Raw genomic sequence first — 69700 nt, forward strand, 5'->3', positions numbered from 1 at the left:
AGAAAAGTTTTTGTGAACAGTATCTTGCTGGTTTGCCACTATTGAAACTTCGGTAAGATTTGTCAAATGGCCCATTGTGGTGTTGACAGTCACTGGGTCCACAAGCAGTCCAATAAGCCGCATCATCAGCAGAGAAATCGAGCCACAACCCTGGTTCTTTTGCTTTATTCACTTCATCTTTTGCGGACTGAATCATTTCACCATGGTCCAGTAGATTTTCATTAGAAACAGTTATTTTTACTTCAGATTGTCTTGTAGAGCAACTGTCATCAACATTTGCAGTAGAGATATCAAGAGAATTTACAGGCAAAGTGAGTTCAGTAGTGATACTTGTGCCCGTTGAACCAACCTGTGACACATCAACGTCATCATGATGTTCTGAGCTTGAAGTAGACAAAGTTGTAGTGGTGCCCCCTTCTTTTGGTGCCCTTAGCACGTGCGTATTTTGGTTAATGGTTAATCCAGCCCTGTATATATGTATACACAATAGAACGTCGATATAACACGAGATACATTCCAAGAGAGGTCGCTATAAACCGAATTCGCACTAAATCGAAGTGTTGTTTTTATGAAATAATTTAGTTTGGTACTTGAGAGAAACACAAAATACTAAAAAGACTGACATTCTACCCAGATGCACCTCATCCCATCTAGAATAAATAAAACATTGTTTTTTGTAGTACAGTGGTCCCTCGTTTAACGAACGGTTCGATTAACGAAATTTCGGTTAACAAATTACCTCCCATAAGGATCTTCAATTCGGTTAACGAACAAAACTTTGATTAACGAAATCCTTATAACCAACACGTTTTGTTGTGAGCATCAGCTGTTGGGTTAGTCTGCCAATTCAGTAATAATAATAATAATAATTAACGGTTTATTGAAAGAGCTTGGCAGCCAGAAGGCTGAAAATATACAGTTACATATTTGGGGAATGGGTTTCGAATTACAAATAATATACAAGTAACATAAGTGATACAAATAAGATATATAATAACTAGATGGGGAAAAGCTCAAACTACAGTTCATTTCAACATAGTGACAGTGAAGGAGTAGTGTTTACTGGGAGTGAATACACTGGTTTATTACAAGTTATTGATAATTTTTACAATGGTTGGGACTGGGCTGTTCTTATAGCGATCAGTTCGTGCACGTATGGGCTGGATGCGGTTGTGGTGTATGTTGTATGTTTACATTCGTTTCCAGTGGAGTAAATATAAAAAAAGTTGTGCTCTTTAATATTTTTGCATTTTTTTATTAAAATTATAAGTCATTTTAAAATTTAGTTAACATATTGATAATGCAGTATATGCAGTACAGGGAACTAGTTTTTTGTGCGCCCATCAGCCGCTTCACTCAGCCACCAGGCATCAGTTGGGCTTTGTTGACAGTGGAGTGAACATCTATTTTGTTGGTGTCTTGAATATTTTGCATTTTTCATTGAAATTATTGGTCATTCTGAAATTTAGTTATCATATTGATAATATATAGTGCAGTGCAGTGTTGATTTAAATAAAATAATCTTGACACACCGAGTGAACTTAAAATTTTATTGGTGACTTGATGGCATCAAGCATGGGTTCCCTGGAAGGTGATTTCTCCTCCATCCCCACTTCCTTCTCTTCTCCCTTCTCCTCCACCCCTACTTGTAATTCCCATCATCATCATCAACCAGGAGCCTTCTTCATACACACCTCAAAGTAAGTGTACTTTACTACATTTATTTTTTTATTTTGTATGTACTTTTCTGTGAGCTGGAACCAATTACCAAATATCCCATTGAATCAATGGATTCGGTTAACGAACGACTCTGTGGAACGAATTGTGTTCGTTAACTGAGGGACCACTGTAAATTGATTGTATGAGTAACTCCAGAGACAACTATTTTGTGATTTAGAATATTTTTTATATGGATATGTATTTTTGTAAGTCCCAAGGAGGAAAAAAATAAATATTTTGTGGATTCGAAATGGAATTTGTTACCAGGGAATGCAGCCCAGCCCGGGGGAAGAGTTGCTATGGCTTGTGCCCATATTCCTAGTCATTACGATGATCACGATGCATCATGTGTCGGGAAGCAGCCACACTACGCTGAGCACTATATTCCTAGACGCTTACATGAGCCTGTCACTAGGAATACAGCGCGGGTAAGCACTATGGATCGTGTCGGATGGCCACACAAACTTTGGCCATGCGCGGGTGCCTTATGCATTATTTCACATAATTAGAAAGACGGTATAGAGAGATATTTAGTTGTTATTTTATGCATCCACAATAATATATTGTAAAATATTTTTTTCTGGTCAAATTGTACTTCAGTATCTGTTTGAAACAAATTACAAATACTTTTTTTATCTGTGTACTTGGCAACAATGTTTGCGCACATGTAATTAAACATGGAGGGGAGAGAGCGTTCTGCAGCACTGTCTGAAACCCAGCGCTTAGCACTTTTGTGCCTTATTGAGCAAAGGCCAGTCATTGAGGACCGATCTACTAGCAACACAATAAATGAGGAGAAAAGAAAGGCCTGGGATGAAATTACTGCCTCATTCAACGCCAGCAACCCAGACCAACTCCCTCGCACGGCCAAGCAGCTCAAGAGGAGCTACGAACACATAAAAGGGAAGCAAGTATACGGTATGCTTCTTTCTAAGTTTAGTATTTAAATGTACGGTGTATTGCCATTAGGTTACTAAATTGAGTAGGATTAGAGTATTTAAGTGACGGGTCATGTGAGGAACCTCACCTCCTACCCAAAATAAATGTTATTTATGTCTACTTTCATAAATTATATATGCCTATATGCTATTAGATGCAGGTGTCTGAGTAAGATTAACCTTATAGTTTAATATGTGAAAGTGTAGCAATTGATTTGTTTTTACTCCTAAGAGTGCTAGGTTAAAATTGTGTATGATATCTGAAAAAAATATGAATTCATAAGGAAGGTTCTGGTATGGAGGGTAGCACAGTGAAAAGGTGCCTCTGCCATACTGTGTTAGGTTCTCTTGTTTGAAATATTTAATGCCAATCTTTGCCCATACAATGACTATATACTGTACAAGCTATACAGCATATAACTTTATATGAAACAGGTATTATTCTGCAGATTTGGTGTACTTTACATTAGGTGCCTGGCAATACTTTACGACCATGACATGCACCAAGAAAAATGGGCAAGTATGGGGCTGGTGCCTCCACACACTAGGCAAGCCCAAATATTCTGGCAAGATAAGCTTCAAACAGGTCTAGGCTCAGTTTCTGAAGGGGCATCTCAAAAGATTTGTCAGAAGCATATGAGTCCTCATTACCAGCATATAATAATTTTTACTGCAGATATGACTGTAGCTTAGTAGATATGTGTAAGCCTATTTTAGGCCTACTTCAAAAACTTTTTTTTATTTGTTTCTGATATACTGGCAGTCCCCGACTTACGACGATGTTAGGGACCCAAATCCAGGTTGTAAGTCGAATATGCAAAAATAATACATAGAAAATCTAAAATGGGTGTCTCTTTTTCTTCTCAGCACCACAAAACTCTCAATTTTAAGCTTGCCAGCCATTTTAAAAGGAATTACAAGCGAAAATTATGTCAGTACACAGCACAATCACTAACGTTGGGACTCGAAAATACATAATTTGAAAAAATTTTGGTACGACTGAGGCGGTCGTAAGTCGAGGAGTACAGTCAGTTCTGCTATAACGCGATAGTTGTGTTCTTGTAAAATATCGTGTTATAGAAAATCGCGTAATAGAAATAACAGGGCTTATGGAGAAAATAGGGTTAGGTGCAGATTACTACTCGAAATCGAAAAAAAATTAGTAGTTAGCCTAACACAAAGGATAGTACAGTCTAAATAAATGTTACATTCATATCTAATAATGAAATCGTACAGTAAATGTAACACTTTACCTTGAAAAAATATGAAAATAACTTGATGGGGGAGAAGGGTGATTTTGAGGTTGATAACATCGAGCTTCTCTTCAAGTGTTATATCCTTTCTTTTATGATCATCACCGGGAATTCGATCACCAGAACGCTTCTTGGAGATATTCTTCTTTACCATATTCACAGTTAATACCACAAAATTGGAGAAATAGTAAGCAAAAATCGCGTTACAGCAAACAAGCATTCGCGTTATGCAAATATTGTTCCTCTATTCATAAATCGCGTTAGAGCAAATTCGCGTTCTCAAAACACGCGTTATAGCAGAACTCACTGTACGTACCTGTACTGGTGTAAGTGCACATCAGCATCATAAAGTATAACCATGTTTTCCGACTCAATTTTTAATGGCAAATTTACATTTTTTAAACTATAAACAGGCTCTGTAAACATTGCTGTATTGTAAAATCCTACAAAACCCTCACATATTTCTTTTGTGCTGCATATATGTACAGTAAATGATATTAGTCTCTTCTGCATCCCGTTTGCCCATTGACATTGGTGATGAAAGCATGATAAAAGCCTATGCTGTTGCTATTAATGTTTCTACTGTATACAGCATTTATTTTCTTCTGTTTCTTTCAGAACTAAAAACAGAGATATAGAAGACCGAAAGAAGCTAAAAACGACAGGTGTACCTGCAAGTGTACTTGCTGCTTCACTTCCTCACTCCCAGGAGCCACTTGTTTTGCCTGTTCCAACCCCTGGGCCATCAACTGTGCCTTATGCACAATCTACTTCTGTTTCTCGACCTCTAATTTCACCTTCTGTTCCTGCTTCACCAGTCATTGCTCCTGCCTCACCAGTCATTGTTCCTGCCTCACCAGTCAAGGCTCCTGCCTCACCAGTTAATGTTCCTGCCTCACCACTAGAGAACACTTGTTTAGTTAAGGAACTGCTGGAAAAGCCATTTTCGAGAAGAAACATTTCAGAGAAAATTGAAATCTTAGGAAAACGTAGACCATGTCCACGACTTACAGGACTTACAAAGAAGCATACAGAAAAAAATAAAGAATATGTTAGGCATTTTAATATCACGCAGTACGAAAGCACGCATTGGTTGACTGGCTCAAATAAGTTAAACAAACTCTTCTGCTGGCCGTGTTTACTCTTTTCAACTGATCACAATGTATGGTCAAAAACTGGTTTTGATAATTTGAATACTTTGTCATTGGCTATTTCTAGGCATGAGAAGTCTTTTAATCACATAAACTGTTTTCTGCAACTTAATAGTTTCAGAAGAACGAGAACTGATCATCAGCTTGATGAACAACAACGCGTCAGTGACCAAATGCACAATGAAAAAGTTACGAAAAATCGGGAAATCCTGAAAAGACTAATTGATGCTGTATGCTTTCTAGCAAAGCAAGAACTTCCCCTTCGAGGCCATAACGAATCAGATACGTCTATAAATAAAGGGATTTACTCAGAGCTACTTGTACTGATTAGCCATTACAATCCGATGTTAGAAATTCATTTGAAAGAATCGACTATTTTCCGAGGTACATCTTCCGCCATTCAAAATGATTTGATTGCTGCAATCAGCTACTTAATCACGAAGCAAATAAAAGAAGATATTGAGAAAACTGATTTTGTGTCACTGATTTTGGATGAGACGTCTGATATAATCAATAAGCCACAGCTCTCTTCTGTTTTTCGTTTTGTTGACCAAAACTGTCAAGTTCAAGAAAGATTTCTTCATTTTACAGGCGTGAGCTCTGATCGTTCTTCAGCAGGCTTACTGGAGCATGTTAAACATCTGCTGAGCCACTTTAACTGTGGGGGAAAACTTGTTGCTCAGACATACGACGGCGCTGCTGTTATGGCTGGTCAGCAAAACGGTTTAAATAAGAAGGTACAGGAACTGCACCCTTGTGCTATATTTGTACACTGTTACAGCCATTTGCTAAATATGACGCTTCAACAATCAGCAAAAGGTATCACGAAATGTAGAATTTTTTTTCAGACACTTTCATGTTTAGCAGCATTTTTCTCAAAGTCTTCAAAGAGAACATTTGCCCTTCAAGCTTTTCTTGAGAAACAACTACCCAGAGTAGCGCCTACAAGATGGAATTTTTCTTCAAAACTGGTCAACACCGTGAAAGAATATTATGACCAATTGACCTCATTTTTCCATCACATACTTGATCAATCTGCAGAGTGGGACGATGATTGTGTTTTAAAGGGCCAAGGATTTTTGTCTTTCCTCCAGAAATTCCAGACTCGCTTCCTGTTGAATGTTTTTTCCTCGGTGTTTTCTTTCACTGATGTTGTTTTCAAGATTCTTAAAAAAAAAGGAATGGACATTGCCTACTGCTCCAAAAAGGTTGAAGAGCTGATTGGAAAAATTAAGAAAATTCGTGAAGACGACTTCGACAGGATTTTTCAGGAAAGTGTTCCAGGAAGAAATGATGAAAACCCAATTAAAAGACCCAGAAGAAGTGAGCAGTTAGAAGAAGCAGGCTGCAGAGCTCTGTTCAATGAAATCTTAGATAACATTTTAGTTCAACTAAGAGATAGGTTTCAGACAGTCACACAGCTCGAATTCTTCTCTTTGCTGAACAGCAACTTTTTTGAAAAACATTGTAAGCAGTTTCCTGACAGTGCAGTGAAATGTTTGGAGAAGCAGTATGGATCTTTCTTTGATACTGTAAGGCTGAAGAATGAGCTAAGTGTTCTTTACGTTACCCCAGAGTTCAAAGGTAAGCCTGTTTTCGATTTGATGAAAATCATGCATGAAGCTAAACTCTATCTGGGAATGCCTGAAGTGTATAAACTTGCGAAGTTGATTGTCACTATACCTGCTACAAGTGCAACTGCAGAAAGGACATTTTCTGCTTTAAAAAGGATCAAGGCCTACTGCAGAAGCACACAAGGGCAGGAAAGACCGTCATCCTTAGCGTTGATGTCAATTGAAAAAACTCTGCTTGGGCACTTGAAAATGAAGCACACATTTTATGATGAAGTGACTGAAAAATTTATTGAAAAAAATAGGAGGATGGAGTTTGTTTATAAGTGAAAGCCTGAAAGGGAAAGAAAAGGGGAGAAGAAACCAAGGAGAAGGAGAAAGGTAAGACTTTTGTACACTTTTATATACTAAAATACAATTAAATTGTTTTTTAATTTATTTTACTTTTTCAAATACTTTTCTTTTCCTTTTTTAGGCTATTTTAAATTTAAATGAGAGAATAGGTAGCAAGCTAAGTTAATAATACAATGGCATGCACAGACCTACTTGAAAGCTTTTATTATCATCATATTCTCAAAATAGTATTTAATGTTAAACCACCAAGGTACAACACCCCCCCCCCCCACTCTAAAAAATAGAGAGCATGCTCAAGATCTTAGGTCAGGATTTGCCTCTGCTCACCAGTCAATGCTCCTGCCTCACCAGTCAATGCACTTACCTCACCAGTCAATGCCCCTGCCTTACTATCGAGTGATCCTGACTCACCCCTCCTGCTCCTGCTTCACACCAACACCTTTCTGCAGTGTCCAGGGCATCTGGTTCTGGGGCAAGGATCACACCAAGGCGCAGTAGGAGGGTGACAAGTGTCCATAAAATGTGTGAGAAAAGACAAGAGTAGTTCCATAAATATAAATTATACACAATGAAAAGGGAACATGAGGCAATAATGTCAGCATATAAACTCAAACAAAAATTAAATGAAACTGCAATTACATTGATTGAAGAGAGACATGAAAACATTAATAATGTTTTTGAATTGTTTGATACATGTTTAAAGAAAGTATCGGCTGCATTTGATGCCATGGCTAAAGCTTATGAATGATGGTTGAGTAATAACATAGTCATATGCAATGTTTATGATTTTACTCTGTTGTGTTATTTCAGAAAGTGGCATCTAGAATATAAATTTATTTTCTTATGTTTTACACATTCAAATATTTTGATTAAAAGGAAATAAATCTACATTTCTTTATTTTGCCAAATATTTTCTTTGGTTACAAAAGCTGTCAGAAGTATGGCAGCTAAGTTTTTTTTATTTACCGGTATCTATAATATAAGCTGTGATTTTCAGGAAATGCAGAAACCTGTATAGAAAAATGTAATTTAATTTTCTTAATTTTTACACATTTAGAGAAAATAAATCAATATTTCTTCTCTTTTGTTTTCTTCATATTACCTCACAGGTGAATTACCTTACATATTGAGTTAAGCTTAATTATTAAAGACCTTAATGAAGTAAAAATTAGACAATTTAAGGCAACGAAAGGATTCACTACTCATTAAAACAGAAATAATATAGAACTAGTGAAGTCTGAGAAACAACTGATGTAATAAATATTAATGACATGACTCGTTCACCACTTAAAGTAATGTATGGAAAATAGTAGAGTTACTTAGTAGCTAACTAAAGCCTTATTACTTCTTAATGATTATCAAAGTTCTGAAATAAACTTTACTGGACTTGAGTAACTGAACAAAATGCTCCACTATATACTCACTCCTTGCTTGACCTTCATGATTTACATATCTGACCATTTCTTCAGGGTCTTCTAAATGTACTGTATGTGTTCTATGTCCAGTGTAAGTCCATCTATGAAAGCAATACTATGGAGAGCTGCACATGCAATTATTATATTTTGGGTAGTAGACAGCTTTGCTCTTACATGCTGCAATACAGCAAATCTCCTCTTCCACACTCCAAATGTCCTTTCAATTGTAGTTCTTGTTTTAATATGATATTGTTATATTTCCTCTGCTTTTCATTAGCTGGATCTGAGTGAGTAAGTAGGGACAACGCATATCCACTATCACCGAGGAGAAAGTCTCGATATTCCCCGGCCTGCAGACTTTCACAAAGTCTTGACGTTGTGAATATGTGGGAGTCATGAGCACTGCCCGGCCAGTTACCACAAGGTTTGTAAATGTCATGTGTGCATCACATACGCCCATGACATTAATGGAGAAGAAATTCTTTCTACACCTGTAGAGTTCAGGATTTGACTCTCTAGGGCTCTTGATTGGAATGTGAGTCCAATCTATACAGCCTATCACACCTGGCATTCAAGCAATAGAGACAAATTCCTACATGAACTCTTCTTCTCGTTCAGGAAAGTGGAATATAATGTAATCTGGTGCAAGAGTGGCAATAGCAGCAGAAACATTCAGGACACATTTGCCAACACTTGGTTGAGACATGTCTGAACAGTCTCCCAGAGTTATTTAAAAATTCCTGTAGCCATGTATCTCATGGCAACCAGTAGCTGTAAACCTAGAGGAATTGGAATGCCTGAAAGGAAAGAGACAAAAGAAAAGATAATATAATATTACTCGTAATGTCTTAAGGATTTAGCACTCACGGCAGAAATTTATGCTGTACAGTACTGTATTTTAGATTGAACATAATCCCCCTCTCACTAAAAACCTACTTTATATTTCATGATCATTACACTTATCATGCTGTTCCTCAAGCATCTGATTCGCACTACTATACTGTATTAAAATCATAAATATTCGACTACCTCTATGGCTTAGTGACATTGGGAGACAATGTTTGATTTTTTGGAAGCAGCTGCCTGGTGCTCTCCTTTGATAATATGTAGCGCAGAATAAATTCCTCTTCATTATAATACTCAAAAGGATCTCGTCTAAACTTAAATCATCGCTTCCTCTTATCATCAAGCTGACTTAACATCCTTATTTCTTCTAAGTCATCAAGGTGTTGTCTGTAGTTCTGCATGCTGGAGTCATAACATTATCATTTTATTTTTTATTCTTGCAGCATAATATTGAATATTGACTATACATTAATTTATTTCTTAATTGAAATTTTGTAATAAAATTTAAACCATATGATTTATGAACCAACGAACAGCAAAATGTTGACTGCAATATCTGCACAAATGGAAAAGCGAAAATTAATTTAAACCATTTGTTTCCTTATTTCTTTTTTCCAAGAGATCAAGGGGCAGTCACACTTTTCCTTAACCCATGACTACTTATAATTACAGTGGCATTTAATTCCTTAAGTGAAAGATGCATCTCTATTTTTAAAAAAAGACAGAGTCTGTTATATCAAAACTAAGACAAGAACTATAGAAATCTGTAATTGTTGTTGATTGAATACCATCATACAGATGGCAAAGTTAAACTGCTCTCTCATGCCAGGGCAGTGGGGGCCCCTGCCTTGTGTTGTACACACTTTAAGTAACATAGAAACTTCTACAGATCAAAACTGCTTCAGGTTGACAAATGTCCAACCCATGTGCTGTTTTTGTGACAAGTATTGTTAATTGTCACTCCCTTACTGTCGACTGTTGTGTGCTTTTCTGAGTTTGTTTAGAATTTATCTCGAAAATGTAGTTATACTATACTTCGGTTAATGTAAATAACGTTTGTAAAACTTAAAAGCAAATAGAGATTTTTATTTTAGCAAAAGAGAGCAGTGTATCTGATGTTGCTTGTATCATTAAAACTGTGATGGAGCCTCGTATTGTATGGTATTGCAGAATTTTAGAGCCAATTATTTGTATGGATAGTAAGCAGTACTAATTCTTTATGTTTGTATTGATAGTAAGCAGTACTTAATCTTTATATAATTATTGACAGTATATATTTCTGTGAAAGAATAAAGGAAAATAAATCTTCTGCTTACTTCTGTTGGCCTACTGCTGCCTGACACACACAGACATTGTAGATCGTAAACCATAGCTTATATCTTGTTGAAAATAAATATTAAAGTTTATAAAAAACTATATTGCTGGGCCACCCCTGTGATATTTTCCTTGCTAACTCAAGATAGAGTGAGCTCACTTGGCTTGCCTCATTCCGAAAAAAATAAGTGAATTTCGTGGTTCAGATGGTTGAAAATTTATTACTACGACGGAAAAAATATTGTATGAATGAATAGAGATAAGAAACATTCCTTAAATTATAATAGACAGAAGTGTTAATTTAAGATGAGGCTCAGCAGTCGTCAGCGAGTAGGAGCCGCGATGTCAACATTCCAATAATGTTTAATGTTCATAACAGTGTTGTGAAAGTTGCCGTATCCTCATTACCACTTCCTTTAATTGTATTTATCAAAAAGAAATAATATCACTCAATGTAGACATCTGTAATAAAGTACTGGAAGAACTTTCATAAAATATAATGATGATTATTATTCGTCGTAAGGCAGCCGTAGGTAGGGGGTGGGCACCTGATGATGGTTCCAACAGTATAGGGGTATGCGCACTTTTACCTTCTGTTACGACCGTGTCGTATTTTTTCTATTTTTTTTTATATATAACATGTTCCATATTATTCCTGTAATGATGTGTTAAATTTACTATTATATATTCTAGTCACCTTACCCTGTGCTGTTAAGGTTTTAACTGTCATTATTTGTTCAAGCCCATCTTATTTCTTTATTTTGTATTGTAACCAGCATTCTTTGTTCTCTAACGACCATCTGCATCGTTAAACGACCCACCGGCGGGTCGCGTGGCGGGAGCTGACCTTATATATAGGACCCACCAACTGACTTGAGTCAGTTCAGTCCTCTTGTCATACAGTCCACATCCTTTGAGTGACACTCGTCACCTGTTACTTATACCTAATTTATTTGTGTTGTTCCTGTCGCTGAGATACATTTAAGTAATTCAGTGTTCTTTCACGTTAGTTAATTTCAGTGTTAGTTTTTATATGTTTATGTAGTGTTAACGTAATCCAATGCTTTATTATTATTCTTTCGATGTTTTGTATCACTTGTCTTAAAAGTTTCGATGGTGAATCAATTTGTTGTGACAGCCTACGAGGCTCTTTATTGTGTTAATATTTAATCAATTAAATTCTTAAAGGTTTACTTTATTTATTTTTATTCTTTTAATTTACTTCACTTTTTGTTTGGTTACGCCTAGAACCTGGATATTTAAGTAAATTAAGAGACGGCGTAACACTTCCGATACCTCGTTCATCGGGATGACTAGTAATACACCTGCACGAACACTATCAATCTGCATCGTGCTTCAGAGGAACTAGAAATACGGCCCTTAGTCCCACCTGTGAATAGGGATATCCTCAGCTTGGCTAGACAGGCAGGCTTTCAGGAGTTGGAGTTTGAGGATATTGAGGACGTTCTGGCATCCCATACAGAAGAGCTAACTAATGGAGATCTGCAACAACTAACAGAACACAGTCCTGTTGAAGATGAAGATGAAGAAGAACCTTAGCGAACGCTAACTACCAAGAGGATGGCAGAAGCGTCCGACATGATCCAGCAAGGTATGCAAATCTTCACTGAAGACGACCCAAACAGAGAACGTAGCTCAAAGATTGTCCGCAACGTGGAGGAAAATCTTCGGTGTTATAATGAGATCTACAAGGAGAAAAAGAAGAAGAGCACTAAGCAGTCAACGCTGGATTCTTATTTTTGTCTCCGGGAGGGAGAAGCAACATCTTTACAACAGCCTGCAAGGGAGGAGGAGCAACCAGCAGCCGAGGAACCCCAGTCAGAGCGGGAGGAAGAGGCACCCGCCGGATCTCAGTGACTCGCCGCCCTCCTCCTGTCCTCCTTCGCTCCACTACCTACCACACACTCGCTCCACCACCTCCGTCCATCAGTGAGTACATTACAAAATTGTTTACTTTATATATATATATATACATATATATATATATATATATATATATATATATATATATATATATATATATATATATATATATATATATATATATATATATATATATATATATATATATATATATATATATATATATATATATATATATATATATATATATATATATATATATATATATATATATATCCACTATTTTCTATAATAATACCATTGAATTTCTGTATATGTAATGTATTTCATGGGGCAAAGGGAGGCTCAGGAACATAACTCCCGTCTTTTATCTATTTCTTATGAGAAAAATTGATTCCGTTAACGTCGCGGTTTTCAGGAACGGAACCATGACGTTAAGCGAGGACTTACTGTGAATTACTTGTTCTCACATGACTAAAGATACGAAAAATTTTATATAGTACAAGAATAGAGGCTTACAATGATGAGTGATACAACAATGCATTGGGAACAGCAAAATATTAACAACTACCTGGTACAGTATTTATTAAGAGAATTCATGTTAAAAAATGAAACTTTTGCATGCTCTATCTTACCCTAATGTATGTACCTGTCAAGAGTATCAGGGGTGTTGAGGCTGCAGGCCTTCCCATAAACTGTTCTATGACTTTTTTCTTCATAATTCATTGTTCTTTTGAAAAGTGAGATTTAAAGTGAAAATACCATAGACAAAGTCTGGCACTTCAATGTGTGCTTCTCCTTGACTATCACCAAAGAGAAATTATCAGAAACACTGATTTCATTATGTCCTTAACTAGTCACTGTTACTTTTTGTTTTACCATTTCAAATTTAATTATTTTTGTATTGTGGCATTTTTGAGAGAATTAGAAGTACAGTCAACCCTCACTTTACGCGGTTAATGTAACCCACAGGGTACCGCGGAAAGTGAGAAACGCATAAAGTGAATAACATAACATATGGGATTAAATGAAATAGAGACCAGCTGACCTCCAAACTCCACTTTTTCCAACACAATACCTATGTTCTAGTAAAAATAACATCTTAATTTTATGATGGTACATGCACACAATTAATACTTAAGAGAAATACAGTCGCCAAGTTAATGTCCATTCAAATAATGGACTCAACTCCCTCCCCCTCTTCTCACACTACACTCCTGGCTCTTCCCTCTCTGAGAAATTTTTTGGGGAAAACCAGGTATAGTAATAAATAATACCTCAAACTAAAGTTAGGATAATATAATTGACATCGCTGGATTCCTTGTAAGACCAGGAATATTTTGAATACAAATGTCATATATTTTGCACAAAAGATAACATATTTACTCAGAGTAAACATTATATCTAAAATTTGTATGTCTAATGCAAAATCTATGATGTTTATATTCAAAATGATCATCAAATTGTAAGAATTCCAGCAATGTAAATTATATTCTGGCCGGATAATTTGTATGAATTTTATGAGCTAAATAAAAAATTATACTTCACCCGTGTAAAGGGGTACACCCACCACGGAATGTGAGCATCCTGGGTTCTGGCAGGGCACCGTGTAAACGTGGAAACGCGGAGTGTGAGACCGCATAAAGTGAGGGTTGACTGTATTGATTTCTGGAATACTGTATTCCTGTTCAGATACAGTACTGTATGTGAATACATTGTGGACATGAATCCCATGTGATCATGTAAAGACATTTTTTTTTTTTTTTTTTACTTTTGATGATTCATCATTACTTGCAACTATTACAACACCTTATGGGGATTACTAGCATACAAAAGTGAAAACTAACACTGTTAATACCACCAATATTTATAAACAATTAAATACTACTGTATATTGGCATCAGTAAAATAAATATATTGGGTAATTAGCCTTCATTATCTCCATTGTTTTCCTTAGTAATATTTAGTTATTCTAACTTTGACGTTAAAGATGTTATTTGTGTATTACAGTGAAAGACGATCTCATGTGAAAACTGGTGGTGGTCCTCCAGCCAGTCAGGCAGTAGAGGACACTCCGGCAGTTTTGCCACCAAAGATGTACCAGCCAATAGACACTGACATTGGGAACGATGAACCGCTGCCACTTGGTATGTTATCATTTTTCATCCCATGTTATCATAGATGTACAATAAAAATGTTTGCACAGCCACAAATAAGGGCAAAATTGACTTATCCTCTTTTGTATGGAATTACTTACACTGGGATCTCCTGACAAGTGTATACTGTATACTGAATGCTATATTTATCCAGTTGAAATTACTTTATCAAATAAATTTATCTTGTCAAATATAGATATCACCTTGGCCAGGGGTGGCCAACTCATCGATCGCGATGACAAGCCCTTTTCTAGTCAGTCACATGGCATAGTTAATTTAATGATCCATCCTTCATAAGCTACCATACAAAAGTCGTATTCAAATTTTACTCTTAATAACAAACGTCAAGGAAATACTGATTTTTTTTGCTTAATTAATAAAATATTGTAAAATGTGTTGCAGCTCAAGCAGAGGTAATCCTTGGGACAATTCAAGATGATGCTGTGATCACACAGAATTGTGAAACAGTCGAGGATGACATGGGGGAAATATTGAATAGCAGAGAAGAGACTTCATCCAACTTATATAACTCCAGGCCACATTCAAGTCTCAGCCCTGAAAATGGGGTATCAAGACCTTACTCAGGGTGTAATAACAGGCATGAAACTTACAGACACCAGTATCAGACTCCCAAGAAAGTGGCAGCAAGGAATGTTGAGAAGTCTTGTGAGCTAGATGTACAACTGCTACATCATAAGATTAGAATAGAAAAATTATCTCAAAAATATTATGATTTGAAAATCAGATGTGCTAAATTAGAAGAAGAAAAACTAAAGAAGGAGTTACTTTTACAAGAAGAAAATCACAGGACGAAGTTACTTTTTCAGGAAGAAAAGCAAAGGAAGGAACTTATTCCTTTGGATGAAAAATTGAAATGTCTAAATAAACATATATAATTTGTTTGCTATTTTATTTACTATTTACTTATTTCACATTAGTAAGTTGAATAAAAAATATGGAGTCCTTTATCATGTACAATATCATAGAATATTCCTCAGTAAAGTACAAACTGTATTTATTTATTTATTTTTTTCATTTCCAACAGTTAACAATTTATCTTTTTACTGACATTATGAAATTGTTCCATTATGTGCTAATTTTTCATAAGGGCTATGTTACTACTGTACAAACTCAAATAAATATGTTTGCATATATATACAGTTTACTGTTTTTATCCAGTTTGCACCTACTGTGCAGTAGAACATTTGTCATACAAGAAGATATGTACACTAATTTTATCCAAAGAAAAATCAGGAATAATTGACAAAGATCTTAAACAAGAAAAACTGAGAATAGCGGGACAAGTGCCTGTATTCTAAACAAACAATGTCCTATACTTTTACTTAATTTTTACTTTTATCCTCTTCACTACTGATCGGCTCGTTAGCCGCTTGGGCGATCGGTCACGTCTCTGTTACGCACTGTTGGCAAGTACTGGACATGCACCGGGGAAGATGACAAGAGGAAGGAGCAGGAGGCCAGCCGGTCCGTATTTATGTGATTCTGGAGCATCAGAATTCGAGGCGCTCGAGAGCCAATCATGGGAGAGAATGCGTAAAGTGTGAAACTGAGCTGGAGGTGGAAGGTCGAGACTAGGTCGGTGATCGTACCCCTACGTCCGCTCTATAGACCTAGTCTCTCGGCGTAGCTGGCTGATTGGCTGGTAGGCGCACGGCCAGGGCTCAGTTGGAGGTTGCAGGGGAGAGGATCCCCTCCCCCGGCGCAGCGGGAGACTAGATGTTGGCAAGGTTGCGTCCCACAAGTGATACATACCGGGCAGGTGTACGAACGACTCAGCCGCTGTGGGTGACAACTCCGTCTAGTGACACAAAACCTGTGGGAGAATAAGGAGGAGAAGGACGGTTTTGGATTAGCGGAGGTTGTACAAGCAATGGTTGTTGTGCTTCTGTCGCGGCAGGGGCAGCGTCCTCAGGGTCACTGGCTGGGTTGACTGGGTCATGGGCAGGGGCCACGACAGGAGGAGGGTCCCTGACAGCAGCAGGGTCTATGACAGGAGGAGGGTCCCTGACAGCAGCAGGGTCTATGACAGGAGGGGGGTCCACGATAAGAGCAGGTTCTACGACAGCAGCAGGGTGCAGGACAGGAGCAGGGGGTGCCCAGAAATGTCGTGGGCGGGGTTTTGCTGCCGGTGGTAACTGAGGGTAGGCTGGTGCAGGCGTAGATTGTTGGTGGTGCTGCTGGGCCGGGGGCCCAACGGGTAAGGTGGCCGGCTTGGCTCGGTCTATGCTGACGGTGTCGTGTCTGCCATTCCGGATAATCGTCAGGAACTTCGCTGAACGGGTAACAACCAGGAAGGGTCCATCGTAGGGGCGTTGTAGTGGGTTGCTGTGAGACACATGCCTGACGAAAACATACTCGGCTGTGAGTAGTGCAGGAAGGATGGATTCAGGGAGCCGAGGAGGCTGGCGTGGAGCAGTAGCTCTGAATGCAGAAACTGCTTGTCGTAGCTTTTGAGTAAGTCGTGACGAACGGCAGGAGTGGTTTGGTGGAAGTCGGCACTGGAGCAGGTTCAGATACTTTCAGGAGCTGGTGCATGTCCAGTACTTGCCAACAGTGCGTAACAGACACGTAACCGATCCTCCAAGTGGCTAACGAGCCGAGCCAGAGAAAGAACGGTGCTTTTCCATAAATTTACTTACTATATTTTTTTTAACGCAATACTTATAACAATATGCTTAGCGATATCTATGTACATTTATTATTTATTTATTAATTATTTTACATTAATAATTATGTGAATGTGTGTTGTATAAGATATAATAGTTGTTTATATTGAGGAGGCCTTGAAGGTTGTCGCGTTGTGTTTGTCTGCTCACACTCACTTAGTTAACAACAGTCAAAGGTTATAATCCACTCCAGGGTTGTCAAGCTTCACAGTTGATTCCTAGGCTGTATATATACGTGATAGTTGATCAAGAAACATTCCTACAAGACAGGATCACCGATGAACAGGGTAAAGTGGCCCCTAGAGACAACCCGGCTGCCTGGTTGTACAGTACAGTATAGAGTTCATTGGGGGGTCCGACTAATTACCCAAATGTACCCAAATGTAGCCGGAATGAAGTCAAATAATGGTCCTAGATGAATAAATCGGACTGCCAATCACTTCTCGATTAGTATTTGGTGTCACGAAGTAACAAAAAGTTGGTAAACTTAATTTAATCTGAGTTAATGGATCGAGTGCATGTACCTAATCTAACCTAATCTAACCTAACCTAACCTAACCCAACACAACTCAGATTAAATTAAGTTTACCAATTTTTTTTTTACTTTATGACACCAAATACTAGTCGAGAAGTGATTAGCAGTCCGATTTATTCATCTAGGACCATTATTTGACTTCATTCCGGCTATATTTGGGTAATTAGTCGGACCGTTCCTTGGTTGGTCTAAACTGAATCTTAACCCAGATAACTTTTTGGTGTAGCGGGTTAACTTGTACCACTGTCCTTCTTTCTCACCTGCTGCAGTTAAACATGGTTTTAGAAACCCATATTATTTAAGCAGTGGATACTTGGTAAAATTTTACTTTTTGCCAATACGTGTACAATATATGAAATCGAAGTTGAAACAGATTTCCTGGCGGTTTTTGCTGTGTTATGGAAGAATTTGACCTTCATTTCTTGTGCAAATTAATAGTTTCTGAGATAAACTCCCCGTCCTCAGAATCTATAGATTTTTTATGAATAAATAAAGGCAAAAATTATTCAAAACACATCGAAAACCATCAGTAAAACAAAGCCTGGTAAATATTCATCCATTGGCTGTCCTCAGGTTTTGATACAAAATAGTTTTTGGGGTAAATTTGTATTTGCACCCAACTGGTCTTATTGCAACTATATCTTGCGCTAGTCAGGCCGCACCTCGATTATGCGGTTCAGTTCTGGTGCCCCTATTATAGAATGGACATAAATTCACTAGAGTCGGTGCAGCGAAGATTGACAAAAATGATTCCGGGACTTAGAAACCTTCCATATCAGGATAGGCTAAAGAAACTTAACTTGCATTCCCTAGAAAGACGAAGGGTGCGGGGAGATATGATAGAAGTATTTAAGTGGGTGAAAGGAATCAATAAAGGGGCTATAGATAAAGTTCTTATAATATCCGAGCAGGATAGGAATTCGGAGCAACGGATTCAAGTTGGATAAGTTTAGGTTTAGGAGGGAGATAGGAAGAAACTGGTTCACAAATAGGGTGGTGGACGAGTGGAACAAGCTCAGCAACTTTGTAGTAAGTGCGGGAGCGCTGGAAAGTTTCAAAGGGAGGCTGGATAGATTCATGGATGATAGAGAGTGGTAGTAACTCTCGGCAGGAGCTGCCATGCACAGGCCAACCGGCCTATTGCAGACTCCTTATTTTCTTATGTTCTTATGTAACTGTTAGAAAGTAAAAAATATATTTTTTATTGTATTTATTTGTGTTTAGATCGGTTATAACCTTCGTTTCCGTCGGAAATTGGTCGGGTTTTTTTCGTTTTTTTTTTTTTTGTGGGTGGGGCGTTTTCCGAAAAAATAATGGTTAAGCGAATACAAAAAAAAATAGAAAAACATAAACCTGACCTGACCTAACCTAACCTAACTTAACTGACTCTCACCATATGATGGAATCACTTATTTCTTAACTTATTGGCCTGGTTCTGGTTCGTCGTTGGAGTTGCCACATATGTTGGTCTTGTCGACATTTACACTCGTTCTTGCACTTAGGAAACTTTACTGAGGTCGGGAGAACACCATGAGATCTAAAAATGCTGTAGTTTCTTCGGTTTTTTCCCCAAAACTCGCAATGAAGTGACACCCATAGTAGACTTCCATGGTCGGAAATTAATTTGAATTTCGAAATATGAGACCCAAAATCAAATTTGCTTGGGCCAAAAATAACACAAATTAAACCACAAATCATTTTAATTGGTTGCAAAAAAAAAAAAAAAAAGGCTTTGAGTGGCCGCGTGACGTGTACGGGAACGCATGAGCTTGAGGATTTATGAAGGGAACACGCAGAGGGGAGGACGGGTAGGCGATAATGGCAGAAGATTAATGGAAGAAAATGGAGAAAATTTTGGATAAACTAACTCCGTAATTATACATTTGCGACGGTAATGTAATCGATGAAAGTTATCTTATAATTAGACGTCTTAATAGAATATGATAATAGATTAGTGGTAGGAATGTGGGGTGTGAAAATACAACCATACCGTTTTTTGTATTACTCGAGTCTGACCTTCATATCTGGTGCAAATTATTGGCTTGGAAAAATAACTTTTTCTTTTGTAACAGAAACCACTAATTTGTATGAAACTGGCAGTAAGGCTTCAGTATAACACACCATAAAACACCATAAACGTAACTTAATCTAACCTAACTATTTTTTGGAGGCTACTTGTTACTGTGGTGGAGGATAGAGCTGGGCCATTTTGAAGGCTGTTATTCAGAGAGTTTATCAGAACAATAGTGAAGCAATCCAAATATTACAAGATCACGGTGACTCACCAACATGAAGACTGTGTCCTATGTGTGGAAATTGTTTACTTTTAAGAAAAGAAATTCTTTTGTCTCGAACCATAAGTGTACCAGCCAAGCCAAGTCACATGACACAATACCTGAAGATCATTGGTTGTCATGTCACAAAGAGGAGGAGGATAGGGCGAGAAAAGTGACTCTGGCAACATGGCGGTACAGAAATTTACACCTTTAAATTTGTGAGATACAGTACTCCGTTAATACTGATTTGCACAAGAAAAGATATGAATCGTATGTTTGGTTTTTATAGTTTTTGTGTCTATAATATTGAGAATTGGAAACATGCGGACAGCCAATGGACAAATATTAACCCCAAACCTTAACCAAGCTAATCTAACTGGGGATATGCATAGTTCGATGTTTTCTGTGTGTACCACCATGTCATTCGATGTTCTGGGTGTGTACCGCCACATACGAACATACGTAATACAATTTTAAATATCTCGCTTATACGTAATTTGTGCCAGAAAGGCTATTGCAGAAGTGTCTTAGAATTGTAAAAACTACTGAGTGCAACTATAAAATTGCCAAGATGGTGTAATGGCAACAAGTGTAATAATATTGGATATTTTGTGATGACCGGTAAGTTCCTACTGACGCTCTTTGGTTATTATTGACGACTGGTGAGTTATTTGTTTTGATGTTTATTTTCTTACCATATTTTCAACAGCGAGTTCTGATATGACAGCCATTTCTTGTACAAATGCTTCGTTTGGTAGATAATTAGGTGCCTAGACACACAACTTTGTCTTCTCGGTGGTAATGTGGCAGTGATGTCTCATTGCAGATGTAAACAGCCAATCGTATTGATATTTCAAAACACTCCGCCGCCGCCTTGACTCCGATGCTCAATGTATGTTTATGAGCCGTTTGGTACAGACGGCTGTTCACACCTCCACCAAAAAATCAAATCACACCATATCATAGTAAGTTCTTTCTGTTGAATATACAGTCAGTCCCCGACTTACGACGGGGTTAGGGACTGACGGCCAGGTCGTAAGTTGAAAATGCGAAATTAATACATAGAAAATCTAAAATGGGTGTCTCTTTTTCTTCTCAGCACCACAAGAACTCTCACTTTTACACTTGCCAACCATTTTAAAGGGAATTACAAACAATAATTTTGTCAGTACACAGCGCGATCACTAACGTCGGGACTCGAAAATACGTAATTTTGATTTTTTTTGTACGATTGCGGCGGTCGTATGTCTGGGTGGTCGTAAGTCGAGGAGTACCTGTACTGGGGAATCCGCCCTCCCCCCGGCTAGGAAGTTAGATAAGGTTAAGTTAGGTTCTTTCTGTTAAATATACTGGGGGGGTCCCCTCCCCCTCCCAGCTAAGAGTTAGGTAAGGTTAAGTTAAGTAGGTTGGTGAGGTGAGGTCTTCTAACAATGCTTCTGCCTGTTTTTCATATCAACTAAGGTTCGGTTTAATTTAGAAGTAACTACTTTTTAACACATTTGCACAAATTACAACAGTGTCCACAATAAAACACACTGAAGTTGCGGCATATTTATAATCATATTCTATGAAAAATCGGCCGTGGGTCAGTTGTCAATAATTACCCGCTATTTTACCACGAGTGCGCCCTGATTGGCTAATCGTCCATTACCGGCGAATAATGCGAGATCTATATTTGACCGTGACTCTGGCGGCAGTTGGCATTTATTTAGCCGTGAGTCGATCGTTGTGTAGCTATACACATGCCTGACCATATTTCTGTTGTGCATGGAAACTCCTAACAAAAATAGAGGGAAATATTTGTTTTTGGTCGAACAGAGAATTTCATATTTCTTTTTATATAGGGAGGAAAAACTATACTATATTCTATTGTGTTTCCTCCGCAAATTTACATTTTTTGAATATTTGAACGGCTAAGACTTCCCCAATTACCAACAATATTGGTTGTTTAAAGTGGGCAGTAGAGGGAAAGTGTGAGGTCAAATACTACAAAGAACACCAGAAAAGCCTTTGAAAACCTGACCTAACTTATGACTGAGAGCACCACCACTACCACCACCAGGAGTTGTTCAGTTTTTAACTCCAGCTGTTTACCCATCTGCACTATCTTGTTACTAATCTCAGAAATTGCTTCATTAAATCCTTTGAAACTGTTCACATATCTTTTCAGGACCTTCTTCCATATTCCATTCATGCACTGACCTGTAACCTCATCCCATGCTGCAGCTGTGTTCTTTGTACATTGCAAAATGTTGTAGTCCTTCCAAAACTCTCTGGGCATTTTCTCACCTTCAGTAGCAACAATAGCCCGAGCGAAGGTCGTACGTAAATAATACGCTTTAAAAGCAGCAATAGCACTTTGATCCATGGGTTGGTTGATAGAGGTAGTGTTAGGTGGAAGGTAGACTACCTTAACATCAGGGTGCAGGTCGTCCAGGTGTGGTGGGTGTCCTGGAGCATTATTTAAAATAAATAAAATCTTGAACGCAATCCCTTGTTGCAGACAATACTCCTTGGTTCGTGGAATGAAACAACTTAGGAACCAATCCTTAAACAGTGCTAGGGTCATCCATGCCTTCTTATTACTGCTATAAAAGACTGGCAGTGTGTGCTTGCTGACATTTTTAAAAGCCCTTGGGTTCTCTGAATGATATATCATGAAGGGTCTTACCTTGAAACCAGCTACACCCCCCTCCCCCCCACAGAAGTGTGATTCGGTCCTTGAATGCCTTGAATCCCGGCATGGTTTTCGCCTCTGTGGATGTATGTCCGTTCTGCCATGTGCTTCCAGAATAAGCCAATTTCATCCACATTAAATATTTGCTCAGGCAAATAATTTCCCTCCACGATGACACGATCTATCTCCTTAAAAGCTTCGTTCGGCAGCACCCACATCAGCACTTGCTGCCTCTCCACTCACCTTTACACTGTGCAAACTGTAACGGTTCTTAAACCTTTGGAACCACCCCTGACTTGCTGTGAAGGTTTGGTCGCACTCATCTCCTGCCTGCTCTTTCAGGCTTTCGAAAAGGCTTCTTGCCTTAGCCTGTATGGTTAGAAGGCTTAAGGGTACACGCTTTTGCAGCTGATCTTCCATCCACATCACAAGTAATTTTTCCATCTCATGAAGAGGACCTTGTCTTTTTTCGTTATTATTGTTCCCTTTATAGGTGCTGATCCTTTCACTACCTCACGAATTCGTTCCTTGTCCTTCAAAATTGTTGATATCGTCGAATGAGAGAAGCCAAGGTCGCGCGAAATGGTTGTTACCGGTCGTATATCCGGGTTGTCGTAAGTCGAGTATGTCGTAAGTCGAGGAGAGACTGTACAGTCAACCCTCGCTTTACGCGGTCCCACATTCCGCGTTTCCACGTTTACGCGGTACCCTGCCGAAACAGGAATGCTCACATTCCGCGGTGCGTGTACCCCTTTACGCGGAGAGCGGCTGGCGAGCCGCGCCATTTTTGGATCCAAACCTCCCGCCCTCTCCCGCCATCCGCCATGTTGTGTAAGCGGCGCGAGCATGGTGCGCACAAGGTCGCCCAGTCATCAAAACATTACTGAGTTCTTCACCCGCCACCCACCACAGCCGGCCCAAGTCAGTGATAGTGATAATTATAGTGAGGATATGGACTTATATGGACTTTGAGGGGTTTGACAAAGAGGCCCTGCAAGCCTCTGTGGTGGATAGTGATAAAAGTGATACAGGTGAAGGCCAATAATTTGCCCTCTGCCTCGGAACCAACCGCCCATCCTCGTGTGCCCAGCCATCTTTTCTACTAATGTAAGTGTTAAAAAACCTAATATTATTGATATTTCTCTTAATTATTAATTGTGTGTGCACACCATCATAAAGTTAAGATAATATTTTTACTACAACATAGTTGTATGTCGTCAAAAAGTGGAGTTTGGGAGTCGGCCCGGTCTCTATTTCAATTAATCCCATATGTTATGTTGTTCACTTTACGCGTTTCTCACTTTCCGCGGTACCCTGTGGGTTGAATTGACCGCGTAAAGTGAGGGTTGACTGTATTTTCCAATATTAGGAACATTTACCGGAAAGTAAAATGTTAATTTACATATCCCAATTAGGATACTCACTTTATTCTGATGAGGAAGAAAAAGGTCCTGGTTGTGGAGATGGACTAGGTGGAGGAGGGGACCCCAGTACTACCACATGTGAAGCATCTTTTAGAGAATGATGAACATAGCTGTTTTGAAAGGTTTTTGAAGATTTCCAAAAGCCCACTTCTTTGATCTGACTGAGGCTCATATGCCGCAGAAAGGCCACAGACCCTGTATATTTCCTGGTGTCATGTGCCAAAAAATTTTTGCCACGTTCTGCTGACTAGGAGACAATTTCTTACCATCCTGTGATGAGAATACATATGGGCCTCGATTAGGGAATCTGATGAACCATTCTTGAAGATTCTTAACTGGGCACAATATATGAGGAACCCTTGTCTCATCCATTAGCCGTTTTATCCCGATAGGTTCAGCTTCAAAATCCCCCCCTTTCATTTTTTCTTAGAATCTCCGTAGGAAAAAGGGTGACATCTTCCTCAGAAAATACCATTAATGATTGATTATTGGAAATTGAAATCATCTCACTGAGTCTCATACCTGTTGCTATTGCTAGAAGGAAGGCTGCCTTCTGGAGCAATCTGTCCCGGTTCAGATGTATATTGTAATTAGGCCCCATAAGAATTTTAATAACTTTATCTAGAGACCAAGGTGAGATTCTCTTAGGCCGAGGGGTCTCTGAATGAAAAAGGACGATCTGAGCATTTGATAAATTCTTGAGTTCAAAGTAATATTAAAACCCCATGCCAGAGGGTCAACCAGTGCTGATTTATAAGATGCAATTGTAGATCCTTGAAGGCCTTTAACTCTGAACAAAAAATCTTAAAATTCTAACACAGCTGTTTCCAACAATGTGATTGGAGTCGTTAACCTGATAAATTGTTGAAAGTTTCCAGGCTTTCTCATATTACATAGAAGTTTGGGGTCTATGACCTGCTATCACTTGGTTAACTGTATTGGAATTACCCAACAATCTATTTAAACACCTTTTGAGAAACTCCAAGCATGAAGTGCCAAGGATATCTCGAACTGAGGGTGCAGTACCTGGTCTGGACATCCTTGTTGCAATTGTAGAGGATGCTGGCACCAGTCCAACAGATCCAGACACCAAGGTTGTAGGATCCAATATGGTGCAATTAAGAGGACCTTTCCCTGGAAGGATCTGAGTTTGTGAACCACTTTGGTCAACATTTTCACAAGTGGGAACAGATAGATTGAATGCCAACAGTTCTAATCTATGAGTAGAGCATTTCCTAAAAGATTCGATCGTTCCAAAGATGCATAAGTTGGCGTCTTGTGATTGTTTTGTGAGGCAAAGAGATCTATTTGTGGAGTCCCAACCTCCTCACTAGACTTTTGAACTTCGATATCTTTAGGGACCATTCTGTTTCCGTTGATACTGTACTGGCCTGAGACGGGACAACGCATCTGCCCAATCGTTTTGTACTCCCGGTATGTGGGTGGCTTTGAGGTAAAGTGTTTTTGTTACACAAACTTTGAAAAAAAATTCTGACAGTGTGAGACAGGGCCAAGATCTGGTTGAGCCTCGATGATTGAGATAAAACACTGCCGTTCTGTTGTCCATCTGCAAACAGTCGTCATGTTTTTTAAATTTGGGTTTGCCAACAAAAAGAATAGGACTACTGCTAATTCTTTTATGTTTGTGTTTGTCCCAAAGGGAGTTGCTCCACTTCCCTTGACGGAAGTCCCCTTTGGAGGAATGGTATCTCCATCCTATCTCGAACGCGTCCGTACAAACGACCAAGTCTGTTTGAGGGGGAACCCAGGGAGACGAACTGATTAGATTGTCTAAATTTTTCCACTATGACAGATGATTCTTGATCTGAATAAGGAGAGAAGAAGCAATATTTTTGTTTCTGTGAAGAAACTTCCATCCCAGATGAGTTGGTTACTTCTTCCTTAATGTGCCCAAAGGAACTACCATGGTGGCAAAATTCAACAGATCCAGTAGTTTTACCCAATCGTGCCAAGAAACCTCTTGCTTTACACAAAAGGCTTCTACTTGGTTTATCACATCTCTTACCTTTGCTTCTGGTCGACTGACTGACTGCTGATTAGTGTCCCAATGGAGACCTAACCAATCCAATTTCTGACATGGTAGGCGATTTGATTTGACCTGGTTTATCTTTAATCCTAGGTTTTGAATTAGTACTAGTGTACGTTGGGTCGCCCTTTGACAGTCTTCGAGAGAGTTTCCCACTATCAGTCATTCGTCTAGATAAGCAAAAGTTCTTAGGCCCACCTTTGCAAGGATCTCCCTGGGGATGTTCGCCAGTTTTGTAAACACTTTTGGCGCAATTGTCAGGCCAAATGGCATCACTGTGAATTGTTAACTTACATCCCCCACTGTGAACACTAGAAACCTTCTGCACCTGGGAGCTACAGGCACGCGATAATAGGCATCTTCGAGATCCACTTTTGAGATCCAAGCATTTGGCGGAAGTGGATGCCTCAGATGATCGTAAGTGGGCATCTTGAAACTTCTTTTGGTAATGAACTTGTTAAGGACGGAAAGATCTAAAATCCACCTCAATTTGTCGCTGCCTTTCTTGGGGACTGGAAACAGGCGAGACATGAAACTCTTCTCTGACTGCAACAGTTCTATCACACCTCTGTTTAACAGTTGAATTACAAATTCTGTGAGTAAGGGGGTTGGTTTCTAACCCCATTTTGGTAACACCAGGGGAGGGCGCCTCAACCAAGTCCATGTGAGGCCCCCTTTGATTGTCTTGTAAGCCCATATGGAAGAAGTCCACCTGTTTTCCCAACCCCCTAGACGACCCAGCTGTCTGGCTTCATTGGAAGGGAGTGGTCACTCATGTGGTGGAATAAGGTCTCCTTCCACTTCTGAACAAACGGCCTCCCTTACTACGTCTTCAATTGTTTCCTCCTCAAAAGTTTCCTCTAGGTTGATAACTGAACCTAGCAGCTGATCCTGTTCCCCTGTTAGACCTTCCTCTTTTAAATTTCTGAAAGGTCTTAGGACTCCTGGGAACAGTAATATGAATAGCTTGCTCAACAGCTGAACTATACTTAACTGATGGTTGTTCATCAAACAAAGCAGGAGAAGAGGGGAAGAATGTAGCATTAAATAAGCACTACCACTTGAAGCATTATTACCTATCACCCATAATTCTAAACTTTCTGCCAACTTGGAATCTTTCCAGTGTTTTATATTTAGAAATTAACTCAAGGCCTTATTCCATCTATTTTTAATTTGGAACTGCAATAATTTTTTCTTATCTCCTGCAGCTTGATTAATTTTAAAATTTGGATCATATCAAACTGCACAATCCAATGGTGAAAACAGGTTGTCTGAGACACAGCTGCTATGAATTATGCAAGCCAATTAAGGATCTAATTTGGTAATCCAAGTGGCTCTACATCCTTGATAATTACATGTAGTACGGTCCCCTTGGGTCATAGGTGAAACTACTACTACTACATTCACATCCTCTACTGACGGTCACTTCCTTTTATGTAATGTATGAGCTGAGCTCTCCAGTCCTTGCAGCTCCTCACTCAACACTAGTTCCCCAGGGACAGTTCCATGGTCTCCTCCATCATCTAGCAGTCCAGACAACTGTCCTTCATCCTCCAGTTGCACATAACTCATCTAAACTAGGAGGAACACTATGAGTCACATTGTATCATCATAATAATACAAGGGAGATTACATTTCCTCTTAAACATAATCAATATGACTTGTAACTGTGATGTTTTAGTAAGTTATTTTTCATTTAATATCTCTTTATTGTTATATGAGTCACCAGTGTGCCAGTCACAAACAACTAGCTCACTATATAATACACCTCCCCCTTCTCTTATCTCAATTGTCCTTCAGCTCAATGAACTTTGTTTCTTAATCAAGCTAACTTCATTTTATAGCACTTTTATTTTGAGGGATCACCAAGTTCTCTATTTGTTGCCAACAGGGAGCACAGACATCACCGCTTCAATTAATCATCCTTGAGCGATGATGCCCGAGTGAGCATCAAGTCACAAGGAAGGGTTGACAGTACCGAGCTGCTACTATAGCGCTCCATTAGCTAACATCATTCACCATTACTCTAGCACAGTGGTTCTCAACCTTGTTTGCCCCATGCACCCCTTTCACCATATGTCAGAATGTCATTCCCCCCTCCTTTCCAAGATTGTCTGCCTCAAAAAGTGCATTCCAAATAATATGCATATAATACTGAAAATCCTTTATTTTTTCCATATTAGTATCAGTTCCCCCCCACCCCCCTGAAAACCTGAGGGGGGAAATTCCCCCCTGGTTGAGAACCCCTGCTCTAGCAAGATGTATTGGGTTGAGAATTACACCCTGAATGGTTCTCATTTAATCCATTCTAAGGATACAAGGTTCTTCCCAACATAACTCTAGATTGCTAGTAAGACCGGAAGGTCAGCGTGGGAAGGATCACTAAGACTAGCAGCCTCGCTAAAGTTCTCCTGGAAAGGCTGAACCCTCTACTGAGGACATGAATAAAATAGACTTATGAAGAGAAAACTTAACTCTGGCCTGCATGCTGAGAGTAATTAGAAAACCCAGGGCTGAAGCCCGAAAAGTTTCATGAACGAACGTGAGAAGAGGGAGAGGGATGGCCACATATATCATGGTACTGTATTCATACTTGCACGTATAAATGGGACAAAGAAAAATTTATATACAGTATATATATATATATATATATATATATATATATATATATATATATATATATATATATATATATATATATATATATAATATATATATATATAAATATATATATATATATATATATATATATATATATATATATATATATATATATATATATATATATATATATATATATATATATATATATATATATATATATATATATATATATATATATATATATATATATATATATATATATATATATATATATATATATATATATATATATATATATATATATATATATATATATATATATATACACACACACACACACACACAGTATTACCCCGCCTAACGCGGTTTCACTTAGCGCTGTTTTACCGTATACGCGGTGCCGCCAGAGCTGAACTTTCACTTAACGCGGGTTTTTTCCACATATACGCGGTGAGTGTCCAGCTCGAGACGCTATTTTTAGATTTGCCCCACCCGCCACCCTGCCTGACTGCCTGTTTTAGCTCATAAAATTCATACAAATTACCCGGCCAGAATATAATTTACATTGCTGGAATTCTTACAATATGATGATCATTTTGAATATAAACATCATAGATTTTGCATTAGACATACAAATTTTAGATAAAATGTTTACTCTGAGTAAATATGTTATTTTTTGTGCAAAATATATGACATTTGTATTCAAAATATTCCTGGTCTTACAAGGAATCCAGCAATGTCAATTATATTATCCTAACTTTAGTTTGAGGTATTATTTATTACTAAAAAGTTAAATATTCTGGTTTTCCCACACATCTCCTTGGGACGGTTGGTGGGGGGTGGGGGGGAGGGAGGGACCGACCGACCATCTGTTACCCTGTGAAGAATATTTTTTTTTTTTTATTAACTGAAGATATTTGTTTTAGCTCATAAAATTCATACAAATTACCCGGTCAGAATATAATTTACATTGCTGGAATTCTTATAATTTGATGATCATTTTGAATATAAACATCATAGATTTTGCATTAGACATACAAATTTTAGATAAAATGTTTACTCTGAGTAAATATGTTCTCTTTTGTGCAAAATATATGACATTTATATTCAAAATATTCCTGGTCTTACAAGGAATCCAGCAATGTCAATTGTATTATCCTAACTTTAGTTTGAGGTATTATTTATTAAAATTTAGTGGTTTTCCCCCAAAATTTCTCAGAGAGGGAAGAGCCAGCAGTGTAGTGTGAGAAGAGGGGGAGGGAGTCGAGTCCATTATTTGAATGGACATTAACTTGGCGACTGTATTTCTCTATTTCTCTTAAGTATTAATTGTGTGCATGTACCATCATAAAATTAAGATGTTATTTTTACTACAACACAGTTATGTGTCGTCAAAAAGTGGAGTTTGGGGGTTGGGCCGGTTTCTATTGGAATTAATCCCATATGTTCTGTTGTTCACTTAACACGGTTTTCACTTAACACGGTACCCTGTGGGTTTTATTGACCTCGTTAAGTGGGGTACAACTGTATATATATATTGATAAAATCATATGGGAAAAGGGAAACAACGGAGCACCTTAGCTTTCGTCTTTATTCAAGACATCTTCAGTTGCCTCTGAAGATGTCTTGAATAAAGACGAAAGCTAAGGTGCTCCGTTGTTTCCCTTTTCCCGTGTGATTTTATCAAGATTTATCTTATCCACGTTTTCATTGTGGATCTACATGAAATATATATACAGTCGACCCTCGTTAATTCGGACTAATAGGGGGGGGAAGGGTGTCCGTTTTAGCCGATTGTCCGAATTAACCGATTTAGGGGTTAATATTGCATAATATTTCAAAGTCATTGTTTTCGTCACGATTTTATCCCACTTTCCACTGTAATACGTACGTAATTTCAGCAAAAATATTACATTTCCGTGAATGTATTATATCAAGCACAGTATGAATAGAATACCATTGTAATATAACAGTATTTTAACCGAAAACTACTAAAAAAACGAATAACATCTCAAGAACATCGGAAGCTTAGGTAAAGTCTTTTGTTTTCGTCATGTATTTTATCCTATTTTACATTGAAATACATCACGTTTCAGCAAAACTACTATTTATTTCCAAGAATATATTCATTCAGGCGCAGTTTAGGTAAAATATACGTGTGATGTAACAGTTTTTTAACTGAAAACGATTCGAAAAACACGTACCCTCTAGCCCTGTTCAAGGAGAGGACTGGGAGAAGCTGTTTGGTGCTGCAGACGATGACAAGGAAAATGATTTGGATGAATTTTAATGAAAATATTCAGAAATATGGTATCGTAGTATTTATTCAAGTCAATTAGGATAGAATATTATTGTAATACAGCAGTTTTTAACTGAAAACCAATCGAAAAGCGATGGAACATCTTTTGAACGAAAGCGAAAGTCATTGTTTTCGTCACGATTTTATCCCACTTTCCACTGTAATACGTACGTCATTTCAGCAAAAATATTACATTTCCGTGAATGCATTATATCAAGCACAGTATGAATAGAATACCATTGTAATATAACAGTATTTTAACCGAAAACTATTAAAAAAACGAATAACATCTCAAGAACATCGGAAGCTTAGGTAAAGTCTTTTGTTTTCGTCATGTATTTTATCCTATTTTACATTGAAATACATCACGTTTCAGCAAAACTACTATTTATTTCCGAGAATATATTCATTCAGGCGCAGTTTAGGTAAAATATACGTGTGATGTAACAGTTTTTTAACTGAAAACGATTCGAAAAACACGTACCCTCTAGCCCTGTTCAAGGAGAGGACTGGGAGAAGCTGTTTGGTGCTGCAGACGATGACAAGGAAAATGATTTGGATGGATTTTAATGAAAATATTCAGAAATATGGTATCGTAGTATTTATTCAAGTCAATTAGGATAGAATATTATTGTAATACAACAGTTTTTTAACTGAAAACCAATCGAAAAGCGATTACGGTAACATCTTTTGAACGAAAGAAAGCGAAAGTCATTGTTTTCGTCACGATTTTATCCCACTTTCCACTGTAATACGTACGTCATTTCAGCAAAAATATTACATTTCCGTGAATGCATTATATCAAGCACAGTATGAATAGAATACCATTGTAATATAACAGTATTTTAACCAAAAACTATTAAAAAAACGAGTAACTTCTCTTGAACATCGGAAGGTTAGGTAAAATCTTTTGTTTTCGTCATGTATTTTATCCTATTTTACATTAAAATACATCACGTTTCAGCAAAACTACTATTTATTTCCGAGAATATATTCATTCAGGCACAGTTAAGGTAAAATATACATGTGATGTAACAGTTTTTTAACTGAAAACGATTCGAAAAACACGTGTACCGTCTAGCTGATACTCAACAGCTGGTGGTGCGTCATGCGTCGTTGTAAACAATAGGAGGTTGAAGTAGATTACCGGGTATTATATTAAGTGTGAAATATCAAAAAGGTTTTTATTACCGGTATTTTTTGTAGATCAATGAGAACTGTGATACCGTATATGATATGATAAGTTAGCCTGTGCTAAGAACTTCAACATAGACTACTGAAAACACGTTGTAAGGTAATTTAGCCTATTGTAAGTTGGTGAGCTTCATTTGCTGAAGGAACTGCACAACTTTTCATTACTAATTGGTACAAATTTTACGTTTCCATTGTTTACTGGCAGTAAATGGTAAATATTTTTCATGTCTGAAGCTAAAAGTTGCATCCCCCCCCCCCCACACATTATAAAAAATTGCCCCAAACACAATATCTCAGAGACATAATCAAAATTAAAGTTACGGGGATTAGCCCACTTGGGCACAGGTCACTGACCCACATTGGGGCCTGGGGGGGCGAAGATATTATAATAATACAGTGGTCCCTCGGTTAACGAACACAATTCGTTCCACAGAGTCGTTCGTTATCCAAAAATTTCGTTAACCGAATCCATTGTTTCAATGGGATATTTGGTAATTGGTTCCAGCTCACAGAAAAGTACATACAAAGTAAAAAAAAAATGCAGTAAAGTACACTTACTTTGAGGTGTGTAGGTAGAAGGTTCCTGGTTGATGCTGATGACGGGAATTACAAGTGGGGATGGAGGAGAAGGGAGAAGAGAAGGAAGTGGGGATGGAGGAGAAATCACCTTTCAGGGGACCCATGCTTGATGCAGTCATTTCACCAATAAAATTTTAAGTTCACTAGGTGTAATTCAAGATTATTTTATTTAAATCAACACTGCATTGTGCTATATATTATCAATATGTTAAAAAAATTTCAGAATGACCAATAATTTCAATGTAAAAATGCAAAATATTCAAGACACCAACAAAATAGATGTTCACTCCACTGTCAACAAAGCCAAACTGACGCCTGGTGGCCGAGTCAAGCGGCTGATGGGCGCACAAAAAACTAGTTCCCTGTACTGCATAAATAATCAATATGTTAACTAAATTTTAAAATGACTAATAATTTTAATACGTATAAAAATTGCAAAAATATTAAAGAGCAAAATTTTTTTTATATTTACTTCCCTGAAAATGAATGTAAACATAGAACAGATTACAGTACTGAATTGGCAGACTGGCCCATCAGCTGATGCTCACAACAAAGCGTGTTTGTCGTAAGGATTTTGTTAATCAAAGTTTTGTTCGTTAACCGAATTGAAGATCCTTATGGGAGGTAATTTGTTAACCGAAATTTCATTAATCGAACCGTTCGTTAAACGAGGGACCACTGTAATAATAATTCATAGTAAATAAAATTTATAATAAAAATGAAATAATATTTTATAGTAAATAAAATTTATAATAAATAATAAAATAATAATAATAGTAACTGTGTTAGTAGTAGTAATAATAATAATAATAATAATAATAATAATAATAATAAACCATAAATACAAAAATGATTAAAAGATCAAAATTGAGAAACAATATATGTATGTTTTGTCAATGGTAAGAGAAACAATGGAGACCCTGTAATTGTGTGTAAATGAGGCAGAAAGTCAGACCAAGCAACCTGGGACTTGGTCACAATTTTTGTGATGCCATATGGCAGCAGGGTCTACCATTAGACAACACATTATGCTTCCAATATTTTCCCAGGCAGTATTAACTCCCTGTTTGGTAGTTGCCTACTACCTACAAAATTTAATGCCACAGTCTTAAATATTGTCATAGGTCAACAAGAATCAGATCATTAGTTGGTCGGTTATACTTCACACATTTGGAAAAAGGTGATGAAGACTGCCAGAGAACACTGAGCCAATTCAGATAAAAATAGAAATTATTGATAAACTTGAATAAATAGTTCCAGTGAAAGTCATTCAGAAACCATATAGCATCAGTCATACTACAAGCAGTGTTAAACTCTCAAAACAGAACTTTTCAAAGATCACATTTAAAACCATAGATGAGGCTGTGTATGGCTGTGTCGGAACAGGACACACATTACATATCCAGAGGCTTACAGCATAAACAAGAGGAATAAATTAGTGAATACAGTATTAGTGATTTGCATACATGGCTGATATTGATTTAGTGTCACGTGGCGCGACGAAACACTGCTGCTATGGTGTGTGCAATAGTGACTCACGGTATGCACACAGAAAACACATGAAAAACGTGAAGTGGATACCATTTCCCGGCCCAGAGGAAGAAGCCGATAAGTGTAAAAGATGGATTCGTGCTTGTGGCCGTGAAAACTTTACAGTTGAAAAAGTAAACAAGTGGACAAACATTTGTAGCAAACATTTTGTTGGTGGTAATGGACCAACTGAAGCTCACCCTGACCCTATACCAGCACAATACACCCCTGACCAGGTTAGTACAGTATAGGTACATATTTTGTGTATGCAGGTGCAAGGGTTGATTATATAGTTATGTAATAGTGGCATATCAATTATCAATTTACTGATGCACAGAAACCCTTAAGATGTGAGTAATAGTGTAGTTGGTGATTGCATACTTGTCATTTGTTTTTTACGCTATACGTATACTGTACAAGAATGTATGGATGTCATGTTAAGAATTGCATTGGTACAGGTATAGCCTATACAGTACTGTACTGGGTCCTCCACGTTTTTTAATAAAAGTGACATATTCCTGCATAATTCACTTTTTATTGACTTATACCATTGATTTTGAGAGTAAGACCCAGTAGTGGGAAGGGCTATGAAGAACATTAATGTGTGTTAGGTTTGTCAGTTTCATAAATATCAATGTTGTACAAATTATATTACCATTACAGTACCTGTAGTATGATTTTGAAAATATTATTTCAGTTACGCAATAAATCAAAGAAACGGAAAATTCCAACAAGAAGAGAACTGCCTTCTTCCAAGAGGATACAAAGTGATGTGGAATCAGGTCAACTCTCCTCACAGTCTTCAGAACCATTAAGCAAGAAGTTACATGTGACTGTTGATGAAGCAGCATCAAAACTGCCTGCTGAAGAACATTTGGGAAATGTGGTAACCAATGCTGCCACAAGTACTAGCATGTTCCACCAGGTGAGGTTAAAACTACCTGTACTGTATCTCAATTATCCCTTTCATTAATAGTCTCACTTGAATAGTTTATTGTGGGTTGAAAATTTTGAGTGAAATGGAAATTAAGAAGAATGTGTAATGATATCCTGTAGAGCAGCAATTCTTAACCTTTGTTGTTGTGATCCACATTATGGGGGTGGGGATATCTCGGCGACCCACGTCTTCATTTCACTTGAAATAAATCTAATTAGATGGTGATGAAATAAATAGGGATTACTGTACATGAATATATTAATAAATTTGAGTTGCAATCCTGAGGTTAAGAAGCACTGCTGTTAAGATCTACACCACTAGTGAGCTCTGGAGAGAGAACTATATGGAAGTAGACCCAGAACACAAGTTCTGCTTTGTTCCTCTACACCCCAGACATTATTTCAGCCGTGTTGGGGAACATCAGGGGGTAGAAATTTTGACTCTGGTCCATCATCTTCAGTTAAAATATTGTAACGGCAAATGAATGAGACACAATCCTGGCTGTTCCGAGGGTACAGGTCCACCACCCATTTTGCGGCACCCTTGGTTCCGTTTTGCCGGACCAACCGAGGTCACGTAATAATAACTCAACAATACACCTCTGACCCACTAATTATACACCCCCTGTGTATGGACTGCTAGACACTTAAATTAAACAAATATTATATGTAAATTAAGTGTGAGAAGACCATAATTTTGAGCAACATTACTGTACATACACACAAATGTACTACACTAGACTAAAAATTTATCTCTTGTGCAAACTGTGTGATGTTTATACTCAAATTAATCACCATCTTACAAGAATTCCAGCAATGTAAATTTATATTCTGCTAAGTTTAGTCAGTTACATTTTATAAGATAAAAACTTTAAGTCTACACTGTCTTCACCTTGGCTGGGAGGGAGGGAAGTTAACTGGTCTCTCATAATTTTGTCGGGACTAAAGGAGGTGCCGGACCATCAGTGGTCGGTGGTGCACCTGTAGCAGATAAACAGCACTTTGTCCTGCCTGTCAGCAGTGTTTTCTGTCCCCTCCTTTGTCTCAGCTGTGACTTGCAACACACCTTCATATATAAATTGTGGTTTTTCTTTGTTTCTGAGGTTTAGACAATTATTCAGGGTCATTCTGGTGATACAATGGCATTTTTATCGTGATTACAATTGTTAAATTTTTTATCTTAAAAGTCATGTCTTATTGAATATATTTTTCTGGATATTTATTGACGTTCCAGAACGTCCGACTGGCGCACCGCACCCCGGGTGACGTTCCAGAATGCGTGCCTTTTCCCGCCACTGTTTAGCTGCCCAGAACGGGTTGTCAGTTTCCCGTTTGACTATTTGTCTTTCACGCCACACGCTCGGCCACAGGGAAGCTTCCTCAACATAATTACCTACTTTTGTTTGTTTCATTTTCATTGTTTGTCTATTTTATCATGTTGTATCAAAGTAATATTGCTAGAAGTAGTGTAGTTGTATTGTAGTGTATTATTACTGGAAAATAATGCTATGATTATGTTTTAAATGTATTAATTTGTGGAATTATTATTATTTTATGTATTACTTGTTCTTTCAAACATAAAGACAGCCAGAGAGCTGGCGACAGACTGCTGTGTGTCGCCAAGCACTTTTTATGAAAAATAATTATTATTTATAGGAGATAATTATTATGATCAGTAAATATATTCATTACTGGCCATCTTGGACACAAAAGCAAGCGGGAAAATGGCCCCTAAGTGCGTGGTGACAGTGAGCGCAAGACGTAAAAAACAACTTTCCCCTTATTTGTCTCGTCACTGAGGCGCCGTGGAAGAATATAGAGGGACAATGTATAGTCTGTATTGCGTCTTTTTTATTGTTTTATCATTTATAAAGGTTAAAAATAATTTTTTTAAACGTTGATTTTTCTCGTTTTTCCACACGTTGGGGGTACGGCCGGCGCCACCCTAGCCCGGGGCGTAAGGGTTGAAACAGTCTTGTAGATCTTGTGCTGCCAAATATTCATTTATATAACATATACCATGGCTGTGAAGGATCATTTGTTACAAGTGAACAACAGAGCATCAATTGTTCCCTTAATATACCTCCATTATTTGTTTTATTTATCTAATTCATCTTTCTACCAACATTAGAACGGATGATTTGGATAAAAGTTTATGCACTTTTTCTTTTGTTACAATTTTCTCTTATGGCCAGGTTTACTGTTGGTGGTCCCAAACAAATAATGGGTGGGAGCTGGGACCTTACCTCCACCCTATGTTTCTTGTTTGTCTCTACATAACTTACCATAAGACTATGAAAGTTTTCTTACTATAATCAGTATCTTTACACATTATATAAATCATATGTTTTGTATTTTCCTTGTTGGAAACTAGTTCATTCTCTGTATAAAGATCCATGTTTTAATATGAGGTCATGAAAATTGTTTTATTTGGCTGACCTAGAACAGATGGCAGTGTCAGTAATGGCTGCTCCTTGCTTCCACAACCGTAACTTTGTGGGGACTAATTTTTCACCTTAACGGTTCACATTTTAAGAAGAACTTAGAATCAGATCCTCATATTTTTCTTTTATCAGGAACCAGGTTTGTGAACACAATATGAACCTGTATAAAGGAAAGTAGAGTTTTACTAATTAGTGTAAAGTACGGTAATGTATATTTATTTTATTATAACACAACATGAATGTAAGTATATTTTTGTATGTGGTTGGTAGACTCCTGGAGTGGTCATGGAGGAGGCACTTGGCGTAAAGGAAGAGTCCATAAGTTCTCTCGATGCCTCGCTTGACAGCCACAACGGGTCACGAGGGTCTTGGGACACAGAGAGAAATCTGCCCCAGTCCAACACTCACTCATCCCTGACACCATTTACTGATGGCATAAAACAGGAAGACATCAAATTTGAGGTTAGTAATTTCTACAGTGTGATGGGCACATTAAGCCCTTGATTTATGCAAATTCTGTGTCACATAACAGTACTCTACTTATAAATGGACCAAAAGTGTGAAATAAATAACCCCTGGTCCAAGTAATGCAAGTTGTGTACTGTATTTTGTACTGAATTTGTAAAGTTTTTGTAATCCATGTTCAGGTCGAAGTGACACAAGAGTTTATAGCGGAGGAAGAAGCAGACACAGTGGCCCAAGACCCTGTAGTAAAAGAAGAGAAAGAGTTAGAGTTTTTTGATGTGGACAAAGTTAGGATTGAAGATGAACATGTTGCACCAGAAGTAGATGGACTGTCTTGTGTCACGCCCCCTGTCACTTCTTCCAGTTCACAGCCAGATCACCCATCTTCTAGGAAAGCCACTAAAACTAAGTAAGTAAAAAAAATAATTTATATATTTTTTTTATCTTAAACGACAATCATTAGTAGAAAGAAGGTAGCTATAGGGGCAGCAGCCATCAGTTGTTTTTTGCACACATGAGAGGAGGGGAATACTTAGCTTCAAATTGAATTTGTTTTAACATGGTACAAAGGGGAATAGGTTACAGACCCCTGTCCCAAAATTTAGTATAAATGAGTACTGTACTGTACTGTACTGTACTGTACTGTACTGTACTCATCAAATACAGGCTGGTTTTATGTAGACTGGAGGATGATAGTGGTGTAGGATGAGGTGGCCTGAGATGGCTACACAAGTTGCCATTGTTACATCACACACTGGTAGGGTTGCAAAGGAATGAAAAGTTTCTGGAAATTTGGGTAATGTTCATATATTTGTCCATTTTTGCCAATTCTGAACACATCATCAAACTCTATATTGAAGCAGATTTTATTAAGCCGCGTACACACTGATATACATTGTTGCGCAATATTATCTCTGGACTGTATAGCGGCTGTCTCAAAAAAATCCAAATTTGTTGCGTGACTGTCTTACAACATTCCAGAAACACGATTTTGAATGTTTCTTGTTTCCCATCCCATATGGGAGACAGTACAAAGCTGCTCAATCTGAATACATTTGGCAACATCGAGGATCAGTTGAGGTTCAGCTTGTGATCTGTGAGGTGGGTTTGGTGACATGCTTGGGAGCTTTTCTGGGAAGTGAAATAAACAAAGATGAAGTTATTTGTGATTTTTGTGGGGAAAAATTGAGACAAGGGGGGGGGGGGGGTGTTAATTTAAATATAAATAAACACTTGGAAAGGAAACATCCTACTACTACTATAATCACTTTACACAAGCTTGGCCCAGAAGCCGCGCCCTCATTTCTATTAGCGAGCTGATTGGTTCATATCAAATGTTCGTTTCGCTGTCTATTTATTCATACTAATGTGTTCATTACTTATTATCAGACCTATTCTTCTCTATAATATTGTTAAAAATTACGAAAATAAAAATGCAAATGATTTTAAGGCATTAACACATCAAAGAGGATGTTAAAAATGTTAAAATATGTATAACGAACGGTCGGAGTCAGACAAAAGTTGCGCTCCGATGAAGCCTATCTATTATTTCTTTGTTTTGTAGCCGCCCTAAGCCAAAGAAGACACGACGTTCCTTAAGCTACGAGGTGAAGTACAAGATCATCCAAGAGTTGGAGAAAGGAACAAGACAGGTTGATTTGGCGCGCCAGCATGGTGTGAACGAATCTACGATCCGAGCGATAAAGAAGGATGCAGCCAAGATCAAAGAGCACATGAAAATCACAAAGTCTGCAGGTGCTTCTATGATCAAGTATTTCCACAACCATGTGCTTCTCAAGACGGAAAAATTACTTGTGAGCTACTTGGTGCGTCAGGCGCGACGGAACGTGGCGGTGGACACGCGCTCTCTTAAGGAGTACGCACGTGAACTGTATGCTGCAGTGTCACGAAAGATGGAAATTACAGAGCCCAAACCCTTTAATGCTTCCTCTGGGTGGTTACAGAGGTTTAAGAAGAGGAACAACATCACCAATATCAACATTGTTGGTGAAGAAGCTAGTGCTGACCGTGTTGCTGCGAGGGAATTTCCTCCGTTTTTACGTGAGATTATGGAGGAAGGACAGTACACCGACGACCAGGTGTTTAACATGGACGAATCTGGTCTTTTTTGGAAAAAGCTACCTTCCAAGACCTTCATTGTGAAGAATGCCAGCAAGATTCGGGGCTGGAAGTTGCAGAAGGAGCGCATCACCGTCCTGTTTACCACCAATGCCTCTGGTACCTGTAAGCTCAAGTTATCGGTGATCCACACAGCACGCAAGCCGCACGCTTACAAGAGCATGGACATGACCAAGCTAAATGTCCACTGGCTGACTACACGTAAGGCGTGGATGTTCTCTACACTGTCCCTCTCCTGGTTTGATGACTGTTTCGTTCCCGATGTGAAGAAATTCTGTGAGCAACAGAATGTGCCATTCAAGATTTTGTTGCTGCTGGACAACGCACCAGGACACTCGCCCCTACTGTTAGATCGTCACCCCAACGTAAAAGTGGTCTTCCTTCCTCCCAACACTACGTCTATATTACAGCCCATGAACCAAGAGTTAATCTGTAATGTAAAAGCTGCATTCTCTACTAAAAAATTCCAGCTCCTGAACGACTACACCAACACCAGGGAAGAGTTGCATAACCTAAGTGACACCACCGATAGCAAGAGCGAAAACTGACATTTTTTTTAAACAGGGATTAGCTCACCCAGGCATAGATCACTGACCCACATCGGGGCCTGGGGGGCGAAAATGTAATAGTAATACTAATTATAATAATTATTCATAGTAAATAAAAATTTTAATAAAAAATACACCAAAATAAAATAATAATAATAATAACAATAATAATAATAATAAAATATAATAATAAAATTAATAATAATAATAATAATAATAATAATAATAATAATAATAATAATAATAATAATAATAATAATAATAATAATAATAATAATAATAATAATAAAGAAATACAAGAATGAAAAAAGATAAAAAGTGAGAAACACGACCTAGACCTATGAATTATTATTATTATTATTATAATAATTATTATTATATTTTTGCCTCCCAGGCCCCAATGTGGGTTAGTGACTTGTGCCTGGATGGGCTAATACAAATAAAAAAAAAAAATTCTGAAAACCGAAAAATTTCGAAATCCGAAATGCCTCTGACCCCAAGGATTTCAGATAAGGGATTGTCAACGTGTATATTAAAATTCTTTTTTTTTTTTTTTTTTCGAAAACCAGTTTTTAACACTCTTTGGGGTGGTAATAGAATGCCTTAAAGATAGCCAAGCTTGTTGATTTTATTTATTAACTTTTTATTTTAACTAGTATTTTCTTATACTTCTTTTCCAGTTCTCATCAACGACTATATCTCTTTGTGCTATCACTGCGTACACTGTATCTCCCTGTGAATGGTGTATTGTAGGCACAGTTTCAGTCCTTGAGAAAGCACACAAACAAAATAAAATTTAAAGTCTCTGTGGCACCTATAACACAACTTGGTCTCTGCTGGCAGTGGTGCCTTTCCAGCTTACTGTACTTGCCAATTTGTATTCACTTTAAGTTATTTACAACCTCTTCCGCGGTCACTGATGACGCTATGAACTGATTTAACTAAAGGCACAGTATTACACTCCCTGGTTGGCCTTTATCACAGCCATGACCACAACGACGTAAAAAAAAAAGAAAAAAGTTTTGTCATATGGCAATGATTTTGTGGTTGTAGGCTTCTTGACCTGGGCTGTGTCTCCAACTCGGTGGAGATTGAGTTTTCAAAAATACAAACGCATCGAGCATTAAAAATCCTACATCGATTTACACTTTCACATCACTGAGACGATCTTGATGATCTTATGAAATCACTGTCCAATTTATGCCGCTCAACAACGAAGGCCCGAGTGCCGAACCCCTTTGTTACAGAGATGCAACACAACCCGACCCGGGCGCACAAACGTTTTAACGGTTAACCTAACCTAACCCAACTTTATATCGAAATGAACAATACAATTCATTAATAATACGTAGAATATAAAAACACACACGAGGAGACAAGAAGGCATTGTTTTCATGAGTGACGATGGTTCTACATAAGAAACTGAAGAAAATAAGACCCTGGTTGTAGCTAAAGTATAATTAATGTACAAAAATGAATATACATTTAATTAATGTTATTTAATGTTAATAACTGGAACAATAGAAGTAGCTAACCACTAATGGTAAAGAAATAAAGCGAGACGGATTGGGAACGCCAACGTATGTAATTGCGCAAATGTGAAAACATATCGTCATTTCTATACATAGAATATGAAAGTAAAACTTAAGTTATTACTGTTCATATATGTTTTGAATAATATTTACGAATGTAAAACAAATATTCTACTCACCAATGGTGGTAAAGTCCAAAACATAAGAACAGCCAATGAATATTGTGCGAGTTTTTACTCAGATGACGAAGTCATCAGGTTCAACTCTGGCTGAAGCTGTAGCATTCCATAAAGCTCTTTGTGAAACTGTTACTGAACCTGAAGTTGATGTTGAAGCTGCTTATGATGCTGAATTTGATGGTGTAGCTGAAATTGATGGTTTAGGCCTTCGAATAATAAAGCTGTCGAAAGAATCTTGCATAGCTGCTTTCTTTTCTCGTTATACATCTTTATGTAGAGGTCATTTGCGTTTATTTAAATTTTAATGCTTTGTTCTGTTAATGGATCCACTTCAGAAAATATGTTCATTGCTTGCTCCATATAATATCCACAGACCTCTCACCTTTTTCATATCGTAACACATCTAGTTTCTCGACTAAGCTTGTACACTTTCTATTAGCTTTTGAAACAACACTACCATCACTTGCTCTCTTGCTCATGTTGAATAGGGATGCAAAAATGCCGTAAGAAACCTGAGAAAGTTTTTCTCTTGTTCCTGTTCCAGATGGGTGAAAACAAAAAGCCCGCCAAGCTCCGACTGTTGTTTACCACTCATTAGCAAGGCAGCTTCTTTGTGCAAGGCGCTCTTAATTTTTTTTACAGTAATTTTTTTTTTATAATACATATTGGGATTTAGTTATTATTTATATGAAAATGAAAAAGTAATTTTATTTTATTTTTATTATATTTTGGTCGTAAATACGAATGAAATAAGGATGTAAATTGAATTGGGTCCTAAATAAACTAGTTTTAAATATGAAAAGTTGTTGGTCGAACCGTTGTTATCGGAGGCTTTACTGTATTTTATTGTATTATTTTATTTTATTTATTTTTTATTATAAATTTTATTAACTATGAATTATTATTATTATTACTGTACTACATTTTCGCCCCCTAGGCCCCAATGTGGGTCGGTGATCTGTGCCCTGGTGGGCTCATCCTGCAAAAAAAAAAAAAAAGTGTGTGATGCTCCACGAAAAATCTTTCGGTTTTCAGAAATTTTCTGTTTACAGAATTTCAGATAAGTGGTTGTCAACCTGCACTGTATCGTCAATAGCCAGTGTTTCGTGGTCCTCTAGGCCATTCCCTACCCAGGAGATATTTCCAGCAGGCCAATCAGAAAATGCAGTTAAAATAGTGATATTAAAATTACTGTGATCTCTTGAACAATATATAAATTCTTTTTCTTTACAGTTTATTACATGAAAACACAATATTATAGTATAAAATAGGAAAATATTGAAACTTTGCTCTCCTATGCAGCTTATTTCCTGATGTACCCCTCTACGAAAATCTGTATTCGGAAAAATATTAAAGAAGTATATTATTTTCATTCAGATCATCATTATGGAGAGGTTGAAATGTATAATGAGTTAAGAAATTACGAACATATCATTTATGGTTCAAAGGTTATAGTACTGTACTGTAACAGTGCACAAATTTAACTGCATTTTCTGTTTTTGTGTTTTGACTGTTACCAAGTTCTTCCAAGGGACATTTCATATAAAGATACAATACACATAAACTATGACTAAGCATACAAACCTTGGTGTTTATAGTCTTCACCTGGAGAATGTGGGAAAGAAGTATGAAGGGGATTAATCCCTGCAATTACTGAAGCTCCACACATAGTTGCTTCCATCAGTGTAACAGCCACAATAGCATCCTGCACTGTCACTTCTGTCCTCATCATCAACTTCGCGTGGCCCTGACTCAACCGCACTAAACTCTCAAGCATTCTGAGATAGGAGATCAATTGAAATGTTATTGGCAATATTTGAAAATGTCCCTGTACTCCCCTGATATATACAGTGTTCCAGAGAAAAGACATACAATGAAACGTTTTATAATAAGGAATTTTCCCATAAGAATAAATGTAATTTGTGGTACGGTATAATATGCATTCCTGGAGAGAGAATTTTCAACAAATCAGCTTACAGTGGGGTCATAATAACATACTGTATACTATTTGATATGGTGAAATATTCAAAACAATGTTATTGGTTATCTTTCAGTGATATATGGTGGCTCGATTTGGCTACCTGTGTACTTAGACAACTATCAGTGGATAAACCAGGGCATTTGGAGATGCATTATACACTACAATAATACTTATTAAGTACTGACAAATACACTACAATATTATTTACAAAGTGCTGAAGACAAATGCTGTGGTTCTTCTGATCACAATCTTATTTCTATTAAATCAAACTGGGCACAACCACCACCCCCACCTCCCTCTAAATGCAAACTATGGCACTATCGGAGGGCAAACTGGCAATTCTTGGAAGAATTTTTCTCCAACTTTCCCTGGGATGAATGGTGCTTTTCCACCTGGGATGCCTTGGTATGTGCTGACAGCATTGCTGGGGTATACAGGGTGGTATGAGTGCATTTAACCCATCTTCTACCAAAACTTTCACATTACAATCATGGTTTAATCGCTCCTGTTCTCTTGCATGTAGGGAGAGAGATGGGGCATATCAAACTATGAAACTGTCTCCTTCTCCTTTTACCTACTCCTCTTTCATTACTTCTAGGAATCGTTGTAAGGCTATTCTTCGAAAGGCCAAGCGGAATTTTATAAAAATAAAGACCACTGTTCTGTCTAATTCTTCTTCTAGTAAATCCTTCTGGTCCTTAACCAAAAACATCTGTAATAACCTCTGCACTCCTTCTTTTCCTCCTCTCTTCTGACCTGATAACTCTATAGCCAACTCTCCCCCTGACAAAGCCAATCTCTTTGGCACCTTATTCTCCTATAACTCCACCTTAGACGATTCCCACTCTATCCCTCCTACTGAACCTATGCACTTTCCTATAATCTCCACTCGGAGGATTGCTAGTGTGTTATTCATGTTGGATGTGAGCAAGGTGCGTGGACCGGATGGAATACCCCCTCGTGTTCTGAGGGAATGTGTTGAAATTCTAGTCCCTGTACTTGCTCACCTTTGCCTTAAAACCCAGACATTTCTTTCTTCTTGGAAGCATGCCTTGGTTCAGCCTATCCCAAAAAAGGGTAACCATTCTAATCCCTCTAACTATCGCCCCATTACCCTAACTTCATCCCTCTTTAAGATTTTTAAAACTATCTTAAACTTTCATTTTCTCCGCCACCTTGAACGCCTTTCTCTTCTGTCAAATCACCAGTATGGCTTTTGCCAGGCAAGATCTACCGATGATCTGCTCTCCTACTGCACCCATTTTTGGTCATCCTCTCTTAGGGCTTATGGGGAAACTTTCGTCGTGGTCCTCGGAATCTCCAGAGCATTTGACAGGGTATGGCACAAGTGTTTGCTTTCTAAACTTCCTTCTTATGGTTTCTCTTCTCCACTCTCTTCTCTCATTTCTAGCTTCTTTGAGAACCGATCCCTGGCAGTTGTTTTTGAGGGATTGATCTCTCACTCTTTCTCTACCAATACGTAGAGGTGTCCCACAGGGTTCTGTTCTTTCACCTACTCTCTTCCTTGTTTTTATCAATGATTTACTTCATTCTACGACTAATTCTATCCATTCTTACGCTGATGATTCTACTCTTCACTCTTCTTCATATTTTTCCCTTCCCCGTAATTTTCAAACTACATCTGTTTCTAGAGCTGATATCATTTCATCTATCAATGCAAATCTGTGCAGCATCTCCGAATAGGCAAGTAGAAACTTGGATAAATGTAATAGTAATAAAACACAGTATTTACCAATTACAATTTCAAAAATAGAAGATCTCCCACCAATCACATTTCAGGATGCAATCATTCTGCTAAATTCTAAAATAGATATGCTAGGCCTCACCATTTCCTCTGATATGTCATGGAAGCCATACATCCACAACATTGCTAAAGCTGCCTCCCGAAAGCTGAGAATGCTATACAGATGCCGTCGCTACTTCACTCCTGAGCAGTTGCTTCAAGTATACAGTATAAGGGATTCATTCATCCTAACTTAGAGTACTGCTCTCATATCTTGGGTGGCTCTTCCTTTTGTCCAACTGTTAGATAGGGTGGAATCAAAGGCATTTTGTCTTAATAACTCTCCTCCTTTAGTTGACAATCTTTCTTCCCTTCTCTTCACCATAATGTTGCTTCACTCTCCCTCTTTTACAGGTACTTTAACGGGCAATCTTAGGTGGATTTGGCATCCTGTGTACCGCCGGCAAGGCCATGGGCTCGTAACACACGTCTTGCCCGCGGTGCCCACTGTTTCTCTGTGGATGTCGGTCACACAAGAATAACCCGTTATAGTACCTCCTTCTTTCCTCACACAGCCAAACTGTGGAATGCTCGGTCTTCTTCTGTGTTTCCATACTCATACAATCTGTCTCACTTCAAAACACTGGTTTTCCGGTATCTTTGTGGGGTAGATTAATACAGTAATATCTCCGTTAGCCGTAATCCCTCAAAACCCGGAACTCTCCGATAGCCGGAACTGAAATTTGCTCGGAAAAGCATTCCCAAAGCTTTGGGAAAAAAAATTCGAAGGTCGAAAATCGAGATCATTTTATGAAAATGTCTTGAATAAAGACGAAAGCTCAATTATTTTTGGGAGGGACCAGACCTAACTCAATGTCAGGTGGAGGTAGGGTAGGGGATTAGTGGTTCATATTACAGTACTGACTTTCTGATGGAATGTCAGGTCACCCTTTCTTGGGTGGGGATTAGTGGTCTAATATTACTGTCAGGTCACCCTTTCTTGGGTGGGGATTAGTGGTCTCATATTACTGTCAGGTCACCCTTTCTTGGGTGGGGATTAGTGGTCTCGTATTACTGTCAGGTCACCCTTTCTTGGGTGGGGATTAGTGGGTCTCATGACCTGAAGATGTCTTGAGTAAACACAAAACCTAAAGTATTTTAGAGAGATTGTGATAAGTATAAGTATAAATGAACAAAGTTGTATCCCTTCAACATTACATTACATAACATTTTAAAATATGGAGTGAGAAAGCAGAAAGGTGTGGGTGTAATGACCACGGTCGTACATGTTAGTTAAGGTTAAATCAGACGATTCATATTACGCTCAATAGCCCACAAAACATGTAGCTATGCCTTCTTTATTGAGTCTCCCCTCTGAGGCGTCCGTTTTCTCATCGCTTCAGGACGTCTGAGTCCTCTGTTTTACCTCAATCTTAGAGTGCACCCGAGACTCCGTATTCCTTAGTATAACGACACAAAATTTGAAATTGCAACTGTAGTCGTATATGTTAAGGCAACTTAGATATGTCTGATTACAGATGAAACATTCAAGATCCCTTGTGAGTGATGTTGAAAGCTTCAACTGTCTTTATTGTCAGTGAAACTTGTCAAGTAAGTGAGTGTCCAGTCTGCCAGTACTAGTGGCATATCCTTATATCGTCCTTTGGGATAGCCATGAGTTTCCAACTGCCACTGAAGTTAGATCATTTTGATGCCCACACATTAGAGAATCTGATGTTTGTAGGTTAGTTAGTGCCAGTTGACTATTTAAGAAAGTTCCTTGGCTGTGGTTTTGCGGTTTCCGGAAAAGTAGAGTTGTTAGTGTGTGTAATTAATGTCCATTTCACTTTTTACTGGCATGCATGCACAGGCCGAAACTGCCCGAGGCTTGTATATAAATGAATGCACGAGTAAAACTCACACGCTCGTGACTCTTCCTCAATGCATATCCAGGTATGTGAATGATTGTTTCCCGCCGAAATGTTAAGTCAGTTTAACTCAGTGAATTTTGTGAATATCAGTGTTCATGTTTTAACATAGAGAAATGATCATGTGCCAAGTATAATTAAAGTAACGTAAGTATCGTCTGTATCATTGCAAGACGTATGTTATGTGTAGTTGAAGTTAGACCTTTTAACACACTCGTGACTCTTCCTCAACACATCTCCAGGCACTGTCTGTGTTGTCACCACTACCGAGGTTTGGTAGCCGGCTGTAGGCAAGATGGTCCTTGAAGAATGTCTTTAATATGGCGAGATTAGAATCTGAGGACGAGAGCACCCAGAGAACAACGTGCTGAAACACACTGCATCGAGTCTACCCCCGGGCACTACTGGCCAACGAGCTTCGGCTGTTTGTGTAGTAAACAACCCCAAATATAAAATCCTCGTGGCACTTAGTATTTCAGCTATTACAACACAAATTAGCGGAGCCTTCTTTGTGCGTATTTACAGCAGATTCGCCAGGCAAGAAGATGACGGTGGCAGTGCGTGTGATGGAGGGTGGGGGAGGGGTTTTTGAGAATTGCAATTAAATGCCAGGTAGTGACGTGTCCTCCTAATATTATGTATTTAAGTAATTATTAGATGTTTTAATTGCCTGTATGTTGACCTGGCGAGTTAATGTTAGGCATTTTCATACCTAGGTATAAAGCTAGACGTTGCATTTTGGATTGAACAACAATAAACAATATTGTATTGTTAATGATACAGAAGTTTGATGAATAGTAGTGACAATTGTAGCACGCTGCTATTCTTCAAACGACTCTCATTGACGATGCAATATTGCTTATTTATTAATTAATACCACAACATCACACCCAGACACCCTAACACCACCCACACACCCCCATATTGCATGACATAAATTTATGCATGATTAACTACGTGGTGGTGAATTAAAAGATCAGTTGTTGAGGAGCTTAGCAACACTGGTGCATGTTACCACTCCATCTCTTTAATCACCCTCAGCTTTCAGCTTTCTCACTCCACATTTTAAAATCCATTGTAATATAATGTTGAAGGGATACAATGTGATGTGTAAGTATAAAAAATAGTGTGACCTGACATTATATAAAAAGGTCAGTAATATGAGACCACCAATACTCCACCCTACCTCCACCTGATATTGTGTCAGGTCAGGTCAGTTACACGAGATCCACTAATCCCCCACAGCTCCAAGGGAGTGGAAAATACCAGTCTTTGCTGTAACACACAGCTTCATTCACGACCATATCATATAGATTTTTGGTTTAGACTCTTAGAAAACTTCCCAGCACACAGAAACATTCTGAGGATGTGGGCTAGTGTTTGTCTGTGCAAGATGCATAGTTGAGACACTCGGAAAGTTTTTCCAGTAACCGAAAATATTTCTGGGTGATGGGGTATTTTTCCGGGTTTGAGAAAGTCGTCTGGTTAGCCGGAAATCTCTCATCCCTGGAAGTGCTCTGCACCAATTGTTCCAGCTAACGGGGATATCACTGTATAGTCTTTTTCTCTTCTATTTTTAATTTCTTTTTACTCTGATTTTTTTGTCCCCCAGGCTGCCGTTGAGGGTCAATGACCTGTGCCTGGGTGGGCTATCCCCCACCCCCCCCCCCCCAAAAAAAAGGAAAGAGCAGTGACATCAATGGTGCTTGAGATAAAGTGAGTACATGCAAGTACTGTACATAAGTGGACAGTATCAGTAAAAAAAAAAAGGGAACATTACTTACTCTGGGAAAATGTTACAAGGATTAAGACTTAAGGTCTCTCTCAAGCTATATACAGCTTACCTGATGGTGGTTCTAGCTTGACTGCGTTGGTCAGTTTTTCTCTGAGCTTGATAGTATCGAGAAAGGATAATGTTTGCCTTTGGTGTCATTGCTGGCTGGATGGAGTGCACATGGCAGAAGTAAGCTTGCAGCTTCGCCATGCTCCAATCTTCTTCACGTCCACCATCCCCAGAAAGAGGATCACGACCCTTCAGAACGTAATCAGATACTATTCTAAAAGAGAGATATATATATCTTACATTATTTTCCTTTTAAGATAATACTCATCATTTAAAATATCTATATAATTTGTACTGGCAACCCTGATTCCCAAATCTAAGATGATACAAATTATTGTTTTATCCTGTGCTGTTATACAAACAAAACCCATGAAGTTAAGAAAATTTTAACTGTACAGGGTCCAGATTTAAATAGTGCACCAGGATTCGAACAAGAGTTTGTGAGCTTGGCAGCTCCTATGCCCTCCTGCCACTGATGCAGTCATTGTCTCATGACCTGTTGCATTGTGGTTAGGTGGCATTTACTTAGTCATATAGTTAGTTACATATACAGGTACATTATGTAATTTATTTATTCATAAAACAAATTTTAGGGGGTTTATAGAATGAGTGATTGGTATCTCGCTGTGGAGAGGCTGCCTGTATGGCATGTTGGTTGGTCAAGATCACCATAAAATGATGAATATTAGCAATGTACAGTACAGTACAGGCATTCGCTGACTTATGTAGTGCCAAACACCTTCTTGTAATATTTGGGGAACAATATTTGATACAAGTCACTGAAGTCTGATATAGCGTCGTTTTGAATCTCACACACAGCAGTGTGGCACTCGCCTCACACACGCTATCAAGCCCATAAAATTCAGATGCATTGGAGGGAGACCGTGGAGGTAGAGTCCCGGCTGATCTCTATTACTCTGGCGAACCAGGAAGTGCATGTACAGTATTTGGCTTTTATTTACTGGTTTGGCAATACAGGAAAGCCTCCGATAGCGACGGTTCTACCAACAACGAGTCATATTTAAGACCCTGGTTAATTTAGGACCCAATTCTATTTACACCATTATTTTCTTAGTACGTACTGACGACGAAAATAGAATAAAAAATAAAATAAAATTACATTTTCATATAAATAATAACTAAATCCCTTGCGCACCGAGGCTGTTGGGAGTGTTAGTGGTGATGCCGGCATCACTAGTATAAACAGTCGCAGCTTGTGGGCCCTTTGTTTTCACGTATCTGAACAGGAAAAGGAGAAAAACTTTCTCAGGTTTCTTGGGCACTTTTGAGTCCCTATTCAACATGAGCAAGAGAGCAAGTGATGGTAGTGCTGGTACAAAAGCTAAAAGAAAGTGTATAAGCTGAGCCGAGAAAGTAGATGTGTTAAAACGATATGAAAAAGGTGAGAGGTCTGTGGATATTATAAGGAGCAAACAACGAACATATTTTCTTAAGTGGAGCCATTAACAGAGCGAAGCGTTAAAATTAACAGGGACGTAAAAAACACGTATGACTTCTATATAAAGATGTATAATGAGAAATGAAAGCAGCTGTGCAAGGTTCTTTTAGACAGCTTTATTATTTGAAGGCCTTAACCATCAACTTCAGCTACATCATCAAATTCAGCATCATAAGCAGCTTCAACAACAACTTCAGGTTCAGTAACAGTTTCACTGAGAGCTTTATGGAAAGCTACAGCTTCAGCCAGAGTTGAACCTGATGACTTCGTCATCTGAGTAAAAACTCGCACAATATTCATTGGCTGTCCTTATGTTTTAGACTTTACCACCATTGGTGAATAGAATTTTGTTTTACATTAGTAAGTATTATTTAAAACATATATGAACAGTAATAACTTAAGTTTTACTTTCATATTCTATGTATAGAAATGACGATATGTTTTCACATTTGCGCAATTACATACGTTGGCGTTCCCAATTCGTCTCACTTTATTTCTTTACCATTAGTGGTTAGCTACTTCTATTGTTCCAGTTATTAACATTAAATAACATTAATTAAATATATATTCATTTTTGTACATTAATTTTACTTTAGCTACAACCAGGGTCTTATTTTGTTCAGTTTCATGTGTAGAACCATCACTACAGGTGTAAACAAAAACGAAAACAATGCTGTCTCCTCTCTTGTGTGTTTTAATACTTACTATTGACCTCAGAATATCTCTTAATATCAAGTGTAAATGGCTTCAAAATGGCCTGGAAATGCCCATGATATTGATCAGATACAAAAAAAAAAAAATCGGCATGGTGGCGCTCCCCCTGTGGACTCGCTATGCTCTCCATGTTCCCCTACCCATAACTTCTTGAACCCCCACCTTTTGACATTTCTGGATCCACCCCTGCTGTTGCACTGATTCCCCTCTTTTGTGGGAGAGGTAACTACAGTACAGTATACCAATACTCAAATACAGTAAATTATAAGGGATGGTAAGGAAGCACTTATCCCCTAGTATGAATCCTGTGTTGAAAGAATCAATTGGTTTAAGCCCATATATTATAAAGTATCCTTACTTCTAGTTTCATAATTATGGAAGTAAGACATTTTTGTTTTATACAAATTTGTGTTATTTAAACTTAATTGATTCTGGGTTCTACAGTCTTTTACTTCCACATACATGTACATTTACCCTTGTGACTCAATTAAATGTGCAAAATTAATTCAATAAATGTTGAATGGATAAATCAAGCTCCAGTAACGGTGTTTACACTTGTGTTCCTTGTCACTCGACAGAAGATATTTGCCGGTCTCTGCAGGAGGAAGATGTTCCTCGAAGCAATCCATTTTACACCATTATATTGTCTGTTTTATCTACAGTAGCATTTATTACCAACCTACTTGTTAAAAATTTTTTCTGCCAAGAATTAAGAGCAACAAGTTACAAGGTTTTCATTTAAACCCTGCCTGTTTGTGACACACACACACACAAATATATACAGGTTGAACCTTCCTAATCCGGTACTCTATTGTCCGGCACCTCCCGTCGTCTGGCAAAATTTTAGTTTGCCGGACGGCCACTAGTACCCACCGGCGCTAGTATCCATGGTTTGGCATACCCTTTGTTTACACCTGGTCCTCGTGGAGTTTGGTGCGTTCCTAGGTATTTAAAGTGTTTCTGTAATATTTCACTTGTTATTTACCCTTAATATGCCTGCTAAGCATAGGTATTTATTTTATTATTTCATTTACTGTACAAATATCTTTTTCTTCTTTACAGGTGAACATCACCAATTTATGTACAGGTACCATAACTATTTTGTCATTTTAAATGCAGAATGAGAATTATTGTTTATCTATTTTTGTTTATTACAATTACATTGTACAGTAGAACGTGGATATAACACGAGATATGTTCCAAGAGAGGTCGCTTTAAACCGAATTCTCACTAAATCAAAGTGTTGTTTTAATGGAATAATTTAGTTTGGTACTTGAGAGAAACACAAAATACTAAAAAGACTGACAGTCTACCCAGATGCACCTCAGCCCATCTCCTAGAATAAACAAAACATTGTTTTTTGTAGTATTATGTTAAAACAAACACTCATAAATCATCACAGCTAAAATTAAGGGATGCAAAATGGTCTGTTTACTGGCAGGGAAGATGGGGGGGGGAGGAGGGAGGTGAGGTGAGATGTTTGACAGTTGATGCCAAGGTCTAGTGCTTATTTATTTATCTGTACTTAAGAGTGACTAAGTTTTTCTTTTATAAAATGTCACTGAACTGACATGGGAGAATATAATTAACATTGCTAGAATTCATATAAAGATGCTATAGCTGGCATTAGACATACAAATTTTAGTTCTAATTTAAGAATTTTAATACAAAGAGCAAAAATTTTTATCTCTTGTGCAAAATATAAGACGTTAAGATTCAAATTATTCACTGTCGTGCAAGGATTCTAGAAATGCAAATTATATTCTCCTAACTTTAGTCTGAGATATTTTATAAGATAAAAACTTAAAGCCTACTGTATAACCACCAAACCCTTGCTGGGAGGGGGGGGGGCGAGGGAGGGAGGAAGGAAGGGGAGGTGACAGTGACATGTTTGACAGTTGGCACTGAAGGTCTAGTGAAGTATTTATTTGTTTATTTATTTCCTTTAGATTGAATTTATGTTTTTTGCTTATAAAATGTCACAGAAGTGGCCGGGGAGAATGTAATTTACATTGCTGAAATTCTTATAAGATACCTGTAGTGATTAATTTGAATATAATCATGGTATAGTTTGCACTAGACAAAAATTTTAATAATCATTTAGTACATTATTTTGAGTACATGTACAGTACAGTTTTGCCCTTAGGACAGTGTAGCGTGCCCAGAGAAACATTAGGCGCAAAATTTTAAATATGATGAGCCAGATTGGCGCATCAATAATACAATGTATTTTACAAAGACCACCTGTGGTTCAGAAAATTCTATAGTCCAGCATCGGTCAGGTCCAAAGGGTGCCGGATTAGGGAGGTTCAACCTGTAATAATGGTTGCCCCTCGTGTAATGAGGACGACCGGCCCAAGGGCCACCTGGGCATGAATTTATTTAAGGTGAAGAAGCTGTCATCAACACATCAACCACACCCTAAGTTAAAAAGCTGCATGACCCAGTATCAAGGAATAGTCTGAGAAGACCGGACAACTCGCCAACTGCACTGGCTAACTATTACCCCAGAACGCGATCCGCAAATCGTTAGCATCCAGGTTCCCAATGGACGAGTTGACTTTCGGAATTTTTTTATAAGATGGCAGGTCAATGGGTAAAGAAAACACCTTAATTCACTATGGTAATATTTTTAAATAAACTGGGCCAAAAAGTGAAAAAAAAGGGTTAAAGATGCTGAAAAGTCACGTGACCGCAAAAAGCTCTGTGACTGGTTGTGATGTCACTGACTAGTGCGAGCCGCCCAGCCAGCTGTGGTGCATTATTACCAGCAGAAATACAGGACTTGTGGCCATATACAATGTTGATATACACAGGCTAACATAAATTACTGCTCAAGTATCATCGAGTGTATTTACTTTCTGGGTGCCAAAATGATGCAAAAGACCGATAACTCCAACATGGAAGTTTTCATCACTGTTCTCTATTTCATGTTAGGAAAAATGTAAGTTTTCATCACTGATGTCTATATTTAATGTTGTGGAAGGAATAGGGACGACCATGGCCAAGGAATGGGCTTGAGATGATCATATGACAGATGTAATTTAACGTGCTTCATAGCTGGATGGCAGAGTTCATAATAATACTCTACCATCATAAACACATCTACTCTTGGTAAATTTCTTTCATCTGCCTTGATGAACCCTGGAAGTAGTTGTCCAACGTTCTCGGCTGATCGGCTCTGTAAATAAATATTATTAGATAATTAATTGTGCTTTACTGTGCAACACAGTAATACTATTTTGAATAAATAAATATTACTAAGCACATTAAATAGGTCAATGGAATAAACTGCCCCTACTAGAAATTTCATAGTATAAACATTCCAAACAATATTGGTATTATTTTGGTTTTGGTCATCTGGGGAACCTGAATATTTTAACTATGGGATTAAGTACTTTAAACAATAAGACACATTATCTCTATGGGATTTCTGTCGCCAAAAATTTTTCGATAGCATAAGTAAATACAGGTCATAGGTTAGGTTAGGGTATGATGAGTTATAAGGTTAGCTTAACATACATCGGTAAAGCGGGGGGGGGGTTAATAACTGAAAACTAGTGATTTCCGATAGAAATGAAGGTCTAAATCGTCCATAACACATCGCAAACAATCAGAAAAAAATATGGTCTGCATGTGAAGGCACAGGGATGACCAAAACTTAAAATGTACCCAATATAGCCAATCTCGAATCTAAACATCAAAATACTTATGGTAAAATTTTACCCATTAATGATGATATATCCCAGTGGTTCATTAGTGAAACATCAAAACAGTAACAGCATTATGTTGTCACGTTTACCTAGCATCAGGTATTCTCAAAACAAAGTCCAGACAATGTCATTACAGGCATCCCCCGGGTTACAGAAACTCTGGTTCTGGAAATTCGCTCTTACGGACTTGTGTAAATTATGACCAATAAATTTGAGATACGGACTGTTAACGCTCATAGGAGCGTTATTGGTTTGTTGCTGGAGAAATAAACCCTCAACGTTGACGCGTACCATATAATTCGGTCAAAACCTGTTAAAGAACATTTCTCATATAACAAATGCTGTTATCTCAGGACACATATTATGAAATACAATCAATATACAGTACATAGCTTGTTAACATCTTAAATATAACTCGCATGTTATAACTATTGATACAGGAGACAATTGGTATAATATGATCAAACTGCAGTACACAAATATACTTATTAAAGTTATTTAGAGTTTCTTAGCAGATTCTAATACTTCACGATCACTCACGTTTTAGGGTCTGGTGGTCTGAACCAACGTGTTGTCTGTCCTGTAGAAATCAGTAGACTACCCTCGAGGGCAATCTCAGCCCGGAGGCGAGGGCCATATGTTTTCGTATTGAAACACCTCAGCAGATTGGTCAGCAAATTCGTTGCCAACACTATATCTCTTATCTCATCCACTCTCTCTCTCTCGCCTAGTTTATCTTATCATGGTTATCCCTCTCTTTCTCTCTCTTCTAGCTTATCTTACTGTGGTGGTAACACTCCCCCTGTCGGGCTTCACACGAAATCACGGCATATTATTAGATTCACTCTCCCACCCCTTCCAACAGGCAGAGTTTCGTCACTGGGCGTATTAACACCGAGTCCTTTGTCTTCACTTTAACACTTCGCACCAGACCATCTTTGCTCGGTAGAGCTTCCAGTACTCTCCCTAGCATCCACTGACTCCTGGGAAGGGGTTGTCCAGAGATGATCACGATATCCCCAGCGTGGAGATTACGGAGAGTTTTGACGAACCTTTGTCGCTGACGTAATGTTGGGAGATATTCTTTTACCCACCTTTTCCAAAATTGGTCCGCAATGAATTGGGCATGCTTCCATCTTCGTCGGTACCCTTCTGTCATGGACCAATCGCCTCCGGTGGGCAGTGTCTCCGGGTTCATCCGTAGTATGTGGAGCGGCGTTAGTGCTTCTAGATCCTTTGGGTCGTCAGACACTGGGGTGATGGGCTTTCCGTTGATGATCTCTTCTACGGCACAGAACACAGTGCTGAGGCGTTCATCGCCTAGTGTCTGGGTGCCCACCACTCCCTGGAGGACCTTCCTTACAGTGCGGATTTGTCGCTCCCACACTCCTCCCATGTGAGAGGCTGTCGGGGGGTTGAACTGCCATTCTATCTGTTTCTGTAGAAGGGCATTCCCGACCTTGTCACTGTTGTTCCAGCCGTTCACCGCCTCTCGTAACTCTCGGTTAGCTCCAATCATGTTGGTTCCCCTGTCAGACCGAACAATATTGGGAAGTCCCCTGCGGCAGGTGAATCTTGTTAGGGCATTGAAGAACGAGTCGGTGTCTAGTGAGGTGAGGACTTCTAGGTGTATGGCTCTGGTGGTCAGGCAGGTGAATAAGCATCCTCATCTCTTCGCCCGGGCTCGTCCTTGTTTAACCAAAAAAGGGCCGAAGCAATCAATTCCAGTGTAGGTGAACGGCCGGCCTCCTGGGCGCACTCGATCTTCTGGCAGGTCGGCTTGGCCTTGATGGGTAGGCCTCCAGTTGCTTCTTCGACAAGTCACACACGTCCGTATTGTGCGGTCGAGTAATTTTCGGCACTTGGGTATCCAGTACGTCTCACGTATTATGGCAAGAGTGTGTTCTCGTCCTGAGTGTCCAGCTCTAGTTGAGTGTACCTCTCTCACGATGAGCCCCGTGATCCTGTTGTCCCTTGGTAATAGTATGGGATTCTCCTGGTCTGGGTGGAGAGCGGCGTGCTTCAGTCGGCCACCTACTCTGATCAGACCGTCTGTGTCTAGATGAGGTTCCAGCCGCCTTATGTCGCTACCTCTCACGGGTTGTCCCTGTAGTAACATTCCTAGTTCTCGAGGGAATCCTTTCCTTTGCATAAATCTTAAGACAGCTAATTTCGCCTCTTCCAATTTGCTGACCTGGAGCCGATTTTTTCGGTGATGTTTGTTCTTTCGCTTCCCAAGCCGCCATTCTATAAACCTTCTAATCCACGCTACGCTCTTCAGAAGTCGATGCCACGAGGAGTACCTGGCCCATAGCTTATCGAGGATACCCTCCCCCTGGTCAACGTTCGCCGTCAGCACCGTGGTTTCCTTCTTCACCTCTGGGACTCCGTCTGTGAGGTCTGGAATCCTCAATGGACTCTTTGGCCAACTGTCTTCTTCCAAAAAGAGGAAAGCAGGTCCCCGAATCCACCTGCCCTCCTCGTTGAGCTCTGCTCCATGTAATCCACGACTAGCGTCGTCGGCCGGGTTCAGTGCCGACGTCACGTGGCGCCATTGTTCTACATTGGAGTCCTCGTGTATCGTTGCCACTCGATTGGCCACGAAGGACTGGAAGCGTCTTTCGGTGTTTCGTATGTATTGAAGGACTGCCGTACTGTCTGTCCAGAACACTGATCTGTCTATATGTAATTCAAGCTCTTGCCGTAGTTGTTTGTCTGCCTTAGCAGCCAGTACTGCCGCGCAGAGCTCAAGTCGAGGTATGGTCTGCTGTTTCAGAGCGGCTAACTTGGCTTTGCCACACACAAAGGAGATATGGTGAGTTCCATCTTCACACGTGGTTCTCAGATATGATACAGCTCCATACGCTCGTTGGGAGGCGTCGCAGAAGTGATGTAGTTGCACGGTAGTCACTGGATTCATATCCTCTGGTCGGTAGCACCGTGGAACGTGAAATCGTGATAGGTGAGGTAGTTCATCCAGCCATCTTTGCCATGCGACCCTGTTTTGTTCAGTGATTTGTTCATCCCATCCAACACCTCGTCTACACTCATCTTGGAATATGATTTTGGCTCTTTCTGACTCCTACGCTAGCCACTCTCACACTGATTTCTTCGGTGTTTACACTATTACTTTCTTTCATGATTGTGCCAATGGAGAGGGAAACTGGCCTTCCCTCTGCCTGCAGCCGGTAAGCTAGACTACGCGTGCAATATGATCGGTTGCTGCCTGAATCCAAGAGAGCTCCGGTGACTACTGCTTCTTTCGCCTCTAGGTTCTTTTCTTCCACCCTGACTTTCACTATTGGAAGTGCGACTCTGCTGGAACTTTGTAGTCACAACTCGCAATCGTTGGGTTCTTCACGCCGATCATCAATTCCATTGTTGGTTATGGTTTCCCTGACCCATTTATGCGGATTTCTTTTCCCCATGGTGCTTGTACCGGCTTCGACCTTCCATGATTTAGCTCTACTAAATGCCGATTCCGGTGGTGGCATAATAGCCTTACGTTGACTCATTCTAGGTCGCTTGTGGTCAGGTGCTATGTCTATTTGGTAGGCGCCCCCTGTGGTAGCTCTCTTCACCCTTTGGAGGCTAGTCTGGTGTTCTCCCTTCTCAACTTCGCCCCGTTGCACCTTGTCATTGCTCGTCAGAGCTCCCGTGAAGTGCAGGAGCCTCGAGTGTACTCCAGAGCAGCCATCTATACCACATACCATCTTCTGGCTGCACTCTGTTATCCGGTGATTATGACCCAGGCAGGCATAGCAGCGACGTTGTTCCCTTACAAGGGAAGTTCGCTTTTCTGTGGACATGCTGAGGAATGTCCGGCACATCTGAAGAAGGTGATCTCCACGGCATAGCGAGCAGCGTTCATCGTCCATTTCTCTGGTTGTCTTTATTCCTGATGTCACCAGACCCACAAGTCTCTTCCTCGACGAGGATTGACCCTGAGTCTGCATAAATTCTGCTTGGCTTCTTCCTGTCCTCGTCCCTTTGTGACCTCCTCCGCCTTGTCGACCATATCCATTGTGAATTCCAACATCCACTCGATCCCAGGAAGCTTTCCCCACTTCCTTTTGTATTTATGCGCCTTATCCACGTAGTCGTCCCTCATCTTTCCCTTGAACCTCTCAGCTAACGTGCTTATTGATTCATACGTGTCAATCTGACGTAGTTCTCCCAAGACCTTCAAGTTCCTCACGCAATTCCCCAGTTCGTCTGAGAACTGTTGGAGGCCCTTTGCGTCACTTAGTCTCACAGTTGGACCTCGCAGGGCCTTCTTTATTAGCTGGCAAACGTAAGTGTGCTTATTGCCGTGACGTTTCTCTAATATGTCCAAAGCTTCCTTGTACCCGGCTTTGGGATCTTGAATTTGCAGACATCCCTGCAAAGCGTCCTTAGCGGGCCCAGCGTAGGCAGCGAGAAGTGTCTCTAATTTCAAGGTATCAGGTATCTGCACCATCCCAACGTGTCGCTGAAAGACTCGCTTGAACTCCCATTATTCACTACAAGTTCCTCCACTGAACTTCGGCGTTGGCCTTTGGGAGAACCTCATATTCTCTAGCAGTTCTCTCACCCAAACCTCGGACCTCGGTGGGTCGTCCCTTTTGTCTTTCATCAAAGGTAGTGGTTTCGGCGAACTAGCTTGATGTTCGGAAGTACTTCCGCGCTCCCCCTGGTGAGATGTTCCCGGCTCTGCGGTTAAGGTGAGCGCCGGGAGTCCTCTTGGAGTATATAACGTTTCTTCGTTAGTTTCAATTACAGAGGAAAGTTTAGTCTCTGGTGGTGATAACACCTTTCCGCGATCTTCTGTGCTGCCCTTGCCTTGTAGTTGATTCATACCTTCGGTGACGTTTTGCATCATCGCTGTCATGTGAGCGAACATTTGCTGCATTTGTTGGTATTGCTCACATAATTGTCCTTCGATTCCTTTGACAGGTGGTTCCTTTCTCTTCTCGGGAGACAGGTTTACGGTAGACGGGTTTATCTCACGCTGCCTTGGCGAGGTGGGCGAGACATCGGTCTCTATGTCCACAGTGTCTCCTTGTTCTACGCCGGACACGCTCCCCACTTCTGACTTATTCTCTTTCCCGTCCATGACTGCCCGAACAGCAAGCGTAATCTGTCTTGCTCGATAAGTGTATGCAGTAACGCTTAGTATCAGGTGTCCACGATCGCAGATATCACACAATTGGAGTTGATGTCACACAGACGCGTGCCATGCGCACGAGTGATGTCACACTCGAGCGAAGTCCCTCTAAACACGTGACGAGCAATGCGCACGAGTGATGTCACACAAACACGACCACAGTGATGTCACACGGTCCCTCAAGCACGTGACATGCAATACGCACGAGTGATGTCACACAAACACGACCACAGTGATGTCACACGGTCCCTCAAACATGTGACGTGCAATACGCACGAGTGATGTCACACAAACACGACCACAGTGATGTCACACGGTCCCTCAAACATGTGACGTGCAATACGCACGAGTGATGTCACACAAACACAACCACAGTGATGTCACGCACGAGCGACGATGTCACACTAACATGGCCACAGTGATGTCACACACGAGCGATGTCCCTCAAACACGTGATGCGCAATACGCACGAGTGATGTCACACAAACACGACTACAGCGATGTCACACACCAGCTAATATGTCACACTAACACAACCACAGAGATCCACAATCAATGTAGGGACTCGTTACACAACTGATGTCACAAACACTACTGCGGCGCCCTTACTTGTACAACGTTACGGCTTGTCACAACCTTCGTTGTTATTTCTTAATTACACACACACATACTTATATATACATATATACATACATGTACATATAACCTGAATGTTGTACACACTTAACCCACAAATCCCTTTCATTTATGTATTTCTTCATGGTTCCTTATCATCATTGTTTGATATACTATGGTGTCACTGGTATAGGAAGATCAGCTGTTAGTTATAATCACTTGCGTGTGTGTCCGAGCGAACGCTAACTTCCAGTCCGCCCAGACCAAACATTACGACACTGTCCGGGTGTTCTGAAACCTTAGCTCATTAGGTGCGCGGCCTCCCTGTTCGGAAATGAACGCTCACAGCCCCGTACGCGCAGACCGAAGCTTTACGACACTGTCCAGGTATTTAAGACACTTCACTCAAACACAGAGCACTCGCTATCACTGCCTCGCTGCTGACGACGCACGTGATCCACCCACTGTGGGTGGGTGAGAGATCCACCCACTATGGGTGGGTGGGCGATCGACGAGCCTATGCTCTCCCACGCTGAACTCTGGCGTTGGTCCTTCGACAGTCCTCCCGTATACGTTTTGACTGTTAACGCTCATAGGAGCGTTATTCGTTTGTTGCTGGAGAAATAAACCCTCAACGTTGACGCGTACCATATAATTCGGTCAAAACCTGTTAAAGAACATTTCTCATATAACAAATGCTGTTATCTCAGGACACATATTATGAAATACAATCAATATACAGTACATAGCCTGTTAACATCTTAAATATAACTCGCATGTTATAACTATTGATACAGGAGACAATTGGTATAATATGATCAAACTGCAGTACATAAATATACTTATTAAAGTTATTTAGAGTTTCTTAGCAGATTCTAATACTTCACGATCACTCACGTTTTAGGGTCTAGTGGTCTGAACCAACGTGTTGTCTGTCCTGTAGAAATCAGTAGACTACCCTCGAGGGCAATCTCAGCCCGGAGGCGAGGGCCATATGTTTTCGTATTGAAACACCTCAGCAGATTGGTCAGCAAATTCGTCGTCAACACTATATCTCTTATCTCATCCACTCTCTCTCTCTCTCTCTCGCCTAGTTTATCTTATTATGGTTATCCCTCTCTTTCTCTCTCTTCTAGCTTATCTTACTGTGGCGGTAACACGGACAAAAAATTCGCCCTTATGGAAACTGGGGAAATTTTTAAGTTAATTTTATATTTGTTCAATCCAGAATGCGACGTCTAGCTTTAACCTAGGTATGTTAATGCCTAGCACTAACTCACCAGGCCAACATACAGGCAATTAAAACATCGAATAATTACTTAATACGTAATATTAGGAGGATACGTCACTACCTGGCATTTAATTGCAATTCTCAAAACCCCCTCCCCCACCCTCCATCACACGCACTGCCACCGTCATCTTCTTGCCTGGTGAATCAGCTGAAGTATGCACAAAAAAGGCTCCGCTAATTTGTGTTGTAATAGCTGAAATACTAAGTGCCACGAGGATTTTATATACGGTATTTATACATCTTAACACGGTGAGGAAATTTAGTGACTTTTATTTTGTTTTTGTCTGTCAGATATTGTATTTGGGGCAATTTCTTATACGGTCTGGTCAGCATGGCGACCACAGCGCATCTTCTTTTATGAAGTCGCTGGATCGTTAGTGACTAATATCCTCTGCTTTCAAGTCACTTAGTGAATGATGTTGTTTTTCACCCTTCCTGGCTCGTCTTCACTGGAAAAAATAAATAAATAAAAAATAAAATATATATATATATATATATATATATATATATATATATATATATATATATATATATATATATATATATATATATATATATATATATATATATATATATATATATATATATATATAATATTAAAGTTAGAGTCTCACTTAATCACAATAATTGAAATCCCAGAGGGTCCCGTGTTATGAACCAAGTATGAACAACAGAACATAAGGGATTAATCTAACAGAAACCAAACTCACCCCAACCCACTTTTGGATCATTACACAACTATGTTAGTAAAATTTATCTTAACTTTATGATGGTGTATGAAAAACAAGTAATATAGAAGAGGTTAGGTTAGGAAAAAGATAAAGGTTAATATAGGAAAATGAAGGTTGGGTTAGAGAAACTAAAAGTTAGATGTAACACACTTGATGCTGTAGTAATATAGATGGGCTGCATATACGGGGATGGAGGCTGGTTCCGAGGCAGAGGGCAGATTACTGGCCCTCAGGTGAATCACCATTACTAGGTGAATCAACATCACTGTCACTTACAGTTGTCAGGGCATCCCTGACAAATCCCTCAAAGTCAACTTCACTTTCACTATCACTGGCTTGGGCTGGCTGTGGTGGGTTGCGGGCGAAGAACTCGGTTATGCTTTGCTGACGGCTGGTGTTGATGTTGTCGTGATACACCTTGATGTACGGCTCCATAGCCTGCACCAGTCGGGTATGGAAGACTTCATAGCGTTCATCGTCATTGTCGCGGGAAAGGACGGACTTAATTTTTTCTGTAAACTCTATGGCACACTTAATATCACTATGACTTAAACTAGGTTCTTCGGAGAATGACGCACCTTCTTCCTCCTCTTCACTGGCGTGTTCTTCTTCCAACATCTCGTCGGCAGTCACTTCAGGATCTTTGATCACCTCCAGGATGTCTTCGTTGGTGGTCTCGGAGAAGCCTTCAGCTGTAATATTGAGCGCAGCTTCTCTGGCAAGGTCCACTGCTACTGCAACAGTCTGAACCTGACCAGTCACAGGTTCACTCCTCCTCTCACCTGGTATGCCATGCAACACATGTCTCCATGCGTGACGAATCGTAGCAATAGTCAGCAGATCCCATGCCTCCACCAAGAAGTCTACAGCTTGTTTAACGTTAAACTTCTTCCAAAATTGTTTGACGAGAAGTTCTTGAGTCGCCGCCTCTTGTTCCTTGTCCTCGTCGCTTTTGCTCTCGCTGTCGGTGTCACCCAGCTTACGCAACTCATCCTTGGTGTTGGTAGAGTCGTTCAGGAGCTTGAACTTCTTTGCAGAGTACGCAGCTTTCACATTGCAGATCAACTCCTGGTCCATGGGCTGGATTAATGACGTAGTGTTGGGAGGAAGGAAGACCACTTTTACGTTGGGGTGACGATCCATAAGTAGGGGCGAGTGTCCAGGTGCGTTGTCAAGGAGCAACAAAATATTGAATGAAACATTCTGTTGCTCGCAGAATTTCTTCACGTCAGGAACAAAACAGTTGTCAAACCAGAAGAGGGACAGAGAAGAGGACATCCACGCCTTACGTGCGGTTAGCCAGTGGACATTAAGCTTGTTCATGTCCATATTCTTGTAGGCGTGCGGCTTGCGGGCTGTGTGAATCACCGATAACTTTGGTTTACAGGTACCGGAGGCATTGGTGGTAAACAGGACGGTGATGCGTTCCTTCTGCAACTTCCGACCCCTTACCTTGCTGGCAGACTGGACAACGAAGGTCTTGGAAGGTAACTTTTTCCAGAAAGGACCAGATTCGTCCATGTTAAACACCTGGTCGTCACTGTACTGTCCTTCCTTCATAATCTCACGTAAAAACGGAGGAAAATCTCTAGCCGCCACACGGTCAGCACTCGCTTCCTCACCACCAATGTTGATGTTGGTGATCTTGTTCCTCTTCTTAAACCTATGCAGCCAACCAGAGGAAGCATTGAAGGGTTTGGGCTCTGCAATTCCCAGTTTACGTGACACTGCTGCGTATAGCTCACGTGCGTACTCCTGCACTGAGCGCGTGTCCACCGCCATGTTGCGTCGCGCCTGACGCACCAAATAACTCACCAGCAAATTTTCCACTTTTGCCAGCACCCTGTTCTGGCAATACCTGATAGATGAAGCACCTGCAGACTTTGTGATTTTCATGTGCTCTTTGATCTTGGCTGCATCCTTCTTGATCGTACGAATCGTAGATTCGTTGACGCCATGCTGGCGCGCGAGATCAACTTGCCGTCTTCCTTTCTCCAAATCTTGAACAATTTGGTACTTCACCTCGTAGCTTAATGAACGTCGTATCTTCTTTGGCTTAGTGCCGCTGGGTCCAGGTAAGGAAAGGTCTCTCTCTGGGGGCGGTGGTGATCCGGCGGAAGCCATTTTACGGAACAATGGATGCGCGTTTACACGGTGTGGCCTTGAGGGATGAAACTGCCGCAGCTAGGTCAAGCATCGTCTCTCCTCCCTCCCTCCCTCCCTCCCCGGGGTGGTCACATCATAATACTTTAAGCCAATTACAGCTAGCAGCAGAGGGGGGTAGGGATGCATGGCCAATCACAGTCCGATACATCATATGACGTCAGTGATAACGCAACAAAGACACACACTGCGCAACCTTACCGCGCGGCTTGCCCAAGCGGAGGGAGGAGGAGGGAGAGGCAGGCAGGCGGGTGGCGCGTGGGGAAAATCTAAAAATAGCGTCTCGAGCCGGACACTCACCGCGTATATGATGAAAAAATCCGTGTTAAGTGAAAGTTCAGCTCTGGCGAGGCACCGCGTATATGATAAAACGCGCTAAGTGAAACCGCGTTAGGCGGGGTAATACTGTATTCAGAAATTTCAGAGTAATTTCAAACGCCGCGCCATTGGCGATACTGAGTTTTCAAGGTCGTCTGAGGGAAGAGAGCGCTCCCCGCACATAGCGAGAGGTTGTGGAACTAGGCCTATATGATAATAAATGTAATTTGCCAAATTAATAATGATGCGATTCATGAAGTTAAGGGACTATTATTGAATTTGAAATTATTATAGATCGTTTATCAGTCTGAATAATGTTACGGGTGTCCCAAGGAGTTATTAGTTAGGCGGAAAATATGTCATGTAGGCCTAAGCTAACGCCTTGAGAGGACACGAGGTTGGCTAGCTCTCAGTAACGCGAAAGCATTCGGATCAACAGGACATCCCTATGCGTACGTCACAGAAATAGTCACGTGGCCTAGTCAACTGTGTTGCGCTATTGCAGTATAACAAGTAAGTCTCATTCGATCTCAGACTGGGTTTAGATAGGGCAGTGATAAAGTTGACAAGAGCTAACAGTGAGTTCATTTCAGGGTTTCCGTCAGAACCCACTTGACTGCGAGAGTGATGGCTGCGAGAGATTGACTGCCGTTGATGATTGAGGGTGGCGATTGTCGCCGTTGGACCGATCAGTGTAGGCCTGTCACTGTTTAGCGGGGTATCAAAAGATCTCTTGAATGAATCTAGCCGTCTGGGTGCCCAGCTGACGACGGGACGATCGTTGGGGTCATCAGCTCTCCTCTACCTCGGCTCACAGTACCACATGTCTCAAGCAGCTTAGTGAAACCCTTTTGCTAACGGGAAGCTAAAGCGTCTCTCAACTGTACAAGGTCTGATTGGCTCACTCCCTTCCGCTCCATGGATGTACTGGGGGTAAAGTGAAGCCAGCTGAGTGATACAGGGCCACACACTGGGGCCAAGAGTCAGTGGAGTTTTGAGGTACACCTTCCAAGGTGGAGAAAGGCTAATTTGGGCCTTAAACTACGGGTGCCTGTTGGTTGTGCCTTAAACGACTACGGAGTGCAGGTGGAATCTGTGTGTGTGTTAGGTTAGGAAGCATGGTTCACGGGCACTGGTGGACTCAGTAACTTCTTAATAATAGTGACAATATTTTTGTGTGTAGTTAATACTATTTTTTCAGTTACTAATGTATGCTGTCTGCATTTAATATTTCTTTATAATCTCAATCTCAGGTGTAACCTTTGTTCCCCAGAGTAGTGTTTAAGTTAGGTTAGGAGGTGTGTATCTGTTGGGGTAATATAATTTTGTTGAGTGCCCTGAAGTCCTATTCAGGGTGTAGTTAATAAGCTCTGATTTTTATACCATTTTCTCAGTGCTGGATATAATTTTGGTGAGTGCCCTTAAGGCCTATTCATTGTAGAGTTATTAATTTCTTATTTTTTCAATACCATTTTCTCAGTGGTTGATATTTTGTTGAAAGCCCTTAAGGCCTGTTTCATGTGTGCAAGCAACATTTCTTAATACTTAAAATTTATTGTTGTCTAATGAGGCATTGCCTGAGGTTCTAATAATTTCAACATCAAGTATAACTTTTATTCCCCAGAGTAGTATTTTAAGTTCAGGTTAAGAAGTGCGCATATTGGTGTACCATTATTTGATTGTGTTTGTAGTGTTGGAGGGAATATAAGTGTCTAAATTTTACAGTGTGTCTCATTCATCCCAGTCACAGACGCTATCCTTCCACGGGTCACGGACAATTCATTTTGTTCAGTAAAGTTAAGTGTTCTTGTGCTGGTTTGGGATTTCTCATTAAGGGGCGTTTCCACTGCAATTACCATCTAATAATTTTTAATAAACCCCAAGTCAAGTGAGAAATTAAAGTCCAGTAATTCCGACCGGTTACATACATATACAGTATTACCCCGCTTTACGCGGTTTCACTTAACGCGATTTCTCATATATGCGGTGCCTCGCCAGAACCGAACTTTCACTTAACGCGGTTCATCTACTCATATACGCGTGAAGTATAATATTTTTTTTCTTTTTTATTTAGCTCATAAAATTCATACAAATTACCCGGCCAGAATATAATTTACATTGCTGGAATTCTTACAATATGATCATTTTGAATATAAACATCATAGATTTTGCATTAGACATACAAATTTTAGATATAATGTTTACTCTGAGTAAATATGTTATCTTTTGTGCAAAATATATGACATTTATATTCAAAATATTCCTGGGCTTACAAGGAATCCAGCAATGTCAATTATATTATCCTAACTTTAGTTTGAGGTATTATTTATGACTAAAAAGGTAAATATTCTGGTTTTCCCACACATCTGGTAGATAGGGTTGGTGGGGGGTGGGGGGGAGGGAGGGAGGGAGGGAGGGACCGACCGACCATCTGGCACGGTGTGAAGAATATATATATTTTGTTTATTAACTGAAGATATTTGTTTTAGCTCATAAAATTCATACAAATTACCCGGCCAGAATATAATTTACATTGCTGGAATTCTTACAATATGATGATCATTTTGAATATAAACATCATAGATTTTGCATTAGACATACAAATTTTAGATCTAATGTTTACTCTGAGTAAATATGTTATCTTTTGTGCAAAATATATGACATTTATATTCAAAATATTCCTGGTCTTACAAGGAATCCAGCAATGTCAATTATATTATCCTAACTTTAGTTTCAGGTATTATTTAGTAAAATCTAGTGGTTTTCCCCCAAAAATTTCTCAGAGAGGGAAGAGCCAGCAGTGTAGTGTGAGAAGAGGGGGAGGGAGTCGAGTCCATTGTTTGAATGGACATTAACTTGGCGACTGTATTTCTCTATTTCTCTTAAGTATTAATTGTGTGCATGTACCATCATAAAATTAAGATGTTATTTTTACTAGAACATAGGTATTGTGTCTGAAAAAGTAGAGTTTGGGGGTCGGGCCAGTCTCTATTGGAATTAATCCCATATGTTCTGTTGTTCCATTTACGCGGATTTCACTTAACGCGGTACCCTGTGGGTTCAATTGACCGCGTAAACCGGGGTACTACTGTATATACGCACACACAGTAGTACCCCGATTTACGCGGTCAATTGAACCCACAGGGTACGGCGGAAAGTGAAAACCGCTTAAAGTGAACAACAGAACATGTGGGATTAATTCCAATAGAGACTGGCCCAACCCCCAAACTCCACTTTTTGACGACACAGAACTATGTTGCAGTAAAAATATTATCTTAACTTCATGATGGTATGCACACACCATTAATATAGAAGAGGTTAGGTTAGGAAAAATAAAGGTTAGAGCAATGCGTAGCGT

The 69700-nt window shown here is 39.4% G+C and overlaps 3 protein-coding genes across 3 annotated transcripts; 1 reads left to right on the top strand and 2 right to left on the bottom strand.

Annotated features, from left to right (window-relative positions):
* The first annotated feature begins 14113 nt into the window (after positions 1-14113).
* On the top strand, positions 14114-15706 carry LOC121873699. Its single transcript, XM_042377404.1, has 2 exons — positions 14114-14592; positions 15004-15706. Exons 1-2 carry the CDS (start codon positions 14436-14438, stop codon positions 15495-15497), a joined length of 651 nt encoding a protein of 216 aa, XP_042233338.1. The 5' UTR covers positions 14114-14435; the 3' UTR covers positions 15498-15706.
* A 28468-nt stretch (positions 15707-44174) lies between these two features.
* Positions 44175-51254, bottom strand: LOC121873709 (DNA helicase MCM9-like). Its single transcript, XM_042377415.1, has 2 exons — positions 50194-51254; positions 44175-44474 (listed from the first exon to the last, which is right to left on the bottom strand). The coding sequence occupies exons 1-2, from the start codon at positions 50331-50333 to the stop codon at positions 44267-44269; spliced, it is 348 nt and encodes a 115-aa protein (XP_042233349.1). The 5' UTR covers positions 50334-51254; the 3' UTR covers positions 44175-44266.
* Positions 51255-52658: 1404 nt separating this feature from the next.
* Positions 52659-60537, bottom strand: LOC121874457. The gene is made up of 2 exons (XM_042378577.1): positions 60166-60537; positions 52659-52670 (listed from the first exon to the last, which is right to left on the bottom strand). Exons 1-2 carry the CDS (start codon positions 60535-60537, stop codon positions 52659-52661), a joined length of 384 nt encoding a protein of 127 aa, XP_042234511.1.
* Between the last annotated feature and the right edge of the window lie 9163 nt (positions 60538-69700).

This window comes from Homarus americanus, unplaced genomic scaffold (assembly GCF_018991925.1).
Source record: "Homarus americanus isolate GMGI-L3 unplaced genomic scaffold, GMGI_Hamer_2.0 scaffold55640, whole genome shotgun sequence".
In the NCBI taxonomy this organism is placed as follows: Eukaryota; Metazoa; Arthropoda; class Malacostraca; order Decapoda; family Nephropidae; genus Homarus; species Homarus americanus.

Bases quoted from the DNA above. Each gene is read 5' to 3' on its own strand.
- LOC121874457 (XM_042378577.1), bottom strand. From the start codon at position 60,537: ATGGTGCAGATACCTGATACCTTGAAATTAGAGACACTTCTCGCTGCC.
- LOC121873709 (XM_042377415.1), bottom strand. From the start codon at position 50,333: ATGGCGAAGCTGCAAGCTTACTTCTGCCATGTGCACTCCATCCAGCCA. The intron at 44,475-50,193 runs GTAAGCTGTATA...CTCCTATCTCAG, and splicing joins CAAGCTAGAACCACCATCAG to AATGCTTGAGAGTTTAGTGC.
- LOC121873699 (XM_042377404.1), top strand. From the start codon at position 14,436: ATGTTATTTGTGTATTACAGTGAAAGACGATCTCATGTGAAAACTGGT. The intron at 14,593-15,003 runs GTATGTTATCAT...AATGTGTTGCAG, and splicing joins CGATGAACCGCTGCCACTTG to CTCAAGCAGAGGTAATCCTT.